The following is a 72,089-nucleotide window of genomic DNA, read 5'->3' on the forward strand; positions in this document are numbered from 1 at the left end:
ATCCCTCCCACATGGAGTCCCTTGTGAGCCTTGACATCCTGAAGGTGAGGAAGGTGAGCCATCTTCTCTTTTGTATTATTTGTATCCTATTTATATTGAACTGCTCAAAAGTCTATACTTTTGAGTAAATCATCTATACTATTTCTTTGTGGAGTACCATCCTTGGGAGTTATTTACCCCACAATATATATGCACATCTCATGTACACTCAGCTGCAAATGGTCCTAGCTGTTTCCCCCTGTTGGTGGCGCCAGAAGTATACTTTTACCCACTGTTACTGTTCATTTTTGGACATTCTCTAATATTTTTATATTGTTCTTATATTCTGATGACCAAAATTGCATGTAGTGCTCAAGGTAAGGCCACACGAGTATGGAGGTGAATGTGATAACCACTTTCCTCAAGCAGCTAGAAAAGCTGTGCCTCAGAGTACAGTTGACACTATCGCTACTAGACACAACTGTGACTAGACAATGGGAAAAATAAATAGGAGGGGGTGCAGTTGGGTAGAGATCTCTTCAAATCACCCCAGTTGTAATAATGAGTTAGAGTCTCTTAATTGAAATTTACACCTTAGACACAAAGCTAACCATTGGAAAATTGCTAATCCATAAGGTCACACATAATTAGTTCCAATTTAACTATTTTCTTGAGAGCTATGTTGTTAATGATTGCAAGAAATAAAGGTAAATTAGGATAAAATAACATCCATTTTATTATTTTTACTAAATTTTTATTAATTTCCAGGTTGCTGAAAGCCACATAGAAAAGTTTCAGTTATAGGGTGAATCATTGAATCCTATTTGTTTTACAATAGCAGACTGTTTATAAAACTGTTCCTAAATTGGAGTCTTAAAAAAAAAAAATGTTTTGCCTGAGAGGGAAGTTTTTGGATTGTATGTATGAGCTGCATACAGTAAATTTTAAAAGGCACCTGACTTTAATTTCTGATTGCTTTTTCTGGTATACTATTTACTTGTCTTCTGTTTTGTATTAGTCTTTTTATTATTAATTGAAGCCTAATAGTAATGAATTGACCATCTACTAGTAGATTTTTGTGCATATTTTTCCATTCTAATACACTTTCTGAAGACTTTAGTAATTTTGCATATTGATATCTCTTGTGAAGACCCAAGGGATTCATTTCTCAAAAGTAACACCAGACCCTACAGTGTAATATTGGCCTTGTTTTTCTATGAGTTGTTGTCCTTTACCTGCATGCTGTTTTCTATCTGTTCCTATCTACAGGGAATAGTACTGACCCTGCCTGCTCAATGTGCAGGGACTCATGCCTGCAAGAACTGAGGATTTATAAGAATTTCCCTTGCACCTTTATTTGTTACATCTGTTTTATCTGAAGAAATACATTCTGACTGAGTAAGCCTGAGGTAGACTATGCTTAATTCCCCTCTACAAAATCTTACAGGAATAGAAAAGAGATTCAGCTGCAGGGCACCCATCCTGTCAGTATCCTATTATCTTAACACATCATTTACTCTCTTACTGACTCTAAATTGTCTTCATTCATTCTGATTATCATCTTGGAGCCTTCCTTTGTATCACTGTATCAGTTCACAACACATTTTTATTCAGCTGCTACCTGCTTATTGTCTACCTATGATCTAGCACATTTCGGAAGACTTCCAATAGTTAAATTAGATATTAAAAAGTCCAAACAGGTGGTGGTTGTAAGATGATAAGGAAAATAAACTGAAAGGAAATAAATCAATGAACCTGTTGATAAAAACAGGAGAAAAAAGCATTGTTTGTTTTATTATTTATTTATTTTGTGACAGAATGTATACATTCCTTGCATTGATAACTTATATGTGACTATGTTACATGCCTGTGTTTGATCAAGAAGATTGCATATCATTTACTGTTTTCTTTGGCATATTTTTTTTATCCCCCAAGGCTTCTAGCACCTTCTAGTGAACTTAACACATCAGATAAAAACATTATATGTCACAGCATCAATATGCAGCACAAAGATAGAACAAGGGCTTTAATAACCTGTAGTTATTTAAACGTTTTCAATTTTATAAAATTAAGATTTTTAAATACAGTATGACAAAACTATTTTTTTTCACAACTGTCACTATTCTGTCTGCGTTCAGCTGAAGGAACTAACAAGGTTTTGGAAAGCACTGCTGGGTTTTCAAAGGAACAAAATGTAGATTAAATACATCAAATAGAAACTGAATAGAAGTTCACAACTGAAGCATACTCAAAGTTTCAGATTTCAGATTCTAGGAAGTTGATACTGTTCCGTACCTTTTGTACCTGAGGTTTCAATTTTAATTCTTCTTGAATTCATAGAAATCATACAGTTATTTTTAAAGTTGGTATAGTTCATTATTTCTACTTAAATAGATGTATACAAAGTATGCTAATTTAACATTTATTTTCAAATCATGTTTCCTTTTATGACTATAGATTATTAAACAGTATCTTAGTCATATCACAGCATGAGAGGGGAAAAAAAAAGACTGAGCCAATAAACCTAATATAAATCTGGAAGCTATTATTAATTATTGAGGGTAAATCATTTACCTGATGAAGTTATTCAGATCGAGTCTCTTGATTCTTGTGTTATAGAAGAAAATAGAAAGGAAAATATAATGAAAAGTCTTTATTATGTGACTAGCACCCCTTTAACATCTTAAAAATATTGTTACAAAGCTGTCTCGCAGGCCAGTATCCAAGAATGAGCAGTTATGACTTCACATGTTAATAGCTGTGTCTCACAGTGCTGATAATTTCAGGAACAACTCTAATAACAATACAATATAGAAAATTAAGTTCTGACACCTGGGAATGTTCCTAGAGCTATCTAATTTCTGGAATATGCATGCTTTCACTAGTTTCATTGTCCTTTGCTCTATTTACAACAGTTTAACTTCATGTTTCTCCTTATTAATTTGTTTTATTTTATTATAGTTTCAAGAAATTATATCAGTCTATCATTTGTTTTTTGTAGTTTCTTTTTTGTTGTTGTTGTTATTGTTTTAATCTGGATATTTGTGAAATTTTACATTCAAAATATAAACACCTTTTTAAAACTCTTAAGGGCAAAATAGTATTACTATAGATTAAAGATCTTCAAGTTTTTAGCAGGAACTAAATGTTCTGTTGTTTCTTTTTTGAGAAATTCATTTGTCAGAATCCAAATCAGAAAAAAAATCATATTATCTTGATTTCATCTTTTCTGCATTGAATCATTTTCCAAAAGTAAGCATATTCATATGATACAACTATGCATATATATTTTGAAAAAAATTCCTTTTTTAAAATTAGATACCTATCCTTCTAGTTGCTGCTGGCACTGCTTCAATATTACCTCTTATCTGCTGAAGAGAGCCAAATATCTATAGTAGCATTCAAAAGATGACCCAGAGAATTAGGGAATTAGGAAGGTGCTCTAAATCTGTAGAAAACCTTCAGCTGAATCATAATACCTTTACTCAAATACTTTTTGTGATTTGTCTATGTATTTCACAATTGTTGCATCCATCCAGTGTTCAGACAGATAAGCTGTTCTGTTGATTGTGGTGGGCTCCTGCTTTTCTTGTTTGTTTTTAAGACTTGACAAGAGCCTAGCCTTTCACCAAATAACCAAAAGATTAACTCAGCCTCACTAGATCATGGAATCACAAAATCATAGATGTTGGAAAGGATCTCTGGAGACCATCTAGTCCAGCCTCCCTTCTAAAACAGGTTGCCTACAGTAGGTTACAAAGCAAAGCTTCCATGTGGGTTTTGAATATCTCCTGTGAAGAACACCCCACCACCCTCTCAGTGCAGCTTGTTCCAGTACTCTATAATTCTCAAAGATGTTTTTTTTCCTCATGTTCTTACAGACCTTTCTATTTTCCATTTTGCTCCCATTGCCTCTTTACCTGTCACTATGTCTCAAAGGAAAGAGTCTCACCCTTTCCTCTTGACTCCTGTTCTTATTAGTTTATAAGCATTGATAAGATCCTTCTTAATTCTTCTCCATGCTGAACAGTCCTGAGTCTCTCTGCTTTTCCTCATAAGGGAGATGCTCCAGGCCCTAGTCATCTTTCTGGTCCTCTGCCAGACTCTCTGTATTTTCTTTCTCAAATGGGTAGTACATAACTGGACAGAGTACTCAAAGAGACTTCCTTATTAGGGAAGAGCAGAGCAAGTGGGTAACTTCTGTTTACTTGTTGGCCATACTCTTTTTAATGCACTAGAATTTCTGACTAGCTGGTTTTCTACCTTACATAGCAAACTCCTATTTACAGAGATGTGGCACACCTTAGGTGAAGGAATTTTGTCTTTGCTTTTGAAGATAGTCTCTTGTGCAGGCGGGGAAGCAAATGATGATGTTAAACTGAGATCAAGTCAAAGGAAGCTTACATGATCATCTAGGTGCAAGATAAGGTTCAAGAAGCTTTTTGACCGTTAATTGTCAGAAAATCAGAATTTGTACCACTGAAACAATTATCCTATGCTTTCACTGTTTTGCATACATAGCAGTGGATCCTTCCTGATTCTAGAGAATTAAAACTGGATTTGTGTGTACAATTTTTTGAAATAATAAATTTAAAGATATTTGTGTATGAGCAGAGAAATTTGTGGTTCCTACTGTTATTCCCCAGGTATCCTCTGTTTATACACAGTGGTAGTCTTACTGTAAAATGTATATTATTTCTCAAGACTAAAGTGGTTCTAAGAGGTCACCTGGAGACCCCTGTATTTTAATATATTTAGTACTGATTCTATGTACCATCTGGAAATTGTTAGAGATTTAGAACTTAAAGAATGAATCTATACATGAAACTATTGTGATTTTCTAATTAGTTTTAGCAAAAGTTTGAATTTGATTATCCTTGAGTACATTTTAACTCAAACATTTACGCAAGTCTTCACAAAGTTTCACTTACCTGGAAAACTCAAACTAAGGTTCAGAATATCCTATTGGGATTGTACGTGCAAAGAACCTTTGTCACACTGTATATTGAGGATCCAAGACTGAACAAAAAAATATCATGGAAGTGTATTTTAGTATTCAGATAAAGACAGTTTTAAAAAAGATTAGAGATGGAAAGTTTGTCTTTAAACTGAGTGATATTCTATCTTTAGAAACAAACAGTAAATATTATACCCAACATTTTAGTATGGTTGCAAATACATACTTCAAAGTTAAAGCTGGGGAGTACTCCATATATACTGTCCACACAAAAATGTCTTACCTATATTGTCAATGCTGCTGTTGGAGGGCCATTTCACACCATGTTAGTGTATTAACAAGGTCAAAAAGCTTTTAGGAATGAAATAATCTCATGCAATGTTATTAATTAACAAGTGTTTTGGGTTACTATCTTTTGTTGGTGCTGTTGTTCTCCCTATCTTTCACTTCATGATGGTGTCTAATTCTTAAAAGGAAAACAAGTTTTTTTTGGTTTTCTTTTTTTGAGAAGATATAACAGTAGATTCAATTTTTGGTATCCATTTCATCCAGTGGGTTTTGAAGGAGCTGAAGGTTGACTGGTGAGGTCCCAGAAGACTGGAGGCTTGCCAGCGTGACTACCTTTTACAAGAAGGGTTGTAAGAAGGATGTGAAGAACTATGGGCCTGTTAACCTGACCCCATTGCCAGGGAAGATTATGGAACAAATTGTCTTGATGAAGATCACATGGCATGTGCAGGACAACTGGGGGAATCAGGCCCAGCCAGCATGGGCTCATGAAGGACAGGTCTTGCTTGACCAACCTGATCTCCTTCTGTGATCTAGTGACTAGTCTGGTGGGTGAGGAAAAGGCTGTTGATGTAGTCTACCTAGGCTTCAGCAAAGCCTTTGACACTGTATCCTACAGTATTATCCTACAGAAGCTGTCAGTCTGTGGCTTGGACTGGTACACTCTTTGCTGGGTAAGGTTCTGGATGGAGGCCCAGGCTCAGAGAGTTGTAGTGAATGGAGTTAAATGCAGCTGGTCATAAGTGGTGTTCCCCTGAGAGTCGATACTTGTGCCTGCCCTCTTCAGTATCTTTATTGATGCCCTGGATGAGGGCATTGAGTGGACCTTCAGTGAATATGCAGATGACACCAAGTTGGCTGGAAGTATCAATCTGTCTGGAGGTAGCAAGGCCTTACAGAGGGATCTGGACAGTCTGGATCACAGGGCTGAAGCCAATTGGATGAGGTTCAACGAAGCTAAGTGCCAGATCCTGCACTTTGTTTGGAATAACTCCATGCAGAGCTACAGGCTTGGAGAAGAATGGATGGAAGACTGTGTAGAGGAAATGGACCTGGGGGAATTGGTTGATGCTCAGCTGAACATGAGCCAGCAGTGTACCCAGGTGGCCAAGAAGGCCAACAGCATCCTGGCTTGTATCAGAAATAGTGTTGCCAGCAGAAACAAGGAAGTAATTGTCCCTCTGCACTGGTGAGGCCACAACTTGAGTACTGCATTCAGTTTTGGGCCCCTCACTGCAGCAAGACATTGAGGCAGCATGTCCAGAGAAGGGCAGCAAAGCTGGTGAGGAATCTGGAGCACAAGCCTTATGAGGAACAGCTGAGGTACCTAAGATTATTCAGTCTGGAGAAGAGCAGGCTCAGGAGACACTTTATTGCTCTCTATCTCTACCTGAAGGGAGGCTGTAGTGAGTTGGGGGTTGGCCTTTTCTCTTGTGCGATCAGTGACAGGACAAGAGGGAATGGCTCCAAGTTGTGCCAGGAGAGATTCAGAATGGATGTTAGAAAAAACTTCTCCAAAAGAGTGTCCAGGTACTAGAATGGACTGCCCAGGGAGGTGGTGGACTCACCGACCCTGGGGGCGTTCAAGGAACATTTAGACATTGTGTTGAGGGACATAGTTTACTGAGAACTATTGGTGGTAGGTGGACAGTTGGACTGGATGATCTTGTAGGTCCTCTACGATTCTGTGAATATTTTTCTGAGTTGCACCTCCCCTAATCAGCAAGGGCTGCTATCCCAATAGAGTCATTCAAGACACAGAGGACTAATATAAACAAATTTACTGAGATCTTTCTATCAGCAACTAATATTTGGAAGTAAAATTAGTTAATTTGTTAGTAGCAATTAGTAAGTATCACAGGTAAGATATTTTTGTGCAAGAGTTAGTTCTATGTTAAAAGTTCTAAGGCAAGAGCTACTAAGTGAAAGAGTAAATTAAAAAAAAAATTACAGGAAAAGACCGACATACAGACCTACTGATGTACAAGCATAGCAGAGCAAAGTGGTTCATCATTTCTTGATCCAGTGATGTCTTTGTGTTAGGGTGTTCTGATCTTTGGCAATGGTGGGTCATTCAAGTTATGATGGTCAGCTGTGACAAACATACATGACCTCTTATAGTATAGAGTGGTCTTTTTGGAGTGACAACTTCTGACTTCAGGGTTATCAGCAGAAGCCCTTTTGCTTCGGTCTTCCAGGCTTTGCAAATGTAAATCATCTGAGACAAGAAGGAAAGAGACCCCAGCTTGTATCTTGCCTTCTCATCTCCTACCTTCCTGCATCAAGCTGAAAATATTTGTTCCCAGGTCAAGTCTTTATTCAGAAAATATTCCCGATTTTTTCAATTTTTGAAAGCAAACATCGTTTGGCCCTGTCTAAAGGAATGGTTTAAAATGTAAAACTGTCCACAGTGTTGCTGATTGTTTCATGTTGATTTGAGACAATGCATTCCTTGCCAGTCTCAAAGATCTTCTGTGAGAATAAATGTATAAGGTTGAAGTTTATCCATTACTAGGGAGGAATCTGAATATATTAGGCTTCCATAAGAATAAAGTGGACAAGAGCTGTTGTCACAGGGAAATGGAATGAGTTAAAATTTTGAATTTTTTTTTAATTAAAGAGTTTAACAGTGTTCTTGGAAATGTGAATTTTAGCTGGAGTCTGCTGAATATTTTCCTCCATAGAAGATGAGAAACAATATTTTGTCTCAAGGAAAATAACTAAATGACATTAACACACTGATAACACTGTATGTGGGAGTACAGGAAAGACTATTCAGAGCAGAAGCTGTGGAGCAAGACAAAAGGCATAGGAAAGTGTGGCAGAGAACCAGGGATATCTCCAGAAGAAGAGAAAAGCAAAGTAAGCTGTGTGGTTATGACCCTGATTGGAAGAGGAGCATGTGTCTAGGAAAGACTCGTGACACTGACTGTATAAGCACGTGCATGCGTGGTTAAGGAGTGTTTGTGGACTGTGTTGTTGATATCTCATGTTAGAGAAAACTTGTGAATGTATGTAAAGAATGATAGAACCTGTAATAAATTACTTGAATGGGTCACATCTGAGTCCATGCCTCAGGTGCTGCAGATGTGTTCTCTTTTCAATTATTTTTACAAGTATGCAATAAGGAACAATGGCATTTAAAGTATTAGGCCTGTACCAACAGTTTACGGGGCAGTTTGGCCCAATTCCATGATGAATGGGGCAGAGGAACCCACAAACCCATGCCCCAGGAAAGTGGAAGGAGGATAAGGAAAGGGTAGGGAGATGGGCCTAAAAACAAAACAGCAACAATGATCTTAAAAGGAAAGTGAATTTAGTAAATAAGATATCAAAATGCAAGATAACTGTGAGATGATGACAGATGATTTGCCTCAATAGGGTGAGGAAGGAGGGGGCAGACTGGGCAGACTCAAGGATGACACTGTACTAGAGATAACGGGCATTTATCATAGATGCCCAAACATTCTCTTATAGGTTAGAAAAGAGGCAAGCAGAGAATGGAACATTCTTTGGAAGAAGACTTTGCTATTGTGTGGGCTTCCAATAAGACAGAGAAAATGTTTTAACAGCATACTTTAACTAAACCTGAACTTTGAGCAATTAACTTTGTACAACTAACCCAATGTGCACATGCCTGGAACCAAGGATGAACAGAAGGACATTGAGGAAGACAACTTATCTTCCTCCTCACGACCCCCAGAGGGAAGAATATGACCCCTAGCAACAGCCCATGCAAGCGCGGAAGGACAAAATGACATGGAATGAAGGAAGGAGACTTTGGGGGAATCGGGTGGAACTATGCATAAAAGAAGGGAGAGTTGGTCTTTTTGTTGTGCACCACTGGTGGAGCAGAGACTCCCTGGCACACTCAGTGCTGTTTGCTTATTGCTTTCTGCCTTTTGATTGTAATAAAATATTGCAAAAACTCAGATTGGACTCTGGGTGTTTATGACAGTAACATAGTATATTTGAAATTGAAGCTAATAAATCAAATATGAGAGAGTGTCCAGAAGATGAAGGCCTTACCCTAATGCTGAAGGCAAGATAGCTAGGTAGCACACATGCTGCAGAAATGAGCAGAAGAGGGAGAAAGATGGGCATCTTGTGACTTGCTGTTTTATCTTTCCCTCTGAATGGTAAATGGAAGCAGAACAGTCGATGATCCTCTGGGATATGTAGTTCCTCTCTTCTGAGATGAGTATAACCAAAACTATTGATGATCCACAGAACTGGAGCATTAACTAACTACTGGTGAACTACATGATGTTATGATGTGGAATACCAACAACAAAACTCATACAACCATGACAGCCAAAAATTAAAAGAATCTGTAAAAATAGAATACTCTCAAGGACTTACATCTATTTAGTATTGAATAAGAGGAATACAATTTGTGTCAGGTTTGAGGTACAGTTAACTGAAGAAACGTAAAGTGATACCATTGAATTTGAAAGCAATTTTTGGTCTTACGTAATAATTTCATAGGGAATACTCTTCTTCATCTTTGTACAAAAAGATCAGTTCTTTGGGACAAAGTTGGAAGGGAATTAACAGTGTTGCTTTTTTGAGGAAGAGACCCAAAGGAAATAGGAACTCTGAAGTATTTTCTAATGATTCCCTTGCTGCTATACACATTATAACCCAATGTGCCATATCTTTATAAGAATTTCCGTGTACAGCGAATACAGCAACACGTTTGTATAATGTGTTTCACCCCTCAGGGGTTTAAAGATTAATCCTTTTAAAAGTTATCTAGCTTCTACAGCTAAAGAAAACATGATCAATTAATTGATCAATTAATTTCACTTTCAAGGTCAAACAAAAACCACAAATAGAAAGAGATCTAAGAGAAAAAGACAGCAAATTTCTGTCCAGTCCAGCCCAAACAGGCTAATATGGATAACACTTAAAATATGCTAGTGTCTTGAAAGCTTGTATTTTGTAGCTGCTGGCATTTCTTTTGTTTTTCCAGAACAAAAAATATTCCATTATTTGACATAATGGAATATAGATCCTGTATCCCTGTAACTCTATTGAAAATATATATAGAGAAATAGTATTATATTAGAACTGAATTGAGATTTAAAAGGTTAATTAATCATAAAATCACTATTTTTAAATGCTCTCTCTTATTGGCCACTTAAGCATAAAATATGTTTTTTTACTTAAGATTTTTCTCAAATTTTTAAGGTGCATTAGCAGTTTATAATTATATATAAATGATGACATGTCAAAGTTGCATTCTAAAAAGTACGTTACAATATATACCCAGATGCAGCAAATAAGGTCTTCAAAGTAGTCTGCAAATTGTCATCTGTAGCATAGGGATTGTATTTAACTATCTGGGAAAGAGAGAAAATATAAATTATTTCAAAGAATAAGTCAATTGTCCAAGATTTCACAGGAGATTAAAACTATATCATAGAATCATGGAATGATAGAATGGCTTGGGTTGGAAGGAACCTTACAGATGTACTAGTTCCAATAGCCCTGCCATAGGCCCCATCCAATCCAGTCTTGAACATTTCCAGGTATGGGGCATCCACAATTTTTCTTGTCAACTTGCTCCACTGTCTCACCATCGCTGAGTAAAAAATTTCATCCTATTACCTGATCTAATTCTTCCCTCTTTTAGTTTATATCCATTTTCTCTTGACTTATCACTATATGACTGAGTAAAAAGTTGCCCTCCCTTTTACTTAGAAGCTCCCTTGAAACCCAAAATGTGGTCTCCCTGGAACTTTCTCTTCTCCATGCTGAAAAAGCCCAGTTACATTGGCCTGCATATTTCTATGGTATGCCCCTCAAGGCTGGAAGCTAGCTGTCCTAGTTTCAGCTGGGAAAGAGTTGGTTTTCTTCATAATGCCTACTATGATGCTATATTGTGGTTTTGAGAGAAAAACAATGTTGGTGACACATCAATGTTTTAGTTGTTGCTGAATAGTGCTGTACATATCCCAGGACATTTCAGTCCTGCCAGTAACTGAGTGGAGCTAGTGGGGCACAAGGAGCTGACAAGGGACAGAACCAGGACAGCTGAACTAAACTGACCAAAGGAATATTCCATACCATGTGAAATAATGTATAAAAAGTCTACAAAACTCTAGGGAAGGAAGGAGTAGGTAGAAGGTTGACACTGCTCAGCGGCTATCTAAGTGGTAAGTAATTACTTTGCACATCACTAGTTCTGTATATATATCTATTTATATAAAATAATCATTATTTTAACTTGTCTCTTCTGTTTTTGTTCTAGGAAATATTTTTTATCTCAATATACGAGTTCTAACTTTTTTTTTTCCCATTCTCTCCCCCAGCCCACTGAGGGGAGTAGGAAGGAGTATGAAAAAAAGGCTGTGTGATGTTTAGCAGCTTGTCAGTTTAAACTACAACAATATCTTAGCTTCTTCCCCTTGCAGGAACTTAACACAGGTCTGTTGGTCTGCCTGTTTCACTGCACAGTTCCATACATCAATCTTTCTTTGCAGTTCTCGGATGTTATGTTGGTTGGAGGATTCCTCTCACAACCTATCCTCTTGCTTCAAAGGTTGGTCAAAATGGACACCGTTGTACGCACAACTTCACTGTTCTCACGTTCCTGGGGGAGCTCAGATTCTGGAGTTCCCTGCAGCCAGATGTCTGGGCACTACACCTTTACTTAGGAGGTCTGTCTTGGTGCCTATAAAAGCCTGGAAAGGCTTGGGCCCCTTCATCTGTATTTCCACCTCAGCCTAACCAGTGCAGGCATGTTCTGCAGCAGAGTGGGGGTTTGTGTTGTGCAGGGCAGCATCCTGAAATCAAAGCAGACCAGGGCAAAGGGAGGCACCCACAGATGCCAGGAATGCCCAGAGTGCAGCTTAGGAGATGTTGGTGAGGCCTTAATGCCTGTTGCATCTGGTATTTCTTTTGGGCAGCTCCCATATATTTCCAGAAAGTAAAACAGATGCTTTTATAACTAGGAACACTTGTTCCAATCTTACATAATTATGTCTGCTTAGTTTAATTGTATAGGTATTGCTATGTTATTGCCATCCATGAAAATGTTCACTTGTTTAAAAGCAGGTATGTATTCAGCCCCTTACTGACTAGCTTCCTTGCATGGATTTCAATTAAGAAAGTTCTCCTTTCCAGGCTGTTTATCAATAGATGCCTTTATAAGATCTTCATTACTTACTAATTGCCATAATTGTTCTTGACTTTTTTTCTTCTTACTGACAGGATATTTTAAAGTAGGTTCCTTTAAAACAGAAGGTCAACTGCTTGAAACCCTCATTAATTTCTTCCTTTTCCCATTTATTAATTGGACTATTCTTGCCCTATAATTTTTACATCAATATCTGTTGTAGCCTATTTGATTTTCTCTAAACATTTGGCAACATCAACTCACCAGTTTGGCTACTTGTTTCCCTTCAAGTTATCAATTTACTTCTGTACTGATACACTTTGATTCTTGTCTTACAATATAACTTATTTTTAACCCCCAACTCCTCAAATTATGTTATATACTCCTGCTTTAAGTTTAAATGTCATTGATTTAATTTACCTGCCCTTATTTTACATGATTGAAAAGATAAGCATTCACCTCCTAGAATGGATCAACTCACATAGAAAGCTTAACAAAAAACAAAAACAAAAACAACAACAACAACAAAATTCCTTAAGACAGTTGGCCTCTTCATGCAAGCAATGTTTTAAATCCACAGTTTTTGTCTCAGTAGATCTTGACACATCTTTAGTCATATTTTAATATCCAAGTGTACTATTACAATGTGTGGTTTAGAGGAAAATATTTTACATTTTATCTAGCAGGTACTATTGCTACTGTTGCTAATTTACTCTCTTGGAAGTAATTTGTTTCATTCTGTTTTTCTTCATTGTCTATAAAATTTTGACAAGAATTTAAAATCACATTGTAAATTTTTAAATATAGTGAGATGGAATCCACCTGAATGTTATTGAAATTGCAATCACAGGATTTTCTGAGCCAGATCTGTTTACCAATGCCATCCTGTATCACTCTTCCTGTGGAGAGCTACTTATTTCAAATTTATTACAAAAAGATAAAAAATATATCTTAAAAAGCACACCTTAGAAAATATTCTGTTTTACTTTGTGTATCAATAGATCATATTGTTTCTAATGCTAATACATTTTGTATTTTCAGAGATCAGTTTCCAAATACAAGAGTGTACCCAAAAGAAACTCAGATATATTTATTCACACACAAACAGCACTCTGTATTTCTTCTTTCCGATGTAGGGGAAAGCAAGGCTCTTGGTCCAAATAGAAACTGAAGTATCATAAGATGTTAAGATGAGCCATGACTGTGTACAGGATACAGTAAATTGATAGGTACAGATATGCTCTTGAAAATTCTCACTGGTTAGTTCTGTAGAAGTGGGTTACCATCAGCTAAGTCAAACTCCCATCCACTGACTTGATGCAATGCCACTCTCAGCAGAACAAGGTGGAGAGAAATTAGGAAGAACCAAAGTGAAAAATATCTTGGGCTGAGATGAAGATGAGGAGATCACGTACTCAGAACTGGCATAGGCAGAAGGTTTTTAATGTGGGGAAAATTAACTTATTGCTATAAAGTTTAATGGCCAATTCACATTATTTAGGAGGGGGCGGAGGGGAAAGAGCTGAATATTAAATGAATGACTTTCTTCCCCTCTTTCTCAGGCTCAACTTTGCTCCTTTATTCTCAAGACCTCAATCTCAACTTCCTTGTGTTGAACAGCACAGGGGGATAGGGAAAGGGTGCAGTAGTCAGTCCATGTCAGTTCCTCTCTGCTGCTTCGCAGAATCACAGATTTGTAGGGGTTGGAAGGGACTTTTGAAGATCATCTAGTACAACACTCCTGCTAAAGTAAATTCCCTAGAGTAGGTTGCACAAGAAAGCATCCAAGCAGGTTTTTAATATCTCCAGAGGGGACTCCTTAACTTCTCCAAGCAGCTTATTCCAGTGCCCTATCACCCTCAAAGTTATTTTTTTTTCTCATATTCAGATGGAACATCCTATGCTCCGATTTGTGCTCACTTCTTCGTGTCCTGACACCTAGAACCACCAAAAAGAGAATGACCCCATCCTTTTGACACCCACCCTCCATATATTTATATATTTAAGAAGTCTTCTGCAAGAGAAACAGAAAACCTCTCTCAGCCTACCCTCATATGAAAGATGCTCCATCCCCTTTATCATCTTCATAGCATTCCACTGAACTAGTTCTAGGAGCTCCCTGTCTTCCTGAACTGGGGAATCTTGAACTGAAAACAGTATTCCAGATGTGGCCTCAAAAGGGTAGAGAAGAAGGGGAGAAGAACCTCCAAGGAGCTATTGGCCACGTTATTTTTAATGCATCGAAGGTGGGTTGAGAACTGACTGACTGGCAGAGCTCAGAGGGTTGTGATTGGTGGTATAGAGTCCAGTTGGAGGTGTGTACTTAGTGGTCCTAAGGGATTGGTGTTGGGTCTGTTTCTGTGCCTCATCTTCATCAACGACCTTGATGAGGGAATAGAGTACACCTCAGCAAGTTTGTTGATGATACAAAGCTGGGAGAAATAGCTGACATGATGGAAAGCTATACTGCCATTCAGCCCTAGTGGCCAAGAAGGCCAATGTACATTCATTTTCTAATTCATACAGTTAAGGATCCTGGGATGCATTAAAAGGAGTCTGGCCAGCAGGTCAAAGGAGTTGATCCTTCTCCTCTACTCTGCCCTGGTGAGGCATCACCTGGAATATTGTGTCCAGTTCTAGGCTCCCCGGTATGAAAAAGATGTGGATCTCCTAGAAGGAGTCCAGTGGAGGGTGACAAAGATGATAAAGGGCATGGAACACCTCTCTTATGAGGAAAGGCTGAGAGATCTGGGTCTATTCAGCCTTGAGAAAAGAAGACTCAGAGGGGATCAGATCCAAGTCTAAAAATATCTGAGGTGTGGGAGGTAAATGAGCATGGGAACTTCTTCACAGTGAGGATGACGAAGCACTGGAACAGTCTGCCCAGAGAGGCTGTTCATCGTTAATGAAAAAAGCACAGTTAATGGTGGTGACTATGATATGAAGTAGTATTCTTTAGCTGAGAATTTTCTCTATTGAATATTGTAATTGTCCTTTTGTATCTGTTGTAGTTCCCATGGAAATAAATAGGAGGCATTACTTCTGAAGCAACTTAGATACATCTTCTGTTATTAGATAAAAAAATGTATTTTAAAATCTTATTGAACACTAAGATAAGATACAAAATGCATCTAAATTCCTTGCCAGCTTATTTGCTGAAATAGAGCAAAAATATCTATTTCTCTCTTGCCTGTTTAATTATCATATTTAATAAGCAGTAATATTTCTTGCATTCTTGAGTATGTGTTTGTTTTTATTCCCATGGAAAATAAATCTTTCATAATGATTAACAAACACTATTGTTTTCAGAAGGCCACAGTATTTCTCATTTTGAAGCATATGTGTCATATTTTGGTGCATCTTGTCAGGTTTAATCAATCAATTTGATGCATGTGAGACATGATCCAATTTCATATGATCAGAATTACTTCATTTGACATACCAGCATTTGACATTTAAGGTCACAGTAACAACAGCAAACAAACAAAGACTTTTCGGTTTATTAATAAATTTTAAGAATAAAGCACTAACTTTGTAAAGTCAGGAAAGATATTTGTGTTCAGAACTGAAACACTTATATTTTAAATATTTGTGATATTTTAGTGGTCAGGTTGATTTCTTGTGTTTATAAATATATCCAGCTAGAATTTGAATGCTCTAAGCACATTTATTTTGGTTTGATAATTCATCTGAAAAGATTGACAGAGCATCCTGGTATGTAGAGTGAGAAAATGTTTGCCTTTCTGTTTTTGAAGACTGAATAGAGAAAGCGCTAAAGTGTACAGTACTAGTTATTATTCCAAAAGCGTTCTCTATCCTTTCATATATGTTTTATGAAAAAGCAATTGAATAAATGATGCAGAACTGATTTATTCTTATTTCTACAATACGTCTCTATATATTTCACAGAATCACAGAATGTAGAAGTTGGAAGGAACCTCTGGAGATCGTCTAGTTCAGCTCTCATGATAAACCAGGCTGCCTAGAGCAGGTTGCATAGGAAAGTGTCCAGAGGGTTTTGAATGTCTTCAGAGTAGTACAACCTCTCTGGGTAGTATGTTTGAATGGTCTATCACCCTCAAAGTAAGAAAGCTTTTTCTCATGTTCACACAGAACTTCCTGTGTTCCACTTTATGCTCATTGCCACAACTGATTTTAGTTCTGTGACATACATATATTACTAGGTAATAACTAAACATGTAAAATAGATAGGGAAATTAAACTGTTTTATGATTTAATGCAGGTGAAGTTGGAAGCAATAATGGATTTGTTTATTATTATTTATGTTTTCATCCTCACTGAGACAGTGAGAAAACCATGACAATGTATAGGTCACTGTTAGTTGAATTTTCTCACTACTGTGTCTTGTAAGAACATGATAATAACTTCAAGGTTACTTCGGCTTTATCCTTGGAAAGATTAAAAAGAAAAGAGAGATAATTTATGGGAAAATAAATAATATTTTAATACTCCTTCTTGGAGATCTGGGAAGCTGAAGCAAGACATAACAGGGCTAACATGGATTGTACAGTACGGAAGTCATTTTACTTAGTGTTATTTCCAGAATAAACTTATCTTCAAATAGATGAAAGTGAGATTTTATCCAGAATATATCCAGTTGATACTTGACTCATAGCAAAAGAAACATACTTCTGAAGAGTTAAAATATATGATACTCTGTGTTGGCTTGGTTATATCAGATTTTATTTCATATGCATGTGAAGACACATGAATTCATGTGAATAATTTCATGTGAATGAACTTACCATTACCATTCTTCATCATCTGCTTTGAAAATAGAGAATTTCACCTTCAAACATGATGTGATAAACTAATAGTTTCTGAAATGCTCAGTTTCTCAAAATCTATTTGAACATAATTGATTTCTTTTTATGAAGTTCTTATTCATACTTCACTATAAAGGAAATATGGAACTGCACTGCCACTGCTGAGGTTCCCGGACAACCTTTAAAGGAAGGTTAAAAAATGATGGATAGACAGAGGTTGGGTTAAGAAATTATGACTAACAGCAGTGTAAATATTATAGCATCAGAATAGCAAGCATGAAATGTAAACATGAAATATACAGTGGAAGGTGTCTTTGTTAATGTTTGTGATGTTTCAAATTGCCCTAATTAGTGATTACAATTTATTTCACTTGAAAATAAATAAAGTTAATTTTCCCTGGCTGAACCTGTTTCATCTATGATGGTAATTGTTAAATGATCTCTTCATATTTATATTTATACATGTGTCTTCTCATCCTGTTCTCTCCCTCTTTTCCACTAAGACTATGAATAGCTGAATAAGTGTTTGTTTGCCAGTGCTATCCTACAGAAGATAATCTTTTTTTGTTGTTGTTAACTTATGTCATAGAAAACATGTAAATAAGGAAAAATTATAACCTTTTCTTTGTCCACTTCTAGAGATTTGGTGCATTAGAGATGAAAAAGAAAAGAGATGAAATAATCTTTTTATGCTATTTTCACAATTGATAAGCATTAACCTGAGGAAGAAAAGCTAATTCCATTCTAATTAATAATGCAGATTTATGTGAAAAACATTCAGAAGTGTGGCACATCATCTGTTGAATGACCAAGTTACACAACTCTCACCTTGTCATTGTTTCTCGATATAGGCCCATGGATTTATGGCATGAAAATAGGGTTATGATTCTATACCACAATATGACGTAAATGCATTACTTAAATTAATATATATGACTATTAAAATACGAAATAAAATATTTTTGACATTAAAAAATTCTAATATAAAACTACCTTGATGAGTGGGTAATGGATGACGAATTTTAAATTTAGTAGAATAATAAAATAATTTCACTATTGAAAATGAATAGGTAGAAATCAAATCATACAACAATCATACTAGAATAAGAAGATCAGCCCCTCCAAAGATAATAGGGATTATTTTGACTCAATTTATCCAGCTCAGAACACTATTACTCTTGAACTACAGCTTCCAATAGCAAAATAATATGAATATTCATAGTTAAAATTGTAGATTTTTTTCTTTCTATTTTAAAATATTTTATTCCCTTTTTCCATTTAAACACTGTTTTCAAAAGGTATTACATATTTCATTACTGCTTTAGCTACATAATCAGTCCTAGACCAATAATTAAATGTATGTTTTCTCATTTTGAGGCTGCTCAAGCATAAATTAGGAAGACTGATGTATTTCCTCCTACTGATGTATCACAAGGAAATGCATGTCAGAGAAATAGAGACCAAGTTTCATTCTTACAGAATATAGGAAAATAGTACTATAATTTTTATTTTAAGAATAATTAAATCTGCTCCTGTTAAAAGCTGGTTGGAAAGATTAGGCTTGATTTTTTATATCTTGTTAGCTGAGGTCATTTCTGCAACCTGTTGGCAACATTTTTTACCAGTATAGTCTGAAACAAATTGAGGTCAGTGTACATTTTCTCACAGCCTTGCTCACAGACTTCTTTCATGAAACTGCAGAAGGTTTCAATTTACTGAAGCATTGGAGTAGGTAAGATCCAATCAAAGCAAAAGTAAAATCAATAAATGCTCACCTCAGAGGGCTAAATAGTAGTGACATCAGTCAGGGGAAAAGCTGTTTGCAGATCCAAAATACTATTGTTCTGTACCCAGGAGAAAATGAAAACATACCTGTGTTATTGTATGACTTATTTACTGATATGTATTTAGCATGCTTGACAGCTAGGATGGATGGATTTTCTATGTTGGAGAGAAATGTGTTTATGTGTTCTAGCAAATGCACACAGAAATTATAGGCAATCCAGGGAAGCCAGTTTGAGGTCAGTCCAAATTCTGCTAATATTAATAACATATTTCTGATTGCTTGATCACCTAACAATTAATGGTTGCTGTAAGTGAATCATGTATTTTAAAACATTGTGATCAATAATTATGAATAAAATAATTGCATAAATAGTTGTATGTTTAATTGGATGTATGAGTCTAGTAAAAATAATTTTAAATTTATATAACTCAATTGTCTCTGTAAACAAAATAACTACAAATAATTAATAATAATAAAGAATAATTATTTGGAAAAAAAAACAAAACAGCCATAAATTCTCATTAATTTTTGTGACAGCATTAGAGTCTACAGGATAAATGTTTTAAGAAGAATAAAAGTGTCAACTGCAGTTAATAGAAAAGTTGTATGTGCATTCTTATATATAACTTTAATCTTCCTTTTAAGAAGTGATTTCATTTTTTTGGCTGAGTATCTGTTAAACTGCATTTTACTCAGTGCAGCTCTGTTATGTCAGCATTCATACAAATAATTTTTCACCTTTTCAGGAATTATTGTAACTCAGCATTAAATGGGATTTGCCTTTCATAGCTCTGTCAACTATAAAAGTATTTTAGAATTAAAAATAAAAAAGAGCTTGTGTATTCATTTTTAAAGAACAGATAAAATTTAATATGATATAACTCAATTACTTTCACTATGAAATAAATATCTGAAATTTATTTATTCATTCAAGTCCTATAAGATGGCTTTTCAGTATTTGTAGTTTGTATAGTTTCTTCAAATACTATCTACTCTTGTATAAGAGATTTGTGCTTAAGATTGTGCAATGAGTATGTCATGACAAACGCACTTGAGGTTAGTGTCTTAAACACTGCCATATACAGAGTTTCTGTTCAGTGAGAAGAACTGCATCTGAGAAGCAAAATTGGTCAATTTGAGAAGTTTTTATGGAATGTTGCAAAGTAAGAGTAAAACTAGCCAAAAGGCATATTTGGGAAGACTCATTGTGTCTGCTCAGAACACTGCTTAACACAACTTATACTTCACCATTTCACAGTCAATCAAGAATAAGTAATTTCCTCCTTGTTTCTTAATAGAATAATAAAAGGACATTAAAATAATTAAATAAACGTATAAATAAATAAAAATTAAAAGAAAAAGGTGTTGCATAACAGCTGAACTATCATCTAAGGGCTGTGTCTACACCTTTACTAAAACTTTATTTTCAAGATATTTATAATATAAATTTATGCCAGGGTAAAAACTCGAAGCAGTGGCATCTTGTTTCAGTGCAATTAAGCTCAGGCAGTTAATTTCTGGTTGATTAATGCCCTATATTTACTCTGCAGAACCTCAAACAGTAGCAAATTAAATGCTTGTTGTGTTTCAGTAAGACAAGTTCTAAAATATTATAAAACATATACCATTTTACTGTCAAAGGTGGCTGTTGCATGACAGCTAGGATATCTTCCTATAGCTGTGAGCTTAAGCCTTGCTCTCAAATGGGTTTGAAACTGAATTTAATATACTTATTTTGTGTCAAGGGAAAAAAAAAGGCTACCAAAATATATTACCCATACATTCCTACATAGATATTCTTTTATGCTAGTAGCTTTAGATTTTGGTGTGTGACCATCTTGACAGGCTAGGGACTTCCTCCTGAACTCTGTCTTCCCTAGGACATGAACTACTTATTAACTAAGGAATCCTCAGAGCACTACAAATCCCATATGACAATGGACCTCTTTTCGAGGTAATTCTCCTAACTGATTTAACTTTACTTCCTGCTGACATATGCGTTACTTAAGCTTATCTACCATGAAACTCTTCTCTCTAAAGAAAAAATCACTTTAGGTTTTTTTGGTCTCTTATTTTTCATGATAGATTCAAAGATTGTCACAGAAAATCATGTTATTGCATTGCTTGAAACAAACAGTAGAAAACTGTTCTACAAATAGTGTCATTTTCTCTAGTTCATGATGGGAATTTATCTTTTCATTATTAAAATTTATTATTTTCAGAACATGGTGTCCACACTGCATCAGATTAACTCCTAAACTGGCCACAAATGATAGTTAAAAGATGGCAGAAACAGAACATGTATATATAAATTTTCTTCCTAATATTTTCTTAGCCTCCAATTAATTGCATGTTGTTGTTTTTTTTTCATTATGTATGAACCCCAAGATGATTTATTTTCCATGACTTGTACTATCTGCATCTTAGAAACTGCAATTTCTATATATGTATACTATCCCATAATAAGAAGTTGTGAAAGTCTATTACCAATTACAGTATGAAGAGTCTTTATTGTGTATTGTTATTTATTTTCCCAAGGTTTTGATTATTATTAAGATTTACAATTTTTTGGGGGGGAAGGAGGGAGTATGGGGGAAGGGCACAGCCTAACAGACTTCTTTTTATTCCTTCCTTAGAAGACAAAGTACACAAGCAACTTTCTTCACGACATGTACTTCTGTTCAGAAGACTTCTCTTCAAGACTAAATTCCACTTAATTGTTCTTATCCCTCATATCTTATCACAGAAGTTCCACAGTTCTTAAAATCTTAATTGCCCTTCTTTAAACTGTCTTCCAAGTATAATTTCTAATTTTCAATAGAGGCCAGAATTATTCATTCTTTTCAAATGAAGATAAATGAAAGTTTCACACAGTGGCGTAAAGATATTCTCACTTCTACTCTCTCTATATTTTCTAATATTATATCTCTGTTGGTTTTTTTTACCATTACTTACATTATTCTTAAATAAAAATCAAAAGCATATTTCTCTTCTGACTGTTAATAAAAAATTAGAATCTATTGTTTTATAAAGGAAATTAAAATTATTTTTTTTCATGTGCATCTCATAATTCTTACCTACATGTAATGACATCTAGAATTTATTACCCAGTCACAAGGTTCCTAGCAGTGTCTACTTGGGTGACTACAAATTCAATATGAATCATTGGTTTTGATAGATATGAGCAGAAGCCAACATGTCTACCAGAGTCCAAAAAATAAATCTGAAGGAGAAACTACAGGAAATAAGTAAGTCTTAAACTTCAGCACAAAAGTTCTAAGTTGGCAGCATTTTCTTGTACTTTTTTTTTTTTAAGGTATTTAATTTACACTGGATACAATTAACCATTCCTTCAGTGACGCTACTGTATTCTCTGCTCTAGTGATGATGTCTAGCCATGAAAGTAAGGATAATTTCTGTAAAATTATGTCTAAAGTAAACTGTATTCCTTGCAGCCAAATCATGGAATTGTAGAGGCTGAAAGGGAATCACGGAATTGTAGAGGCTGAAAGGGGATTCTGCAGATCATCTAGCCTAACCCCCTCCTAAACCAGATTCACCAGGGTACTTTACACTTGAAAGCATCCAGACAGATTTTGAATATCTCCAGAGAAGAGTCTCCACAGCTTCTCTGTGTTCCGATGCTTTGTCACCCTCTATGTGAAGGAGTGTTTTATCCTGGGATTCTTATCATCTGGCCCTAGTATTTATTCAGCCTCATAAGTGTGTACTGGACTTGATCTTCTTTTACAGTAAGAGATATTTTTCTCTCCAGACCCCCACTTAGGAGTTCAGGGACATGAAGGTGTGGGAAGCCTCACTGGCAATGAAGACTGTGACAAAGAACTCAAGTACTTCAGTCTTCCTCATATTTGAGGACATCAGCTCTTATACTCATCCTCTTTTTTTCCCTTTCTGACCACTATGTCTTTGCTCATCCATTCTGGTTTCCTGCCTCATTTGTCTGACTTCTTATTCTGGAAGGTGGAGAGCTCTTATAATCTCAGAAAGGCATATTTTAAGTGCTGAAAGATTTGAGGCCTGTACTTAGCGACGTTCCTCAGGGGTCGGTCCTGTTCAACATATTCATCAACAACTTTGAGGATAGAATCTACCCTCAGCAAGTCTGATGATGATACAAAGCTGGGAGGAATGGCTGACATGCTGGAAGGCTGTGCTGCCATTCAGCAAGACCTAGACAGGCTGGAGAGTTGGGCAGATAGGAACTGGATGAGGTTTAACAAGAGCAAGTATAGAGTCTTGCACCTAGGGAGGAAAAACTGCATGCACCAGTACAGGTTAGGGGATGACCTGCAGGAGAGGAGCTCTGAGGAGAGGGACCTGGGGGCCCTGATGGACAACAGGTTGGCCATGAGCCAGAAGTGGCTAAGAAGGCCAATGGGTGCATTAAAAAGAGTGTAGCCAGCAGGTCAAGGGAGGTGATCCTTCCCCTCTACTCTGTCGTGGTGAGGCATCGCCTGGAGAATTGTGTCCAGTTCCAGGCTCCCTGGTACAAAAAAGATAGGGATCTCCTGGAAAGAGTCCAGCAGAGTGCAACAAATGTGATAAAGGGCGTGGATCACCTCTCTTACAAAGAAAGGCTGAGAGACCTGGATCGGTTCAGCCTTGAGAAAAGAAGACTCAGAGGGGATCCGATCCACGTCTGTAAGTATCTAAGGAGTGGGAGGCTGGAATGAGGAAGGAATGAGGATGGACTCTTCTCAACAGTGTATGGTGATAGGATGTGGGGAAATGGCTACAAACTGAGGCATAGGAATTTCCTCACAAATGTGCATGGAAACTTCTTCACAGTGCAGGTGATGGAGCACTGGCACAGGCTACATGGAGAGGTGGTGAAGTGTCCTTCTCTGGAGACATTCAAGGACCGCCTGGATGCCTACCTGTGCAATCTGGTCTAGGGAGCTTATTCGGCAGGGGGGTTGGTCTGGATGATCTCTGCAGGTCCCTTCCAACTCCTACACTGTGATTCTGTGATTCTTTGCTCTGTTCCTTTGTCTCTAAGGACAGTTTCACAGGTAACCTCACCCAAGGTTAGGTTATTCACCTTAAACAACCTGAAGTTTGCTCTCTTGAAGTTCAGGGTATTGACTCCACTTTATATAATCAGTTTCTGAGCAGTAAGAGGTAATTTCTGTCATTCTGTATCTTTGTGGTGTTTCAATTTGTATGTTAGGCCTATCTCTTTCTTCCTACTGTTTCTCCAATACGATGTCAAACGCTATAGGTATGATAATGCTCTTCAGGATTTAAACCTATTGACAGAGAAATAAATGAGGGAAAAAAATTGTTTTTCTGTTTAATAATCCTATTTTCTTGACAAAACTACCTTTAATTTCTGAAGTTTCTCACAGGGAACACCTACTCATTTTAATTGGCCACCATTCATATCTCCTACAGTGAACTACAAAGCTGTTGTGAAACAGAAATGACACTGATGATGAATGAAGGTTAAAGCTTTTCAGAACCTACTCAATTTACATTTTTATCAATATGAGGATTTTCTAACTGAATTTTTCCTCTGTTTCTCCTGCCCTTTTCCTCAGAGCTAGGCAGCTTACCTCTGCTACACTCACCATGCTTTAAGAAGTGCCTAAAAAAATTAATCACAGGTCAGGAAACTTCTTATTTCCACCTCTTAATAATCATGCTGAAATACATGTGGGAAACCATAGCAATCAGTGAAAATTTAATAATGGAAGCCAGATTAGTGATTGTTGCATTCTTCAGGAGACAAAAAAGACAGATCAGAAATGTATCTTCCTTCAACACTTCCTGAAGCTGGGTGATTAACTAAGGCCTTACATAAGGATAAGGAAATATAAACAGATAAATAACAGCTACATATGCAAAATGACATAAAAAAATTTTCAGCTTGTGGGAAAGATCTGGAGGTTAAACTCTTATGAATTAAGTTAAAGTGAAAAGGCTTATACTTGATATTGTCCCAGTATTCTCTTTAACACAACAGTGAAGAAGACTGTCCTGAAATCAGTTGAGGATACCTAAGTCTTAGGGCAGAATTAATCTTCAGTGTATCTTAGATCAGCTGGAAATTGTTTCAACTCATGCTACTTACCTGACTGTAGTTTACTGAAAGCTTGGAAAGAGGATGTGGCAGTCTCCAAGTTGCAACAGGACCCCCGCAGGGGCCCCTTGACTCTTTGGAAACCATGGTAACACTATCTTGAAGTTAAGAGAGAAGAATAAGTAAGGCCAAATATGGAGAAGACAAGACATGCCACACATCCATTGGGTAGAGATACCATTGGTAGCACAGGTGATTGGTAGTATTGTAATGTAGAAAGCTGTAAGAAGAGTGTGTTACTTAGGATAAAGGCCATTTGCCACTCATCATATTGGTGTGTTTCATGGTGGCAAGTGGACCAGACGGGGTGAAGGACCTATAGGGTCAGGCGCTGGGCCTGTAGGCTGTGAAACCACTGCAGGCTGGAGCGGACCGTAACTTAGGTTGCTGGGGAAATGGCAACATCTGACATTCATAAAGGTACTGGATAGGGTTAACTAGAGCACATTGCACTCCAGCTAAACCCTTTTCTACTCAATTTTTTTTATTGTTCACTAATATGAGTATGAATACAGACACCTATTATAACTTGAGAAGTGATCAGACAATTCAAATAGCCTTAACAACATGATTTTGAAACATAACTGTGATATACCAAATGCATGAGCTAACTGAATCCAAAATGAATATTCAAAATGTGATGGCAATCAATAACAAAAATCTATTCTAGAAAAGTGTTTTAAATCACACAGAATCACAGAACACAGGTTTGGAAGGAGTCTCAGGAGCTCATTTAGTATGACCTCCCTACTAAATGAGGTTCCCTAAAGTGTGTAACACAGAAAAGTGACCAGACAGGTTTTGAGTATCTCCAGAGCATGAGAGTCCTCTGGGGAGGTTGATCCATGTTCTGTAACACTCAAATAATGTTTTCCTCATGTTCATATAGAACTTCTGTTGTTTCAGTTTGTGTACGTTGTCTCTATCTTCTTGCTGCACACAAAAGAAAATATCCTGACCCAAACTCTTGACACCTGCCCTGTAGACATTTGTAAATGTCTAAATATCATAACTCAGAAGCTCTGGTCTCCAATAATCTTTGTAGCACTCCACTGGAATCTCTCTGGATGTTCCCTGTCTTTCTTGAACTGAAAAACCCAGAGCTGGCCACAGTACTTCAGATAAGGCCTCATCAGGGCAGACCGGAGGGAGAGAATAACCTTCCCTTGATTTGCTGACCATGCTCTTTTGAATGTGGCCAGGATACCATTGGCCTTCATGGTCACAAGGGCACACTGCTGACTCGTGGTCAACCTATTGGTCATGAGGACACATAGACCCTTCTGTGCAGAGGTCAGTTCCAGCAGGTCATCTCCTAACCTGCACGGATGCATGTGGCTATTTCTAACCAAGTGTAGGAATCTACGCTAAGCCTTTTTGAAGCTCATAAGATTCCTCTCCATCCAGCTCTCCAGCCTGTTCAGGTCTCATGGAATGGCAGCACAGCCTTCTTGTGTGCCAACCACTCTTGGTTTTTATCATCAGTAAACTTGCTGAGGATGCGTTCTATTCCTTCATCCCAAGTCACTGATGAAGATGTTGAAGAAAGACTGGATCTGGTATCAACCACTGGGAAACTGCGCTAGTTAGAATCCTCCAACTAGACAATTGACATTGATCACTATCCTCTGAACTTTTACCTGCCAGCCAGTTCTCAGTCCATCTCACTGTCCACTCATCTAATCCACATTTTCTGAGCTTACCTATGAGAATGGTATGGGAGATAGTGTTAAAACCTTACTGAAGTCAAGGTAGACAATATGCACTGCTGTCCCCTTATCCCGCCATGACATCCTACATCACTACCAGATTGGACAAACATTATTTCCTTTTGATGAATGCATGTTGACTCCTAATAACCTTCTCTTCCACTTGCTTGGAAATGAGATCCAGAATAAGTTGTTCCATCACCTTCCCAGGGACTTAACTGAGGTTGATGGGCCTGTTGTTTCCCAGGTTCTCCTTCTTGCCCTTTCTGAAGACAGGAGGTTTTCCTGCAGTTTTCAAGAACCTCTCCTGTTCTCTGTGACCTTTCTAGATTATAGAGAGGTTTTGCAATCACTTCTTTTCCCATTCCAACTCCCTCAGCACTTATGGATGCATTCAGTTGGAGCTCAGATATCTGCGTGTGTGGTGTTTGCCTAGATAATCTCTGACCAGTTCCTCCTCAACCAATGGGAAGTCTTCTAATCTCCAGATTCCCTCTAACCTCCAGAATCTGGAATTCTGAGGACCAGTCTTAGCAATAAAGACTGAAGCAAAGAAGGCATTCAGCAATTCCACCTTCTCAGTGTACTCACTTACCAAGGCACGTCTCATTCAGCAGCAAGCCTACATTTTCCCCAGTCTTCCTTTTGCTGTTGACAGATTTCAAGAAGCCCTTCTTGTTTCCATTGTCCCCCTTTGCTTTATTTTATACAGTTAGGGTTGCACCAATCTTGAGCTTGGAAGAAGTGGTCATTGAATGTGAACCAACTCTCTTGAGAACCCTTACCTTCCATTGCTCTAATACTTGGGGTACCACCAATTAGGTCCTTAAGAAGTTGAACTTGGCTCTCCTGCAGTCAAGGTATCCAATCCCACTTCTTGATTTATTTCTTCCATGTAATATCCTGAACTGCACAATATCATACCTTCCTGTAATACTTCATCCAGATATCCAAAGATAGCTGTTTTCAACTTTCTGACTGTAAAACTTTTAAAACTTCTCATGATCTATGCATAACATGGGACTTCATTAGAATTTCTAACATATCATTATTCTCTAAGATTCAACACACTGATCAACAAAAGTGAAATATAATAGCCTAATTCATGAATGTCCAACCTGCAGCTTGTGGACTGCATGCTGTCTAACACAGCTGGTAATGTGACCCTTCTCCTCTTTGTAGTTTAAAGGAAGTGTCTCATTGCTCAGCAACAGCCAGTTGGTGAGCTATTAACACTATGTCAACTGTAATTAGGACACTGGAAGGGCAAGAGTGTCCAGTACTGTCTCAAGTGATAGCAAATAATTGCATGCATTTTGATATGTTGGTTGCTCTCAAGTCATCTCACAGTCCTCTCTTGTCCAGGCTGAACAGCTTCAACTCTCTTAGCCTGTCCTTGTAGGAGAGGTGTTCAATCCCTTGGATAATTTCTGTGGCCCTTCACCAGACATGCTCCAACAGGTCCATGTCTCTGCTATATTGCTGTATTGAGGACTCCACATCTGGATGAAATACGCCAGATAAGACCTCACCAGTGCCGAGTAGAGAGACAGGATCACCTTTTTCATTCATGCTTCTTTTAATGCAGCCCAGAACACAGTTGCCTTTCTGGGCTGTAAGGGTACATTATTAGCTCATGTCCAGCTTGCCATTCACTTGTGTCTTCAAGTTCTTTTCAGCAGCACTGTGCTCTACATTTTCACCCCCAGCTTGCATTGATAGTGAGGGTTGCCTTGACCCAGGTGTAGACCTTGCACTTAGTTTTGTTGAACCTCATGAGGTTCTTCTGGGCCCACTGCTCAAGCCTGTCTAGGTCTCTCTGGATTGCATCCCATTCCTTGGGCATGTCAACCATATCTCACAACCTAGGGTTTCAAGACTGCCAATAAATAAATAAGTAAATAAATAAATCATCAATTTACAATTGTGAGACTATTTTCACTTGATATAAATACATGACCTGCACATTTTCAGATAGAATGTATAGCGCTGAAATCTGATATTCAACTTAAGAATCTGATCATGTTTCTTTACCAGACTTTCATAATCACTATCATGGCATAGGAAAATATCCTTTACTTCACAATCACCCCTTTTTCGTGTCATCTTTTTTTTGACAGTATACACAATTATTGTCAAGGGTAAAGTACAAGAGAGCAAAATTTTATCAGTCTCTGAAGAATACCTTGAACCTCACTAATAATTGCAACTACTACCTTCAAACCCAAATGGTGCATTTGTTTCAGAAAAACAATGTCAAATATCTCATTAGTTTTATGTTTTGGTTCTTCTCTTTTTTTAACATTTTAAGAAAAATACTTAATGTTAAAATGTTATGTTACTTATATATTAACACCATTGTTGATATAATATTGCTATGGATGCTCTGAAAGTAATGCCTCTTGCTTTAAGATATTGGCCTATAACGTCGGTTGTGAATATTGGTGCAATGGCAGTAGACATTGAACTTTCCTGTCAATTTTTTTTTCCTTTTCTTTTTTTCTTTTTCCTTTTCTTTTTCTTTTTCTTTTTCTTTTTCTTTTTCTTTTTCTTTTTCTTTTTCTTTTTCTTTTTCTTTTTCTTTTTCTTTTTCTTTTTCTTTTTCTTTTTCTTTTTCTTTTTCTTTTTCTTTTTCTTTTTCTTTTTCTTTTTCTTTTTCTTTTTCTTTTCTTTTTCTTTTTCTTTTTCTTTTTCTTTTTCTTTTTCTTTTTCTTTTTCTTTTTCTTTTTCTTTTTCTTTTTCTTTTTCTTTTTCTTTTTCTTTTTCTTTTTCTTTTTCTTTTTCTTTTTCTTCTTTTTCTTCTTCTTCTTTTTCTTTTTTCTTTTTCTTCTTCTTCTTTTTCTTTTTCTTTTTCTTTTTCTTTTTCTTTTTCTTTTTCTTTTTCTTTTTCTTTTTCTTTTTCTTTTTCTTTTTCTTTTTCTTTTTCTTTTTCTTTTTCTTTTTCTTTTTCTTTTTCTTTTTCTTTTTCTTTTTCTTTTTCTTTTTCTTTTTCTTTTTCTTTTTCTTTTTCTTTTTCTTTTTCTTTTTCTTTCTTTTTTTCCATGTGTGACAGATGGCAGCAGAGGGGCAGACTCATAAAATGGCACCTGACATGGAAATGCATATGAACCAAAGTTATGTCTTTTAATTCCTCCGTGAAGAAAAAATTGCATCAATTGACATTCATCATTGCTTGCTGAATGTTTATGGAGATCAAACAATGAATGTGAACGCAGTGATACTGTTGTTGGTGTGTGTCAGCAGTGATGACAGTGTGGCAACTTCACTGGTGCAGACTGTTACAAGTGTGGCATGGAGGCTCTTGTCCATTGATGACAAAAATACATAGCTAGTGGTGGTGATTATCTTGAAAAATAATATTTAATAGCTCAGAATTTGTTTCATCAAATAATGTTATTGTGCCCTTTATATCTATTGTGTTTTCATGGAAACATGTATGAGGGGTAAGATGAAAAGAAATTGAGTAGCTTAAAACAAACTGAATTATTTCAAACTAATAATTACATTTAATTCATTGCAGTCAAGGTGGAAATAGAAGAACTTAAAAAAAGTATGAACTGTGTGCACTCTGTTGTTACTCTTTCAAGTCTGCTATGGTTACAGGTAAAACATCCCACTTGGTATTTACAACAGTCCTAAAAGTAAGATGATATATGTGGTCTACTTAGATTTCAGCTGCATGGGAATGCATGCAATGCACTTATTCATTCTATAGCAATGCTAGTAAATGATATTTTCCATCATAGGTATATTATTTTTAAATATTAAAGAGACAATGTGAGACTATGTATTATTTTTCTTAAGAATTGTGAGGTGCCTGTAGTGGGTTGGGTTACTTTTTTGTTTCCATAATTTTCAGTTATGGTAGCAATTTTAAAGCATTTTTTTTTAATTGCATAAAACTAAATGTGTGAGATATTATCGTGAGACATAATATGAGAAAATGTTGATTTTTTTTGGAAGATAGAAGTCCACAGGTGTAGTGCTGGAAGACCATGTAAAATATTGAAAAAAATAATCTGGTGCAATTTCTTCTTTACTGCTTTTGACAGTAGCTCAATTAGTAAATCATATGAGAAATTATCCTACAAGGAGATAAACAGAGTGGTCAAAAATAGAATCAGGAAGTTAACTAATGAATTAACAGTACATAGCTAAGTTTTTACATTGTGCCTCTTGGACTCACTTCCTGGTTATCTCTACATTAGAAATAATCTCAAGTGACAAAGGGAAGAACAGAAAATACTTTATATACATATATACACACACACACTATATATATATATATATATATATATATACACAGTATATATAAATGAAACAAAAGAAAAAAAAAGAATCTAGTCCCAGTGAGAATTAAATATTCCTCAGTGTGATAAAAAGCAGAATGTGGTATAGAAGAAAGTGTGATAAAGAGAAGATTAGACTGGTATTGGAAGACGTATTGTAGTTGAAAGTATGATAAATGGATGATAATAGATAATGATAATAGATGGATAAATAATATCAGATCTGGTATAAATGGGAAAACTACTTCACATGGAACTGTTGGTTGTAACAGGAGAGAAAGCTGGATAGGGGACCAGTGCTAGGTTACTAGTTGGAGCAGGAGTAAGTTCTATATAAGGCAAGATACATTAGCTTCAGCAGAAAAGGCGCTCCTGAGAACAAATTACCATGGAAATCAGTATATCCACTTGGAGGCACAAGAATAAGTACAGATCCTATGTTCTAGTCTTTGCTTCTGTCAGCTTCAGTCAAACCTGTGGTCACTTCCTTACCCTGTTTCCTGAATGCCTAAATACTCACATTTGTTCCTTTCCCTTTGGCTCCACTTTCCTCCCTTACCATCTTTCACATATTCTCTAAGAAAATTAATAGTGTTAAACACAGATTAATTAAACACACACCATTAATTTGATGCAATTTGAATGAGATACCAAGTTACACCTAAGTTATCAGTTTCCTAATTAAAGTTTTAAATCACAATGTTTCTTCTGTCCTTTATTAACACTAAAAGTGTAATATTGAATGATCAGTTTTCAGAATTAGAAAATAATGAATTTATTAATGCTTGGGAGTCTGATCCAACATTAAAAGGCAGAAGAATTAATCTGTGTTTAGGTAAATTACTAGAAAAAGACACACATTCTGGAAAATTTGTTGCCAAATAAATGGAAAATACTTTTCATACATATAAGCAATATTCCTTTACATTTTTGAAAAAGTTAGAGAAATTATTGTCTGCTAAGAATTTGAAAGAAATGTGTTATGAAATAGAGTAAATATAAAATATGAATGTTTTGCTGCCTCTTTGTCAAAGCATCCATTAGTGAATGCCTTTCGCTTGAACACTGTAGAGAAAATGCAATGCTTTTATTGTTTCTAACTCATGTAAACTCAAATACACGTGTCTTTCTATAATAACTATAAAGAAAAGTTTTCCTAACTGATGGTGAAATTAAAGTTTTTTATACTTCTCATGTTTTAACCAGTCAATCAGTGACATAAAATTAAGTAGAAGACAACAGTCTCCTTATAAAATATTGACTATGTTGGTTTTTTTTTAAGGAGAAATCATAGATACATGTAAATAAATAGGCTAAATAGCATGAAATATAATTAGTCTTGCAATTTTTTTTTAAAGCTAAATAGTAGAAAACTAAGCATCAACTGGATTCAGTTAAGGATAAGAAGAGCTAGTAAGCGAATGTTAATAGGTCAGCTTCTTCTGAGAAAATATAGAAATAATTTCTGTATAAATTAGAACACTGTAATCATTCAAAAATATTGACCATAGAATACACTGTGTATGGATTGAGTCAAGACATGAAGGTCCAGTACAGAGTGAATAAATGATTGTAATGTCATACAGATTAGTATGCTGAATACTGTCAGAGTGAAAATACAAATGTCTATCCAAGATATATAAACATTTCTGATATTTTTAATGTCCTGTGAATGTCTTTTAACTAAATGGTCCAACAGCTCAAGCAGGAGCAGTAGACCCTTTTAAGAGAGTAATAAATACATCTCAGCATCTATAGTGTTTGAAGAAAATCTCACAGGTGGTTTCTGAAGCTGACCTTGATTAGAGTGCTAGTTGTCTGAGAAAAGGAAATTGTGAAGTTTCCCCATTTTATTTCATTACAGCATACAATCACACTGGTCTAGTATATTACATAATTGTGGAGTGTTTTTTAGTGTTCTGGCATTTCTGATACTTCACATGCCAACATCTGTATCTACTGTTGTCTATATTTGGACACTGTTCAGTTCCTTTCTGCCTTGGAATGAGACAAGCTGGTCTAGCTTATTCATCCTCCCTTTTATCTATTTATTTATTTATTTATTTATTTATTTTTGCACGTGTTCAACCTGGTCTACAGATTTCAAGAGTACTTCAGCATACCTTTGCACAAAAATTAATCCCTTAAGAACAAAAAACTCTTAAGAATAGAAGTATCTTAAGTAACACACATATCTCAGAAGCATAGGATGGAGTAAACATAAATGAACACAATTTAGCTTTATGATTACTACTGGCAGGAAAAATAACACTAAATATCCTATGTAATTACTGATTAGATACTGTTTGTAAATTAAACTGTTATTTGAATCTTCAGCATCATAAAGGAATTCTAGGTATTTTCTTTTTGCTGACTTCTCAACAGTTTTCCAAAACAGTAGAATAATTATAGTCTTCAGTCAAAATTCAAATATGAAATACATGATGACAAGAAAGGCTGTCTCAGAGGTTTCTCAGTAGGTTTTTAGCTGAAACTTGATATACAAGGATGATACTGTGATATCTAAATACATGCAATACATTCCAAGAGAAGTTTTATTGCATTCTACAAGAAACAAAGAAATAAACTCTCCACACAATACACGCATAGAGTGAAATTTATTTCAAAAAATAAAAAGGCTGAAATGTTAGGGATATTTTAGGACTTTCCCTGTGAAGTGCTAATTGCTTTTTCTCATTGTTTGAAACAAGTAGACACATGTTCCACTTAGATATCGAATAGAGCCTGAATTTTATTTAAACTACATTTCTAATTCACTTAAACTGAAAAGCATACAGTAAAAGTCAGCAGCAAGAAATCAGACACCCTTCAAGGTAAATTTTTTCAGTCTACCTAGACACTGCTCCACAATATGTTCAGTCATCTATCTTCAGATCTTTAAATGTATGTTGCTGTAATGTGTTACACATGTTTTTTAATTTTTGCATCTAATAGTGTTACTTGGTGCTTGAATTTGTAAGCACCAGTTTCTAATTTAAGGAACACTGATAAAAAGAAGTATTTATCCATTATCTTCTAACTTGACTACCATATGATTAGCAGCAAGGACTGTATAATCTGAGAGGACAGAAAAATGACTCATCATTTTTAGTTTTTATTTTTTGCTTTACATTTTCTTGTTTATTTTGCCATTTCCCATTTCTGTGGCACATTTCAATGTTAGATTGAGAAATGAAAAAGTTTTTCTGGTAACTCTAGAAACATATCAATTTTTTACTTATTTTTATATGATCCTACAGATCACATGCTCCTAAGTATGAAGTTTTTAGAAGATTGATGTTTGAAACTTTGTCACTGCATCGACTGCATTGACTTTATAAATTAAAATTGATTTGTTTTTCTAATTCAGCAGCCTACCATGGAATGATTTTATAGCAGCTGAATAAAGATTATTTTTGTTGTAAACAGTTTTCCTGTGAAGATCTATGTGAGTGTTTTTTCATTCTTTTGCATGTCATAAAATGTAGGCAGATTTTATTTTTAGTAGCACTAACTCATCTTCCCCAACCAATGGAATTTAACTAATGTCAACAGTTATTTTATGTTTTGCTAACAAATACTGTTGCATATATGTACATTTAATAAGAACATTTTGATTTCTTGGGTCCTAAATTATGCTGGGTCTTATTCTAAATGCACTCTTACTAGTATAGTATAGTATAGTTCTTTATTAAAATAATTCATAACACATCACAAAAAAAATCAGTATAAACATAGATCCTTTATTAAGAAAGAGACATTAAAGTTTTTCATTTTATTACTCTTTTTTTTTCTTTTGGCATACAGCAAAAGCAATCCTCATCAGGTCACATAATAAAGTGGGTGGGAAACACTAAATTGAAAATGTTGTTTGAGAAAAATAATTTGTTAAGTTGGATGAAAATGGGGTTTGCAAAGATTTGATAAAACATTTAGTACTTGTGTGTGCATAACTCAGAGTATCTGATAGCTATATATATTTTATTATTTTTATGTGAATCTGCTTTATTAATAGCTGTTGATACATATTTTTTTAATAAATCAGCATCTAGTGCAATATTCAGGCATAATATGTTTATATTATCAATTGTTCTGCATTCAAATAATCCCTAGCAAATCACCTTATCTCACAAGTATTTGTATATTCAGCTACCAGAATAAATAATAGAAGTAGTATAAATGTAATATTTATATATATGCAATTTGAGGACAACAGATTATATATTCCTCATGTTATATCAGGCAGTTCTGCTAAAGTAATTGACATTCACAATGTGTGATAAGTGGCATAATGTATCATTTACCTTGTAGCTGAGATTTAAAAGAAATAATCAAAAATTACCGTGTTATTTAAATGCAAATGTTCAAAAAATTCACTCTCTGTTAGTAATATACATTATTCTTATTTAAAAGACTACTTTTCTTCATTGAAATTACTGCATTACTTATAAATATTTCTAAATGACACTAAAAATGCTTGGGTGTTATTTCTTACTCTGACTTTCAAAATTGCAGTCTCTAAAATCCTAAGCCCCATGAGTCATGACCTCACATATTTAAAAATGAATGTATTCAGACTGGTGTAACACAACATGATATAATACGTAAGGCAATAAACGTGAAGGTTTTAAAGCTTTTATTTATTTTCTTGAAAGAATCATAGAATAGGGTCACAGAATACCCTGGGTTTAAAAGGACCTTAAAGTTAATTTAGTTGCAACATCCCTGTTGTGGACAAATTCACCAACCACTAGACCAGGCTGCCCAGAGCCCCATCCAGCCTTGCTTTGAATGCCTCCAGGGCAACCTGTTCCAGCACATCACTACCCTCTGAGTGAAAAACTTCCTCCTAACATCTAATCTAATCTAATCTTCCCCGTCTCAGTTTAAAACCATTTCCTCTTGTCCTATCATTATCAACCCCTGTAAAACATCGTTCCCTCCTGTTTATACACTTGTACTGTAAGACCACAGTGAAGTCTCCCAAGAGCCTTCTTTTCTCCAAGCTTAATGAGCCCAGTTCCCTCAACCTTTCTTCACAGGGGAGATGCGTCAACCTTCTGATCATCTTAGTGGCCTTCCTCTGGACCTTTCTCCTCTGTGTCTTACTTATCTGGGAACCCCAGGCCTGGCTGCAGTACTGCACAAGGTGCCTCACGAGAGCTGTATAGAGAGTGACAATCACATCCCTCTTCCTGCTGGCCGCACCTTTCTTAATGCAATTCAGGGTATAGTTGGCTTTTCTGGGCACCAAGAGTGTTTGAAAATGTTCTAATTTTTTTTCTTTTAATGTGATTTGTTAAGATTGTTGAACTGATATTTAATAGAGTTTTAATTTTTTTGTATAGTTGTGAGTATACATATTTATCAACATGTGTACAGAAAATACTTAATACCCTATTGTATAATTTTTAGTATTTATTCATTTTTTTTATTAGTCCGAAGAGAATGTGCTTTATAACGTAAAGTGTATGGACTGATTATTCATTAAAAGGATTCTTCATATGTTAGTGAGCCTCTTACCAAAAATATGAGATTTGCCTGACAGAAGCATGGTATAAAATAATCATCAAGGTTGGAAAAGACCACCGAGATCATCTAAACCCAACCTTTCACCTACCATCAACATTACCTCAATAAACCATTTGCCCTAGTACTACATCTACACATTTATTGAACACCTCCAGAGACTGGCTCAACCACTTCCCTGGGCCAAAACTTGATCACACTTTCAGAGAATTTTTTTTTTTCTAATATACAAATTTAACACCCCTGGCTCAACTTGAGATCTTTCCCTCTAGTCTTATTTCTAACTATGCGGAGAAAAGGCTGACCCCCCACCTCAGATAGATGTAGGACATCATTATATTCAGAGAGATGCTGACATATAGAGTCAGACAGTTATTTAGAATTCATCTTCTTTCAAAGATTTTACTATGTCTGGATCTCAAACAAATGACATAAAAGACATTCACAAACATTTGTTACCAAATAATGCCTTTCTGTAAGCAAGTTTATTAGTGAAAAAAAAAAGGATAATTTGATATTTAATTAATTCCATTAATTCTCCTTTGTCTTTCTCCAGACTTGCACTGGTCTACAAAAAACTCACCCACGCATCCTTTCCTTAAAGTTATGCTGCACTTTGCACCTTATGAAACAAGGCAGATAAGGAGATTAAGCACTGGTGTCTGTAGTAACTCTTTGTTTGTCTGTAGTAACTCTGTAGGCGTAGTAACTCTTTGTTTGAATTTCACATCAATTCCAATCCCAGAATAAAATAAAAAATAAAAATAAAATTAAATGCTAAATGAGATAGATTATTCTGCAGCTATATACATTCTCTGAATCTCATTCTAGTTAATTGACACCAGTGTAAATTTCACGATTGTCTTTAATAGATATAGTAACGAGAGGTAATAAAAACTTAAAATATGGTGGTTTGAAATGCACTAATTTGAGAATAAATTATTTTAAAAAGCACACTCATTAAGTTCAAAAGGAAATGGTGTAGCATATTTCTCAAATACGTCACAGTATTATGTGTTTACATCTTTTTATACTCAGACCTCCTAATCTTCTGTTTGAAAATGCAATTTTACTCTCATATGCTGGGCTATCCTTTCATAGATATTTTTCAGCTCTTCTCCTCATCCCCACCTTCCCCTCACCCCCCCCCCCCCCAAACTCTTTGGATAGGGAACAAGAGTGGATGCATGTGATTTATCCTAAGAAAGAGGACATTCATGTTCCATATATCTACACAGATTAATCAGTTACAATGACAGTTCTACTGGAAATCAATACAGAGAACACAAGAAAAAAAATGGTTTGTGAGAGCAGAAACTTCAGGAAAAAAAATTGTGTTCTTACCTATATGAATGAATGATAGCATGATCAATTTCATGTATATCTTATGTACTTTTTTTTTGTCAAGTCAGTAATTTTCTCACATTCTGTCCTTCACAGAATCACAGAGTTGTAGGGGTTGGAAAGGACATTTAGAAGTCATCAAGTCCAACTCCCCTGACAAACTGGGCTCCCCAGACCAGATTGCACAGGTAGGAGTCCAGGTTGGTTTTGTATGTCTTCAGAGAAGGAGATTCCACCACCTCCCTGTGCAGCCTGTGCCAGTGCTCTGTCATCCTTACTGTGAAGAAGTTCCCATGCACATTTGTGTGAAACTTCCTATGCATCAGTCTGTAGCCATTTCCCCTTGTCCTATCGCCACACACTGCGGAGAAAAGTCCAGCCTCATTCCTTTGCCTCCTACTCCTCAGGTATTTATAGACATTGATCAGATATCCTCCGAGTCTTCTCTTTTCAAGGCTGATCAGATCCAGATCTCTCAGCCTTTCCTTGTAAGGGAGATGTTCCACACCCTTTATAATCTTTGTAGCCTTCCATTGGACTCCTTCTAGGATATCCCTGTCTTTTTTGCACCAGGGAACCCAGAACTGGACACAATACTCCAGGGAGACATCACCAGGCAGAGTAGAGGGGGAGGATCTCCTCCATTGACCTGCTGGCCACACTCCTTTTAATGCACCTCAGGATCCTTAACTGTATGAATTAGAAAATGAATATGCATTTATTTCTTTGGCTATCTTCATTGTCTTGACTGTCCACCGATTAACAGATAGATTTGCCATTGCATATTATCAGGCATGAACTGAAGTGAAAGAATACACATGCAGAGTGGGAAAAGAATTGATTAAAATAGATAGATGTCAAATTCAATCTTAATAAGTTTATTTCAAACATATATTTAGAAGTTTGATCACAGATGTTTGGTAAGTGTACTTGATGATAACAACTTTATAGTAGAAGAAACAAATAAATTATGTTATATGGGATATCATAGGTACCAGGCTTAATGTCATAGTTACTGGTATGAATAGCTAATTTTGAAGATGTAATTGAGGTTTAAAGGCAAATAGAGAATGTACTAAAAAGACTACAGGTGAAAACGCAATACAATGTTATCAGGAAAGACTAATCAAGACCACAACAACTCATTCAGTATTAAATTACAACTTTATAAATATCAAAAACACATTCTCATTGGTTTATCTGATCAAGAAACATAACAGACTAATTTCAATTCATTCTAGTAGTTAATATTTTCTGAGACCTACACATTATTAGAAAAATGGAAAACATACTTGCAACTTGGATGACACAAATCATGAATTTACAACTGGCATGGGGCTTTCTATAAAATGCAGTCTTTAATTTTCTTGCTATTATTTCTGCCATACTACAACATAGTAAAGAATTTTTAAAAGGTTCTCATATTAAGTTGTCAATGTTAAACTGCATAAATAATCATAAAAGTATATTTTCCAGATCTGTTTGCCAGGCAAGCATTAATATCATACTGATGTTAACTGTATTCTAAAAAGATGATGCATATAATTTAAGTACTGAATTCCAAAGGCTAATAATTTGTATATCATTTTTTGCACAGAAAGAAAACTAGAAAAATGTGTTGTTTGACAGATCACAAAAAGAATAAGAGAATAAAATATCCTTTGTAATAACACTTTGGCAATTACTGATTAATATCATTGCTTGTACTCAACTTCAAGCAAGATATCTTTGCCAAATAAACGAGGAACAAAAGAGTATTTACAGTTATATTCCATCTTACCTTTTCTTGAGGTAATTATCACCACGCATTCATTATCAGAATGTAATAGCTACATCTGTCAGTGTATAGACTCAAATTATTCAGAATATGTTAAAAAATCTATTGAAGAGAAGCAGGAACAATTTCAAACATTTAAATAATATTTAAATAAAACCTGAAGAAAAGGTGTTTGGTTTTTTTTTAATTTTCAGTTGATTTTTCTTAAATATCAATAAAAAAAAAATTATTCTCCTTACTCAGTGATTTGTACATTTTGACTTCCAGTGTAATTCAAGGCTCTTGATACCTCTATATTTCCATTCTGCCCTTCAACCTTTCCAGAAGATATTCACTCCATCAAAAAAAAAAAATTCTTCACACGCTTTGAAAGATTTTGTAATGGATGTTTCTTTTCCTCCTTAATTATCATTCCCTTAACCAAATAAATGTAGCCTTTATCAATCAACATAATAGCTTAGGATCCACGTATGTTTTATGTTATTTCACAGCATCACAGAATAGATTAAGTTGGAAGAGATCGCTGAAAGTAATTGTAGATAGACTACCTGCTCAAACAAGACCACCTATGGCAGGTTGCCCAGGATCATATCCTAACAACTTCTAAAGATTTCCAAAGAGCAAGTCCCCATGATATCTTTGGGTAATTTATTCCAGTGCTCCATCATCTGCATAGCAAATGCTTCCTTATGTTTAGACAGAACAAGAGCTTTCCATTTGTGCCAATAGTTTCTTGTCAACACACTTGTCACCACTGAAAAGAGCATGGATCCATTTTCTATGCATCCTTCTGTCAGGTGTTTATAGGCACTGATAAGACCTCCCAGGTCTCCTTTTTCCAGGATGATCAGTTCCAACTCATAAGAGAGTTGCTCCAGCCTCTTGGATATCTTGATGGCCCTACACTAGACTCCTTCTCTAATCATTGCTATTAGCAGTTATATTCCTAACATATTTATTAAAAATATATTAATGTTTTTAATCCACGCTATTCAGTAATTACTGTATACTAATGCATATGACATTATCTGCATATTATCCTGTACATAAAAACTCTGACATACATTGCTGAGTACCTGTCAGCATAAAACTTCCTTTTACAGTAAACCATTCTCTGGTTTACCTTGATATAGTCATACTTTTGCTGTCTCTTCCCTGCCTTTTAATAATCTGAAAATATACATTCTGAAGGGAAGAGGAAAGGAGGAGAGGCTGAAATGAAAGGAGGGAGAGGAGAGGATGTGCAGAGAAGGATTGAATTCTTTTAAAATCATTCCCTTTTCCCAGGAATGAGCAACTCTTCAGAAATGGATGGATCAGTCTCATAAGCCCTGTGATAACTTGATGCACCTTAATGTAGTGGTTTAAGTCAAGACCTAATCTACTGGGCTGTGAAATTTAGAAAGGATATTGAAGTTAATGAAGAAGAAAAGTGGGATTGTATCATTTTCAGTATAACTCAAAATTAATTTTCTCTTCTTGACTAGTGTACAAGAGAAGGTAGTCAAAACTAGCAGCTCCTGATTTTTAGGACACAATGTCGCTTGATGTGTACCAAGGATTAAATCTACTCTCACAAATGTCAAACTGATTTTGTAATTAACTTTGCAACATGACAAGGCCCTGATATTTATAGTGCTGCATTATAACTTAAATAGTTCACAGAATTTCTGATAATTTTTGATAATTTTCACTGTATCACATTGGGTTTTTTTTAAAGATACAGGGTGATATTTCAGCAATATATTTATTAAAAATAAATACTTTAAAATATTTCATTTTATACTTTTTTCCTCAGCAATTTTTCTACAATATATTGTGTGCTATTTTTTCTTATTTTCTTTCTTGACAGCTTCTGATATAGTTACAAAGAAACACAGCAAGTCTGAGATTGAAAAATTTCTGTTGTTATACTGGGTAACTTTTTATTCGAGCAGAAAAATACAAAGGCAAAAGTGTGCATTAAATGTCAACTTGAAATAAAGTATGTTTGTTCTGCCTCAAGAAAAGTAAAACAGAAAGAGGAAATTTCAACAAGAATTTTGTGTTATATTGATTTTATGTGAATTCATAATCTAAATATGGAGTCTATAATTAATACAACATTATACGGATAGATATATTCTTCACTGTTGATATGATAGTTGCAATTTATATATTAATTAATATTATGAGTATGCAATGCATTAGAGCATTTTGTCTTTTTAATATAGTTATGAAAAAAAAAACAAAACAAAAAGACTTATTGTAAGTAGTATAGGTATAAGAAAAGCATTGTCTACAACAAAATACAAATTCCAGTTCAGAATTTGCTTAAAATGCATAACAATGTCTTCAGTTGCAAAATGTTCCTAGTTTGTATAGACGAATCATTGGGTACTGAAACATAATAAAAATTCAGAAGAATCATCTATTATAGGCCTTTTTAAACATTGACATTTCTCCTGAAATGATAGTGGACTATATTGCCATGAGTCCAGCCTCGCCCCTTTGCCTCTTTCTCATTAGGTATTTATAGACATGGATCAGATCTCCTCTGTGTCTTCATTTTTCAAGTCTGAACAGATCCAGGTCTCTCAACCTTTCCTCATAAGAGTGGTGCTCCAAGCCCTTCTCTTTCAAGGAGATCCTGGTCTTTTGTGAACTGGGAAGCCCAGAACTGGACACAGTACTCCAGGTGAGGCCTCACCAAGGTAGAGTAAAGGGGGAGGAATCTGCTAGTCATTATTTAACAATTATCAAAACTGTCTGATATTCAAAGAGTGGATGAAGATGAACAAAAAAAAATTGAATTACCTTTCTCAAATTTGTATCCAGCAAACAAGTTTAAAATTTAAGATACAGAAAGACTGAGGACTAAAACAGAATGATATGCAGGATATAACTGAGTTTTTTTCAATGTGAGGAATAGAGCAAACCCAGTTATCTTATTTCAGGGCTGAAACTACAAATATACTGATTTATGTAGGCAACACTTCAACAGTTTTTTTACCTAGGTTTTGTAAGCATGTGTCTATATCTATGCTTGTGCAGGTTTCTTTTGAATTTTGTTGGTCTTCAATCCCTAAGTGTATTCAGAGTGTATACAGCCTGATTCCCTCCCAGAACACCTTTTATATCTCTCTCTCTCTTTGTTTCTTTTTACTTTTTTTTTTTTTTTTTTTTTTAAGTAGATGTTTAGTGAGTGTTAGATTTCCATTAAATCGTATTCTCAGTGGAGATGTAATTTCCCAAAAGTCTGATTCAGACATCATTGAAGTAAAGGTCCCCTCTGACTTAAGAAAGTTAGGATCAAATTTAGTTCACTTTGTAAAACTGATAATCTGCCCCAGATGCTCCACTGAATACTGAAGTCTGTTTTCTCAGCTACAGTTCAGTCTGAATCAGAGTCACTATCATATTAAAGAATAAGCAAATGATACACTGTATCTGTAATATAAAATAATTCAGAATATATATCACAACAAATCCAAGATAAATAAAAATGTGATAAGCAGCGTAAAAATTTGAAATTGAGACTAACAGAAACACAAATGGAAATAAGTCTTTGAGACTTTCTACAAGAAGTAAAATGCTAATTTCAGTCCTCTTAATCATAACAAGAGTGTAATTTATGCCCATCCCACTTTTAAATAAGGACAAAAATTTAAAATTCTAATAATAATTAACAGTGCAAATAGGATTGGAGGTTTTCCTTGTATAAAATTACATGAAATACATACACAAAAATAGTCTGTTTTAACAACAGCTACTCCAGTATTTTAATTTCAGAAGAGTTTTAAACAAACTGAATAAAATCTAACGTCATGGTTTTATGATTTTTGTTATTGGTATTCCACATCATAACATCATGTAGTACATTGAGAGCTAAAGAGTTAATGCTTCAGCTCCGTGGATCATTGTTATCTCCAGGTATACCTGTCTCAGAAGAGAAGAAGAGCTACGTTCCCCAGAGGATTTAGCGTTGCTATGCATTTTTCCATTTTCCACTCAGAGTGAAAGTTAAAAACTGTTTGCGTGTCACAAGACACAAGCTCTTCACTTTCCAGTCGACCCAGCAGCAGGTGCTCGCTGCCGTCTAACCTTCAGCATTTAGCATAAGGTCTTCAGTTTATTGGATACTCTTGTGCTCATTTTATTTGATCTATTAGCTTCAATTCCAATTGTATTGTATTATACTGTGTTATTTTGCATTCCGATATTTAGTAAATAAGCTTTCCTTCTCAGATTGTTGCCACTGTTTTGTTTTTAGGCCCATCTCCTTTTTCATTTTTCCTCTTTCTTTTTCCTGGGGCATGGGTCCATGGATCCCCCACCCTAATTGTCACAGAACCAGGTCGAACCAGCCCATAAACCACTGACACCTAACATTCAAAGTACAATGCAAAACTGCCATAATAAGAGACAGGTAAATGTAGTGAATCTAGTGACTTAACTTGTCTATTTTGACATAAAACATCATATTTATGCTACTATTTTAAAATGTTTAAATTTTAGTCTCTGGCTGAGCTTGTCAAGTTGGATTATTTTGTAGTTAATAGACAACCATCTTCTGAAATGTCATCTTAAGATAGTGTATAAAGAGCCTAAATAACAAGCTTGGCTAACATAAAAATGGCTTTATCCAGGCAAGCTAGTAAATTAACACAAACTGACTTCCTTTTAAAGCATAAAAAATAAAATAAAATGAAATAAAAAAGTGACAACAAACTACTGTCTATTTATTTATTTATTTGTCCGTTTATTTGTTTATTTATTTATTTATTTATTATTGAGCGCTTGTCTCACTCTTCCACATTTCTCTCAATTTATCTGCTTGAGATGTTGTTTCTTAAGCACATTTTTAAGTCCGTTCAGCCTTGAAAAAAAGACTCAGAAGGGATCACATCTATAAATATCTAACTAGCAGGAAGCAAAGGGATAAGGCTGGACTCTTCTCTGCAGTGTGTGGTGATAGGACATCAGGGAAATGGCCACAAACTGAGGCATAGGAAGTTCCACACCAATGTGCATGGGAACTTCTTCACAGTGAGGGTGACAGAGCACTGGCACAGGCTGCCCATAGAGGTTGTGGACTCTTCTTCTGTGGAGATATTCAAGACCTGCCTGGATGCCTACCTGTGCAACCTGGTCTAGGGAGCCTGCTTTGGCAGGGGAGTTGGACTCGATCTCTAGAGGTCCCTTCCAACCCCTACAATTCTGTATTTCTGTGATTCTATGATTCTGTGAAGCACGTCATTCCTTATTCTGGTGAGGCCACCACCATTATGACTCGACCTGGATTTTCCTCTGCATATTTCTGAGCTGAGACTGTACTCCAGAAACTGTTCTAACTGACTGATGAAAAAGCTTTCAGTCTTCCAATGGGAAGAGTTAAAGACTATTCTCCTCAATAATCACAAAGAAGTATAGATAGAAACTAACTACATTTACAGGCCTGTACATCAATTCTTCTTACTTCCATGGCCTTGATTCCTACACTGTTGCTGTTTTATCAGCTGCAAGCTGCACACATTGTAGAGTGGTCTGTATTACAGAGGATGTATAATTATCCTTACTAGTTTACAACATAGCTGGTCCTCAGAGTTATGCACCATACACTTCCTCAGAATCCATGCATGATTTCTTAAACCTCCATAAGCCCTCTTCACTTACTGTTCCAGATGTGTCAGTAGCACTATAGAGTGCCTTAAGCAAGATGTCACGTGGACAAGAGGAATGAAGCCATTAGCTGACACTCTGAAAAAATTGTTTTTGATTGTAGCCACCATCTCCTTACATGCTGATAATTGCTGAGTGAGAAGTGTCAGATGCAACTGAAAGGATAGATGTTTCCATTGTGCCTGGATATTGAGCAGGCAAAAATCCAGAAGTAGGTGCTTCAAAGAGATTCTGACATAGAAAGTAAGGGTCGCTTTCTAATATTACCTCTGTAGTCGTCTACTGGAAGTGTCAAGACATTAGAACCATTCTGTCAAAGGCCAAAGATCACTGCTTCTTTTTCTGAATGGTAGGAAAAAGCAAGAGAACAACACCAGGTGCAAGTATATCTTGTAAGAGTCACAGACAAAAGTCTGACTGGGGATATCATCCAATTACATATGGAGAAGCTGGTGTGCTTGAAAAAGACAAAGATGTACTCCAGAGAAAATATGTTGTCTCAACGCACTCTGCATTTTGAGGGAGGTGAAGCTTTTTCTAACTCCTGAGTTCTGCTTCTCCTAGTCAGCAAGGGGTCACTACTGCATTGGGGTCATCCAAGACCCGGAGAAATAATAAACATCAATTTACTGAGAGCTTTGTTAACAATTAACTACAACTACTTGGAGGTAAAATTGGCTAATTGGCTAATTACAATTAACAAACATTAAAAGTAAGACAACTCTAGGCAATGTCTACTACAAAGAATAAAAGAATACAAAAAGATAAAGAGAAAAGATAAGAAACAGGGAAAGAGAGACAGACAGATATATAAATACAGCAAAGCAAAGTAGTTCACCAATCTCAGATCCAGCAATGTCTTGAGGTCAGGTGCTGATCTTCAGGAGTGATGGGTCATCCGAGGTTCTGTTGTTCAGTTGGTGATAACTAAGGATGACAGTGCAAACTCTTATTTATAGCCCAAAGTAGTCAAGTCAGCTATTCTGGAATGACAGCTTTTGGTTTAGGGATCTCAGCAGGAACTCCTTTGTTCTCGACTTCAGGCTCAGGATACAATTGTATCATCTCCCAATCTCCTGTATCAGGCTGGAGTTATTCATTCACAGGCCATGTCTTCAGCCAATTAACACTTCTGAGCACCTCCTTTCAAAGACAAACAACTCCAAAGAAATGCTTTCAAATATAAAATTGTCCACAACCTGATGTTGATAGTTCCATGTTAATTTGAGAAGCTCCTTACCAGTCTCAGACCTGTAAGAAACTCACATGCTTGGATGGGTTTGCTGACCTTGAGTGTAACAGGGTCCCTAGAATGTATTCCCAATAATAATGGTCACAGCTCCCTCAGAGACTCTCTCAGACCTGTGGAATTTCTAGCGTGACTGGCTGACTTCAAGAGAAAAATATCTATGTAATAGACAACAGAGAAAAAGGCTGTTCCCTTAAAACTCTAAATGAGTAATATAGAAATAACAAACAAATCAGCTAGGATTTGTAAAGTAGACTTTGCCTATTCAGAAGTTTAAGCAAAAGAACCACTCATTTTATTTAAATGTACGCTTAGATATTTTCTATGGATACTTGACTTCACTACTAGGATTCTGTATTTTAATTATTTGCTCTGCAACTCAAACAAAACCTAGAAAAGTTAACTGCTTCTTATCTTCAGCCTAAAAAGTTCTCTTAATGGTTTTCTAAACAATAAAAAACTTTAACTTAAATTTCTTACACAGCAAAAATTCATAAAATGTAGATATTAAAATTTTCACCATAGGCTAGCATATGCTTTTTTGTCACACTGGACACCACATTCAGTGACTGAAAATGTATTAAAAGTATACACATTGTATATTCACAGAAAAACTATGATCATTCAATATTAACCTGACATGAATATGACCCTTGCTAATCTATTAAAACAAAGGAGATCAAATTTAATTTTTGAAAATATAACAAAAATCCAGACAAGCAACAAAAGTTCCTCATGGTGTACAATTTCTCTAAAATAGAAGTAGATTAAATTTTATACATACAAAGTCTGTATTTTAATTTAATTTAATTTTAATATAATTTAATTCATTTAATATGGTAACTTGTACTGTTAATCTTGCAAAAATCAGTATAAAAGTGGTGGCCTTATTAGTTAAGGTCTTATTCCAAAGATATGAATACAGGAATAGAGAGGGAGAGGCTGGAAGAAGTTGTTGAGCAAACAAGAAGCAGTTGTGTCCAAATTCATTTTCAGAAGTATGATACTTCAAGTTTCTCTTGCACCTTCCTTTCTGATTCCTGCTCAAAAATCCATGCATGTCTTTATCCAAAGACAAAACCAGACACAGCTGTCGCTTCTAATTAAATTTCAATAACTCATGCTGGGTATTGGTGAATTTAATTTAACTGTGTTAGCACTGAATTCAATAAATACAGAAGACTTTATTCAATATAAAAGCAAATAGGAAAAAAAAATGTTAGCCAAATCTATCTTGGGGGAAAAATTATATATATATTTTTTCTTCTGGTCAAAGTAAAGCAAAAGTTTAATAAAGCACAAGGTTTCATAGAATAAGCTACATAAGAGAGTACCCACACAGGTGTTGAATATCTCCAAAGAGACTCCCCAGCCTCTCTGGGAAGACTGTTCCAGTGCTCCATTACCCTCAATGTAAAGAATTTATTTCTCAAATTCAGATGGAATTTCCTGTGTTCCAGTTTGTGCACAGCTCCCTTGTGGGCACCACACAAAAGATGCTTGCCCAATCCTCTTGACATTGACCAGTTAAATAAATAAAAACATTCATACAATCCAATTCCAGTATTCTCCGTGCTGAACAGTCACATGTCTCCGAGAGTTTCCATACAGGAGAGATACTCTAGACCCCTAAACATCTTTGATACTTTCCACTGGACTCTTTCTAAAAGATTCCTGTCTTTTTTGAACTGGGGAGCCCAGAACTAGTCATAATACTACAGATAGGGCTCACCAGAGCAGTTGAGGAGGAGGATCAACACCTTAATTTTCTGGCCACATTCTTTTTAATGCACCCTATGAAACTTTTTTCTCCAGAGTCTCTCTTGCCTCGGAGAGGAGAGGAGAGTATTTTTTAAAATTGAAAACGTTCTAATCAGCCCTTGTCAATGGTTTAAGGGCTGGTTTGGCCCGGTTCCATGACTAATGGGGTGGGAGGACCCACATATCCACACTGAGGGAAAGGGAAAGAGAAAAAGGAAAAGGGAGATGGACCCCAAAATAACAGAGCAGATCTGATATTTAACACAAATAACACAATATAATACAATATAATTGGAATTGCAGCTAATAAATCAAATAAAATGAGAGTGTCTAAAACCTGAAAGCCTTATGCTGACACTGAAGGTGAGATGGCTAGGGAACATCTGCTACTGGCTCAATCCGAAAGGAGAAAAAGCTGGTGTCTCATGACATGTGAATAGTTTTCATCTTTTCCTCTGAGCAGAAAACAGAAAAAATACTGAGCAACTCAAAGTCCCCTGGGGTATGTAGTTCTTCATCTCTGAGACAGGTATACCTGGAACTATCAATGGTCCACAGAAGTGGAGCATTAACTCTTTAAATCCCAATGCACTACATGATGTTATGATGTGGAATGCCAATAACAAAAATGTATAAAACCATGACAGACCTAAAACAACTTATTTACATTTCTCTATGCTTCATGTTTCTCTTACCCGTCATATAACTGGAACTGTTTTCCTGGGTTAGTTGCTTCATTACCTTCCCAGAGATCAAGTTGAGGTTGACCAGACTGTAGTTCCCTGGGTCTTCTTTGTCCTTTTTTAAGAAATAAAATAAAAAATATCTGTGTGTGAATACTTACATGTATGTTTTCTTGTGTATCAATTAATCCTGGTCAGTCAGCTGATTCTTGTGTGTTCCTTCCAACTCAAGATATTCTATGATCTGTCAAGAGATTAGAGATTGCTGTGGTGGCAGTATTTGGAGGACTAGTTTCAGACTCAAAAGTTTAATTGACTGGATTGACATTCACTAATAATGTATATTGCACATGGTAATGATGTGCAGAAACAAACTCTATAACCCACGTTAAGTTATAAAGCAGTCATGTTTATTATGGTACTGAGTGTGAAGGGGATATTTCCTCCTAACTTACACACCAAGGAAAGTGGCAACTACACATTTATAGACATAACATACATATATTCATCACATTTCCAAGAAATTGGTTACATATGCACTGGATATCCACCCTCTTCTGAGCATTCATCCTAGGATGTGGGAAGGGTCTCTGGGCCCATCGGGTGGATATTGGATGAAGGCTATTGTGAAAACTTTAGGGGGTTTCACAGTGTCACAACAGCAACTCTGCCTCCTTATCTTCATGAGACTTCCCCCCCCCAGTGAGTTTCAAACAGCAGCTCTACTTGTCTTCACTTGTCTTCAAGGACCTCATAGTCCCATTGTTTCTGTGTTTCTCCCTAAAGTTTTTGCAAGCTATGAGGCTTAGTTTAATAAAGTTATAGCTTCCTTGATGTAGTAAGTTCTTAATCAATATCACCATCACTATCATGCATACAAAATAACTAATCCTTAACAAACTTGCTGTAAACAAGTTTATTTGCCCTCCGTCTCCAAAAGAAAAGGGAGAATTTAATATCAACCTCCTGAAAAGGGGAAATATACAGATCCTCATTCCTTTTTCTGCTCTCTCTAATTTGCTAAGAAATGAAATATGTATAGGTCTTGCTCAGATGAAGGTATCACTCATATAAGATACATATTCAAATTGTTACTTAAAGTTTTGCAAGAATGAGAATATAAAACATAATCCAGACAATTTCCAGACATAATACGGTTTATTTATAACTGTCTTACTCTTCTGTGTTTCTTTACTGTACAAATTTCTTTTTAGTTTTAGTTTTTCATTTTTCTCTGGGTTTAAGGCCATTTTCTGAAGTGATATTAAGTAAAACTAGTCAAAAAAGTTCCCTGGGAACATTATTGAACTCTCCAAATAGATTTTACATGTTTTTTGCTAAAAAATAATAATAATCTGAAAAATGGTAAAGGGTAAAAAGTTAAAATTGTAATCTCTTAGCTCATTACTCTGGAAACCACAGGATCTATTTATGCTCAAATATTAGAAGTTGAAGGGAAAATGGCAACAAGAACAACAAAACATTCGTGAAGATTTAAATTAGCTACTATAAATCTCCCTAAATTTGCTTTCAGAGCCATTAGTCATTACAGTGAGAGAACTGTAGCAAAAGCAAGAATGTTTATTTAGTCACTCATCACAAAACTTTAATTTTCACAATAAAATAGTCTAGCATACAATTGATACGCTTCAATAAACCAATTAGAAACTGAATATTCAGCTACAATGATAAGCAACTGGTCGAACTGTTTGAAAGGAATATTAGAACCTAGAACAAATGAGCACAACTTAAGTCTGTTCATGTAAAGTAGGAATAAAAACACAGTTCGGTAGAATATAATCATACAATCCAAGTTTCCTTCTTTGGAACTGCATTTAAAGAAGAAATGAAAACCATAAGCTAATGTAGATAACATCTCCTCGATCTCTGATAGAATAGCATTGCTAGTGTGTTGTTTTGCTATAAATGAGAATCTAAACCATAATGTGATATATAAACTTTTAACATATATCTATGACTCTTGTGTGACTTTTTTCTTTTTTTTTCACTTTTGCATGCCAAGATGATTTATTTGTTTTCTTGTTTGTTTGTTTGTATAATTTAACTCGAATTAATCACTGTTAGAAAACTAAAAAGCAAATGTAGCAAAAAGGAGAGCAAAGTAAGTAGCAGTTTAGGGGATAATCAATGACATCAAAATGTATGGTAATTTTCCTTTCAGGATGCGATTATGTCACAGATTCACTGGTGTGCTAGAACTAAGAGTAAGTTAAATGCTGTGTTAGAAACTAGCAAACAATATTGCAACTGAATTAAGCATTCAGGATATATTAATATGTTTACAGTCTCTTCTGCTCACAGTGATCTAAAATGCATAAACCTTGAAAATGGGAGTCAAGCCACCTTTCTTACACAACTACACAGTTTAGATAGTTTGAGTGGATATCTAATTTTTGCTTTCTAAATATCTAAGCTGAGCTTTCTAACACTTTCAGTCGTATTGAGAGAATTACGTACTTCAGGGAGCATCTCATTCTACTGAATTCCAACACTTATCTTAAGATAAATTGTTCACTGGTGGTTTGTTGACTGCAGAAAGACTTGTGGTTGATAAGCTGTGTGCAGACTGCTGGAGCACAGACTTACATTATTTCTACTTTAAAAATTCAGTGCTTCTTTCAGGACTGTGTAGGGAACGTCGACAACTAGTCTTTAAGATTATACTTTTCAATAGAAGAAAATAGATGTGATATCTCAGCACTTTGAATCAGCTTACCAAAATCAGGTTCAAGGTTAAGTTCAATGGTAAAATCTAGCATGTTAGACCTTTTACTGAAAGGCTTCTTTTTCTCATTATTGTTTTACTCAATTCCATTTGACTTTACAGTACAGTAACTATCTTCCCTCTTTTGTTGGAACTTTCACTGAGAAAATTCATCAAAGAAGGTAAGAGAACAGATAAGGGAACTTAAAAGCAGATGCTTCATCCATCCTCTCTATTTCAGGATTGCTCTTAAACACCTGCTGGACTTTGCCCTGAAGCTGAATGATCCATGTCCATCTGACTCCTGTGCCCAGCTTCTGGACCCTCTCAACTCCTAGAGTCATTCCTCTACTCACAAACGGCTCCTGAATGGGATTTGCCACTGAATGAACATGTACATCCCACACACACATCAATTTAGGGCAAACACAGACACTGCCCCAGAAGACAGCACCAGGCACCTGAGCTGTGACCCATGACTGGCTTCCAGCATGAGGCTTTCATTTTCCTTCTTCAGTCTGACCAGCTGTTTGACTTGGTGATACACATTCCTACTACTCCAAGGGCTTGGGGCTGAATATCTCCACTTGGTTCCATGATCTCACGCTGAGGCTCCACTGACTCCAGCCGGTTGATCTTCCTGAAATTGGTCTTTTTTGAAAGGCCATCAATCGATATGACAGAAGGATATTTTTTGTTGTTATTTTGTCTGTGCTTATTTTGTAAAATCTGTTTTTCCATGTAGTTTTATTTCTGCTTTCCCCCTTTTCCACTTAGTTTCCCCACTGACAAGGTCCCTGAGCAGATGGCATTTTTTGAGTATATGCTCTCACTCTCCCACATATGCCCTCATCTATTAGTGTGGCTCACCAGGTTTGGTTTCCATCACTAGCTCCCTTGTAACTTGTCATAAAGATTTGTATCTCTGTATATTCTTGTTTACAGCTTCCTCCATTAATTATTTTTCCTTATTGCACTGGAAAATGTTCTTGACGAGATATCTGTAAAGAAGCAGATGCTGTCTACTTCTGCCTGCCTTGGAGAGATCACTTAAATATTAGCTACAGAGATTTATTACTGACTTCACAGTAAAAATCGAGAAAAAAAAGAAAGAAAAAAATAAGAAGGAAGGAAGGAAGGAAGCAAGGAGAGAAGAAAGCAGCAAATGAAGGAAGACAATAGCACCTTGTAAGTAGATTTTTATGTGTGGTAATGTATATGAGAAATCTCAGAACTGCCAAAGTAGAAGCCAAATAGTAAAAACAGTAGATCAGATTGTTTGATATGTCTTGATTCTGCTAATGCTCTACTCACCTGCAGAACCTTATGAAAAGTGCTAATCTTAAAGTGTACACATCAAATGGAAAAAAAAAAAAAAAAAAGAATGACTGTCAACTGAAACATATGTAACCCTTTTCAAAGCAAACAAAATACAGAAAAAAAAAGTTTTCTTTTTTTACATCTGTGAACAATTTCTATTGGCGGAGTAACATATTTTGCAAACAGTCCTATGAAATTATAGGGCTGGCTCTTTGACATATGCAATGGTAAAGACAAACATGAAAATGAGGAGAAAGAAACCAGATGAGGTTTAACAAGAGCAAGTATGGAGTCTTGCACCTAGGGAGGAATAACCGCATGCACCAGTACAGGCTGGGGGATGACATGCAGGACCTGGGGGTCCTGGAGGACAACAGGCTGGCCATGAGCCAGCAGTGTGCCCTGGTGGCCAAGAAGGTTAATGGCATCCTGGGGTGCATTAAAAAGAGTGTGGCCAGCAGGTCGAGAGAGATGATCCTTCCCCTGTCCTCTGCCCTGGTGAGACCTCCCTGGAGTACTGTGTCCAGTTCTGGGTTTCCTGGTACAAAAAAGACAAGGATCTCCTTGAAAGAGGCCAGCAGAGGGCTACAAAGATGATAAAGGGCCTGGAGTATGTCTCTTATGAGGAAAGGTTTAGAGACCTGGATCTGATCATCCTTGAGAAAATTGACTCAGAGGGGGTCTGATCCATGTCTATAAATATCTAAGTAGTGGAAGGCAAAGGGACAAGGCCGAACCCTTCTCAGCAGTGTGTGGTGATGGGGCAAGGGGAAATGACCACAAACTAATGCATAGAAAGTTCCACACAAATGTTCATGGGAACTTCTTCACAGTAAGGATGACAGAGCACAGGCACAGGCTGCCCAGAGAGGTGGTGGACTCTTCTTCTGTGGAGACATTCAAGATCTGCCTGGACTCCTACCTGTGCAACCTGGTCTAGGGAGCCTGCTTTAAATATTGGACACATCTGTGTGCTTCAGATAAAAAAAAAAGAAAAAGAAAAAAGAAAAAAAAGCCACAGCCTCAGTCTTCAGCCCAAAGAAACCAATGGCAACAACAACACAAAAATAACTTCAATGAAAAGTGAACAGAAGGTTACTTACTAAAGGAATCAAAACACAGTAACACAGAAGACTGCACATAGGCAGCTTTGTTATTGCTGAAGAGTTCCAAATTCAGTAGCATTTCAAATAAGATACTGTCCTGAATTTGTGGTATTTTGCTGAGTAAGACAAACTGTCAAGATTCCTATATGATGATATATACCTTGTAATCACAACGTTCTCTGGTAGCAAGAGAACACATTCAGCATAATGAGAAATAGTAAGCTGCTCTAAGATTAAAGTAAAACCAAAATATAACAGTGTAGTTGAAAACTGCTACTCAATCTAACCAATTTATACCATAATTCTTCAACATTTGATGATTCAGTAAAATTATTGAAACATACATACTGAAAGTAGTTCTGTGTATAGAAGTCTTTAAGTGTCATTTTAAAGAAAGGCTTAGAAAGGAAACTGAGGGAAAAGTGATGAACGAAGGCATTTGCTTTTTCCATGTAAACATAAATTTTCAGGTAAAAGTGACCCAGATGTCAATAATAGAAAGATCATTTTTCACCTTGTGATCTTTAAGGAAAAGTGATCCAATAAAGTTAAAAAATAATAATAATGTCACAAACAAAGAAGAACAAGAATAAGAAAAAAAATTAAAACATCATTTACACTGATAAGCAGACGGATGGTAGTTTTATTTGTTTCTTTATTATACGTACATAAAAAATATATATCTTCTAACAATTACTACATGTTGAATTACTATAGCTATGAATGTCCCATAATTCTTGACTGTCTGCTATCTGCACCAAAATCTGAAGATCATTAAAAACAGAATAATATATGAACAATTGGCACAGATCTCCTACATCTTTGCTCTTTCCGACTGTTTTCTAGGTTGATAATAAACATGGCCAGTTCACTTCAATTTTGGGATTAAAGTTATATTTTGTTTGAAACTTTCATCACACAGGCCAGAGAGCAATAAGGTTGGAAATTGTCAGTTCTCTAGAATCATTTCATAAATGAGAGGATGGGAGGAGAAGGGAAGGGACCAGAGGGGAATGAAATGTGAGATAACACAATGTAATACAATATAATTGGAATTGAAGATAATCAATCAAAAAAATGATGGAGAGGGACCAAAACTCTAATGCTGGAGGTGAGAAGGATCAGGAGTACTCATTGCAGAGTGGAGCAGAAAAAGAGGGGGCAGTCTTTTGACAAGGAGAGGAGAAGAGAGGAGAAGAAGGAGAAGGAGATGGAGAAGAAAGAAAAACCCTAAAATAAATACAAATTCACCATCTCTAAGACCATCCCACTGAAATATCAAAGAATCACAGAACTGAAGGGGTTGAAAGAGACCTTTAGAGATCATAAAGTCCAACTGCCCTGCCAAAGCAGGCTCCCTATACCAGATTGCACAGGTAGGAGTCCAGGCAGGTCTTGAACATCTCCACAAAAGAAGAGTCTGCAACCTCTCTCAGCCTGTGCAGTGCTCTGTCACCCTTACTGTGAAGAAGTTCCCATGCACATTTGTGTGGAACTTCCTATGCATTAGTTTATAACAGTTTCTCTTCATCCTATCACTACACACTGCAGAGAATATTCCAGCATGTGGACAGAATAAAACTGTCATATTGGCATCAGCTGTGAAGATGTTCATGTATATTTTGTTCCTTTTTTATTCTTCCACTCCTTGTAAAGATCCTCTTCCCTGGCCCTCACAATTTAAGTATAGAATATATAGAATCATAGGATCACCAAGGTTGGAAAAGACCTACATGAACATCCAGTCCAACTGTCCACCTATCTCCATTCATTCTCACTAAACCATGTCCTTCAACACAATGTCTAAATGTTCCTTGAATACCTCTAGGGGTCAGTGACTCCACCACCTCCTTGGGCATCCCATTCCAGTGCCTGACCACTCTTTTGGAGAAGTAGTATCTCAAAACATCCAGTCTGAATTTCCCCTGGTGCAACTTGAAGCCATTCCCTCTAGTCCTATTGCTAGTTGCACTAGAGAAGAGAAGAGGCTGACCTCCAGCTCACTACAACCTCCCTTCAGGTAGTTACAGAGAGCAGTATGATCTTGCCTGAGCCTCCTCTTCTCCAGCCTGAACAATCCCAGCTCCCTCAGCCATTCCTCATAAGGCCTGTGCTCCAGACCCTTTCATCAGATTTGTTGCCCTTCTCTGGACATGCCCCAGGGCCTCAATGTCTTGCAGTGAGGGGCCCAAAACTGAATACAGAACTCAAGGTGCAGCCTCACTAATGCTGAGTAGATAGGGACAATTACTTCCCTGCTCCTGCTGGCAACGCTATTTCTGATACAAGCCAGAATGCCACTGGCCTTGCTAACCCCAGGCTGATCAAAACTTCCAGCCAACTTGGTGTCATCTGAAAAGGTACTCAAGGTTCTTTCCATTCCCTCTTCCAGGTCATCAATTAATATATTGAAGAGGACAGGCCCCAGTACTGAAAAATATTTTCCTTATCTTAAGCATAAGTTAAACTGTAATAATTGAAAGGTAATTTCACTTCCGAGAGTTGCATTCTCCAGTGGGAGATAAAGATTTCTGAACATTCTGTATCTACACTGGCTTAGTAAGCTTAACCAAGATTTAAATTAATGCTTTAAACCTCACTATTAGGGATTTAACTTACTAACACAATCCTTTATGGCTGTTCAGCTCATTGGTTCAATATTCAGCAAAGCACTGACCTCAAACTCAATGGTTCCTAATAGCTGCACTTGTAAAATTTCTCATTTATCCTTATGTGTCCTAACTACTTCATGTGTATGGCATAGTCCAGTCTTCTTCCACAAGGAAGAGATGGAAAAAATGCACCACTAGAAAAGGTCAGTCAGATAGGCATCATCTTTTGTTTTTCCAAATATCTGCATATATTTTATACCCTTATGTTGTAATGGCTTTCCCAAAGTGGGAAAAATTATCCTAATGAATGAACAAAAAAATTTGAATTATAATTTTTGTTTGTTTTTATAAACTAATGAACCCCTAAAACGCTTTAAGAGGACTGCTGAGAATGTCAACCATGTATTTCCTTATTTCTCTTTAAATGCATACTGTAGCTATTTTCCTGCTTGCATATAAATTAATATATACATTTCTTCATCTTACCTGTGGCATCACCCTGATCAGTAAACTGAGTAATGATATGTCAGAATTGATGATGATTATTCTTAGTATCTAATTTAATTAAAAATGTACCTTATATTTTTTAATCATTTTGAATATTATTAATTTTGCCTAAATTCAAATGCTTCAAGTTAGATGTCAGGTTTGATTCAGTTTTCTAGTTTTTTTCTATGTTCAGAGGATTATTTCTTTCTTTCAGGGAAGAGATTAAATCATAAGAAAAATTTAAAATACATGGAATGAATTTCTGGCAACAACTATCACAACAATGTATGATAATAAAATTTGCTTCGGTTACAGAAGGACTCCTAATAAAGCTATAATTGTGTTATAAAATGTCTTATAATTCCTGGAACCCCTCATGTTCAAGACCTAATCCTGAAACAGATTTCTTTCACAATATTTTGAAGAACTCATTTGCATGACTTTGGTGTCCCTTTCCTACATACACATTCTGAAAATAATTAAAAAGTAGCATTTTTTGTATTACTGTATTACTATTAGGAAAATTTATTGTATTACTGTATTACTACTAGGAAAAAAAAAAGAAAAATACAAACAAAAGCATCTCCTTAGTAGAATATATTTTACATATAAACAGTAGGAAAATAAATTAGACAGACAGAAGATAATGAAAGAAGAAAGGTTGGATGAGGCCCTTAGCAGCTTGATCTAGTGGATGACAAGTTGAAAGAAGATGACCCTTAAGGTCTCTTCCAACCTAAGCCATTGTATTCAATGATAAGACAGACGAGGATTGCTGGGAGAAATAAATGCTGAATATAATAAAAACAAATAGAAATACCTTATGTTTTTTATACCACTCACCAAAAAATATAAGGCAATTCTACATGGCACAACATTTTCAGATGTTTAATTTAACGCTGTCAAAAATATTTTTAAAGCTTTGGCATGTTTTATTTTATTAATTCCTTAGTTCTTCAGAACAGAGAAGAAAAAGCTTTCATTCAGTGTGTGAAAAAAAATGAATATTTATTGATAGTGACTTTTTTCTTCTGGCAATATGAAGCAATCCTAAGTTGCTTGAAAATTACTGTAATAGTAATTAACCTTGCAGTGATGGTGTCTGTTAGTTTCACCTAAATAGAATTAATTTCACATGATAATGATTTTCTGCAGCTGTGTATAATTTAATAAAACACAGGTGAAAGTATCTAGGTATTATTAAAACAAACATCATTAATTCTCTTGGGTAACAGCAGAACATTTTCTATTCAGACAATGACAAAATACTGATCTTTCATTTACAGTGGATTTATGCATATGTAATCAAGAACTTTTCATATAAATAGTAATTCCTTCTCAAGTTTCACTGTAAAAAAATTAAAAAAATAAAAAATAATTTTCTAATAAAAGTGTTATGGTTAATTAACATTCTGAACTCCTTACTTTGATATTTCAATTTAAATGCTGTCAACATTTCAGTCTTCTACAAAGTTGCATTAAAAATAATTTCTTTGAATGAAAACTTGATCAAGCAATGTCTCCTATTTACTTGTAATAGCTGGGGGAAAATAAATAAATAAATTAATAAATAAGCCTGATTCTTTCCTCAGTATTACCAGTAACAAAAGTAGGTTCAGAATACTTTCATGAGCTACCCTGATAAAAATGAACTTAAGAAAAGAAAAGAGGAACTGGACGGAAGGAAGCAATCAGACAGCAGAAGGAATGTCTGGTAGGGATTTCTACTTAAATAAAAGGAAATCTAAGTTTGAATTATTTGGGCTTGGTCTTGAAAAAAAAATAGCAACTTAAAAAGTAAATAAATAAATACTGAAGGCTGCTCAAAAAGTAATGTCTCCCTTTTTTATTATGTTAGCTTTCAACTTCAGAAGCAGTTGTTCTTTGCGTGGCAGTAGAAGTCAAACCTCCTCACCAATATTCTGGTACGTTTTGTTGCCATGTAACATATGGTAGTAGAGAGAGTCTGATAAAATGGTATCTGATGTGGAAGTGTGTATGAAGTGAAGGTGTGACACTGAATTCCTCCATGCTGAAAAATATTCAATCTAGTACTGTTCATTAATACCTGCTAAAGGTTTACAGAACCAAAAACTGAATCTGAGCACAGTGATGCAGTGGGTGGTACATTTCAGCAGTATCAATGGCAGCAGTGATTCACTGATGGTGCAGACTTTTAGCAGCATGACATGCAGGCTCTTGTTTGTTACTGGTTAAAATGCATGGAATCACAGAATCACACAACTGTAGGGGTTAGAAGGGACCTCTAGAGATCATCAAGTCCAATCCCCCTTCCAAACCAGGCTCCTTAGACCAGGTTGCATAGGTAGGAGTCCAGGCGGGTCTTGAACATCTCCACAGAAGAAGAGCCCACAACCACTCTGTGCAGCCTGTGCCAGTGCTCCGTCACCCACACTGTGAAGAAGTTCCCATGCACATTTGTGTGGAACTTCCTATGCCTCACTTTGTGGCCATTTCCCATCATCCTACTACCATGCACCGTTGAGAAGAGTCCAGCCCTCATCCCTTTGCCTCCTGCACCTTAAATATTTATAGACATTTATAAATAGGCATTAATAAACATAAATAAATATAGACATATTTATAGGCATAGCTAACTGTGATGACTATGTGGACAGATAATGTTCTGTAGCTGAGACTTTGCTTTCTCAAATAGTGTTGCTATGTTCTTTGTACCTGTTATAGTTTACATGGAAAGAAATATGTGGCATTAATTTTGGTGTTATTTACATATATTAATTCTCTGCTAAATTGATTTTGTACAATAATTTCTTGTTCTTTTCAATCTTAAGAGGAAACAGGTCACCTTTTACTACTGTTTTGTAGTGATGTATTTTTAATTAGTTCTACTGAAGAAATAGTATTTTGATATGAACTAAAGAGGTGAAATTTTTCCTTCATTTATTTATGCCAATTTACAATAAAGAACAGTGCTTTTCTGGAATGGTGGCCTATGAATTCTTTTACTGGAGATTATGACATGACCCCAGCACATAATATATAGATACTGTAAACCATATTTACAAGATGAGCATAGTCACCTTTTCTAAAGTGGGAAAACGTATCCTCAGATGGTGTAACTGGCAGTAGCTGATAGGTTGTACTTGGAAAACGAACAGTAATGGTTCTTGACAATGCAGATTTTCCTTTGTGTTTCTATATATTTTCTTGAGTCTCCAGAGGTTACTTTTAAAAAGTTTTGTGAGAACAAAATGGAAGGTTCTGTCATTTCCATCATTTTCACAGCTCAGATCAAACATTTATTTGATGATTTCCATTTCTTAAAATCATCCCACTGGAAATATAATTAAATTGATTTTATAAAGCAGTTCTTTAGATATGGATTATATAAAGGCAGAAAAAATTAGAAGATAAAATTCAACTGTTTTATCAACACAATTTTTTTAGCCCAGGTACTCAAGCAGCAACACACAATGTATTCATTTATTAATAAAATGAGAATATTTGAGAGAATGGAAGATAAATATTTTAACATTTTCTAAATTTTTGAGTAATTGAAAAAAAATAGAAATAATTTACTTAATCGAATTTTTTCTTAAAGCTATGTAGACAAAAAAATGAATTTATATTTTGCAAGATTAGAAATGATGCAAAGAATTAGAAATAAAATTAATGTGGCTTGAGGCATTAGGTGTTATCACAGGTCATCTAGCTATGTCACAGTTGTGCAAAATATGTATGGAGAGCTAGATAGTTGTACAAGAATTCATCACTTACATTTGGGTCTAAAGAAAATGCAGCTACAACACATTTTATTATTTTAAGTGAATTTTAGTAATCACATAAAAATTATTTTTAAAATCATTATTCTTCCAACATATACAAGTCAGCACAAGATGAATAATTGGTATTTATAATATCTTAAGATAGTGTAAGAAATATAATACCCTGTATTGCATGTAAAGGAAGACTATGGTGTCCAGCTCAGATGTCACGCATGTCTATGCTTTAGATCCAATATTTATCAGCAAAAGGAATCCATAAGTCACAGCTCATTGAGACCCACAACACATTTGCCCTCTCTCTCTTATATCCAGTCCCTCAAAACTGTTTTGAAGCTCAGTGTTCACACGGTCACAAGCATTCCTCTGTGAATTATAAACTCTGAGCTTCTGAGAAGATAAAAAAAAAAATTGCAAACAGGCTAGTCAGTCAGAAAGATATACCAGGCTTATGAATACACATACTGTGATATTCACAGCAAGACCTGAAAATTCAGACCATCTTTAATTATAAAATGAGAAAGTCTGCGACAGTTTTGCTGTTGTTTTTAGGCACCAGATGTCCTTGGAAAGCAAAACACTATACAAGCAAGAATGTTTGATTCTATATTCTATTCTAATCATACTAGCCTACTACAGAACTTATAAAATAGAATGTTATATTTATTTTTAATTATATTTTTAATGCAGAAGATATGAGAAGCTATTATTTTTTTACATTATATAAAGGAAAAAGTAAAAGTATTCACGTATGGCTTATTATGTTCCATAATCCTAATCATTCTGAGGTTTCAAAAGATAATCTTAGTACTGGACTCTATTTATTTAGTCACGATTTTGTTGTTATGTCTTATTTTTTGTTAGGGCAGATCTTCATTCAAAACAAATCAAAGAAAATTGAAACAGCTACTGATTTCACTAGGTTTAAGATCAGATTCTTTGGGCTGTGTTTTTACATAATAGCTAATAGTTATTTGTTAATAGTTAATAGTAATTCTTTTTACAGCATAGCCTCTGATAAAGGAATAAGCTGAAAAAATATTTCTTTATTCCTGTAGCCCATAGCATACTTTCTTTTCTATTCTGCTCTGTAGTTTCAACATTTGTCTCTGTGCTTTTTTTTTATTTTTGGGAGGGTTACAATATAGAATTTTGTCGTTCCTAGTGCAGTTATTTTATTGGCTAGAGGATAAAGGCCTTTAGGACTTGTTTTGAGTGAATCTGTGCTGACAGTTTTAACTATGATACTAATTATCTGTGAACCAGATGATATTACCTTCTTGTCCTGACTCAGTGCTGTAATAACCCCCTATGATAAAGTGTGGAGATAACAGTTAGAGAGCAGGATAGGAGAGTGTTTGGTGTGATGGTTGGTTTTGGAAAGAGGCATTTATTAAACAATGTTACTTAGCTACAATTAAACAATTTAGCATTGTTACATGAATCCTATTGGTGTAGTTATAGCTGAAAAGGTATGTAAACTCAGCTGTGTGTATAAATGACTAGATAGATAGATAGATAGATAGAAGAATGGTATGGAATAGAATAGAATAAAATAAAAAAGGTTTCATGCTTGCATCAAGCTGGAGACCTTGTCTCTTTATCACCACTGACATCAGTTAAGGTCTGGAAATCCTATGTAGTTAGTAAAGCTGAAAATATTAGCCCTTTCTGATGCTTTGGGAAACTGTCATGCCTAATGGCTGAGTGGTGCAAAGTATTTGGGAACCAAGTGAAAAGAGAGCAGGTAAGAAGACTATTATGAAGATGTAAAAGAAACAGCCTCAAGTGGATCCAATCGAGAGGAGCATCCTACTCTTCCTGGCAGTGACTTAATGAAGCTGATGATACCTCTTTACTTCCCTTAAAACCATACTTGAATAAGAGTAAACCTACAGTTACGATGATCTAGACGAACATCAGAGGAGAGCTTACTTGCAGGGTATAGATGCTAATATTAGGAAGCCCATGACACTGTGTCAACAACTTCTGAATGTTGCCATATTTATAATCAGGTTAACTAAAACTGCTCAAACTGTTAAAACACTAATTGTATTAATAGTAATTAAGGGATGCATATCTGTTTTGTCTCTCATTACCCACAGTGAAACTTTAAACATAATTTTTTCAATAAATGCCACGTTAATTTGTCTAAATTCAAGAAAATCTCAAACTTTGCCTTGGTTATAAAGTTACATGCAGACTAGTTATTCATTATGATGGTCTTCAATCAGTTTATGTGAGGAACATGACAATATTGCTCCTTTTTTTATCTTATGTACAATTGTTATTGAACTCTTTATTTTTTCCTATTAAAAATGTTGCTTTTTCTCCTTTGCTAAGGAACATACTTCTTGTTAAAGAACATAAAACTGCATAAGCCCTATGGAAAAGCACAAGAAAATACATTTAGGTTAGTAAATTAAACATGTCTATGACTGTTGTTTGGTGTTCAGGCCAGCTGGCATGGAACAGCTGGCATTCATAACATGAAATTCTCCAACTCTCCAAACAGTATGGCCATATTCTCATTAAGAATCTTCCCTTTTCTATGGTCTCTCTCAAAATATCCTTGGAAATTACTGAGAAAACTTTTCTTTAGCTTAGGCAAAACTATGTCAGAAAACTGTTCTTATGATTGAACTTTTTAGACAACTGATTTCTAGCGACTGGAAAGTAGCTTAAAGGTGTATTAGATATATCGTAAACATTCAAACCTTTATATACTTACGTACTTTCTTCGTTAAATACTTAAATGTTGTTCCATCATAATAAATAATCACCTTTCAATCTTCTATAAATTAATAGCTTTACATGGTAGAGAAGTATGTTTATACTTACTGTATTTCAATGATGGAGAACTAGGATAAAGATCTATTAAATCCTATCACATAAACGAGGGTTGAATTCATCCTTTAAATCTTGGAATGGGACTTTGAAAACCTAAAAGCCTGAAGACTTTTCACAGCTTCAGGTTATTCAATTTGAACTTCAATGGATGCTTTTAGACAGTATGAGCTTTTAATATTTCATGCATCTGCCAGAAAATTAATTAGAAAACCTAAGAAAAAGACTTCAAAATGGTATAAGACACGTATACTTTCTTCTATAACGCTATAGCACTTCTATAACCAGAGTGCAGGGAAATCACCAACCATATGAAATGTAACAAGAGAAATATCAGACTGTGTACCTGGGACAGTGAAATCCTGGATGGATGTATAGGCTGAGAGAAAAGTGGTGGCTGGAAGTGCAAACCTGCAGAGATGAACCTGTTTGTTTTGTTTGTTTGTTTGTTTTTGTTTTATTTTTTAATGGTAAGTTAATACAAGTCAACAGCGTGCCCTGACAGCCATAAGGGCCAGCTGTATTCTGAAATGGTCTAGGGATCCTGCTTTGGCAGGGGGTTGGACTAGATGGTCTCTAGAGGTCCCTTCCAACCCCTACAATTCTGTGATTTTCTGATTCTGTGACATGCATTAAGTGCAATATAACTAAACAGTTAAAAGAATGGATTGTGCCAACATACTCAGAATTGGTGCAGACTCACCTCAAGTAGTGTGTGTGTGATTTTTGGGCTCCACAATTTAAGAGTGATATAAAAATACTAGAATGTGTCCAAAGGAGGAATCCTTTTGATCTTGAGGAACGTGGGCCTGGCAAAGAGTGGGGTCAGGGCCCTGAACTTTGGGATAGTGAATTTTAGGCCGTTTAAGGAATTGTTAGACAAGATCTCTTGGGAAGTAGTCCTTAGAGACAAAGGAGTGGAAGGAAGCTGACTACTCTTCAAGGATGCCTTTCTCTTCATTTCACAGAATAAGAAAGTGGGCAGGCGAGGCAGGAAACCAGCGTGGTTTGGCAAGGACTTGCTGGTCAGACTGAGAGAAAATAAGGGATTGTACCAGCTGTGGAAATAAGGGCCTGCCACCTGGCGAGAATACAGGGATACTATCTGAACTTGCAGAAAGGGGCTTAGGAAAGCTAAGGAATGGATCAAACTGAACTTGGCAAGGGATTTTAAACACAAAAAGAAGGGATTCTATAGGTACATTGGCCAGAAGAGGCAGGCCAAAGAGACTGTACCTCCTTCAGTAAATGAGAAAGCAGAACTGGCTATGACAGATATGGAGAAGGCTGATGTACTAAATGAGTTTTCTGCTTCAGTCTTCACTGGCAGACAGTATTCTCAAATTTCTGATGTGCATCCCAGTGTTCTAAAGGAGCTGGCTGATGTAGTTGCTGCGTTGTTGTCTATCATATTTGAAAAGCTGTGGCTATCAGGAGGAAAAAAAAAGAAACATCTGTCTCATTTACAAGAAAAGAAGGAAGGAGGACCCAGGGAACTACAGACCAGGGATGCAGACAAACCAGAGACGGTTTAAACTCTTCATTGCCTTTGTCTTCAACGCCAATGATGGGCCCTGGGATTCGCACAACTGTGAGTTATACGGTTGTTACTAAGGAAAAAACAAACTTCATCAGCCTCAAACTTGTGTGGGATTGCTGTTCCATCTAGATGCATATGTTCATTTCAGAGTACTTAAAAATACTGACCGATATAATCACAAAATCTCTCTCAAAAAATTTTCAGCAGTCCTGGGATTCTGAAGAGCACCCTATATACTGTAGTCTTGCAAATGGTGTCCTAATTATCAAGAAGAAAGAAAACCTTGATATTTACAGTCCTGTCAGTCTCATTTTGGTATCTGTTCAAATTATTGAGAAGACTATTCTGGGACTTACAAAAAAAAATAAACAAACAAACAAAAAAAAACACCTGAAAGATGATTCAGCCATAGTCAACACAGGTTTCATGAGGGGAAATCCTGTTTAACCAGCTTTCATGATGTTACCCAACTTATTGACTAAGGGAAGCCAGCTGATGTAATCTTTTTGGACTTGAGCAAACTTTTTTATAGTTTCTCACAGAATCTACCATTCATCATACAGCTAGGCCAAAACATAATGTACAGCATTGCTAGCTCATTGAAGAAAGGGACTGTTTCAGTCCACCCTCTTCTGGCACAGCCTCATTTCAAGTACTGTGTTCAGTTTTGAATGCCACAATATAAAAGGGGCATAAAGCTACTAGATAGCATCCAAAGGAGGACAGCAAAGGTGGTGAAGAGTGTAGAGGACCAGATCTATAAGGAGCAACTGAAGTCATTTAGTTTGGTCAGCCTAGAGAAAAGACAGCTGAGGGGAGGCCTCATGGTGGCCAAATATTCTTAAATTGCTCTAGCTGTTATTAAATTGCAATTATGAATTGCAGTAATTGCTGCTACTTAAAAATAAATGCATAGTAACGTAAGATATGTACATAGTAAATATACAGAGAGGTGTGGAAATCTTCCCTCTGAATGATTTAAATTAGACATTTGTCTTCAGTGCTATTTTTAATAGTATACTTTAGACAGACTAAATGTATTTATTTGAATTTGATCCAGAAAACGTCTCAGATTTATGCATGTTTTCAGTTACAACAGATATGTTAATTTAGCATGTTCTCATGTGTTTTAATCCAGATATGCTTATATATTTTTTTTACTTATGCACATTTTTCACAACAGGAATAAGTAAAAACAAAACAAAACAGAGTAACTCAAATATATGGAAATTGGCACTCCCTCCATCAGTTGGTCTCTACTCCTTCTGGAGTTGTGAAAAGAAAGTTAGAATTTTTAACAGTTACAGCATATACTGTAGGTCAACATGAAGGTAAATTCTTTCTACATTGAAATGCGTTTGCATAATAACAGGAGTGATAAAAACAAAACATTCTGTACCAGATAAGAAGTCATTTGTATAGTCAATATCATCTGAAGAAGTTTCATTTCAGAATTACTAACATGTTAAAGTTGCATATTCAAAGTGATATTACTTCTTAGTCTCAACTTGGCTTTTGTGGCTGCATTTGTTTTATTGAAAAGTTGTTACTTCCAGTGGCTTAATAGTAATATATAGATTCATTGGTTCATACTCATACCCATATTCACATGAGGCTCAACTACATAACCACTCAAGCATGTAATTGACTTAAGTGAGGAATGTTGACAAGTGTTGTGCTATTTTCTAAGTAGGAATAGGATTATACACATTCTGAAAACTAAGAACATACTCAAGTGTATTGAATGAAGTCTGAAAAGGGGAGAGTACAACTAGCTGACTCATCAGTAACACTTAGTGAATTATTCAGGTTTTTTTTTCTTTTTAAAAGCTTTATTCAAATGCTAATTAGATTTGTTCATTCTCTGCTTGCTAGATTTTATAGTTTGAGGTTTCATTACAGCATATTCAGCCTAGTTCAGATAAGAAAATTAATTGCTTTAAGATCTTTAAATCTGAATAGTCTTTAAATTGATTTAGCTCAGCTTTTTGTGTGAGGATGGCCACAGTACCATATACACAGTGCCAAACATTTGGTATCTTGCCTACATTTGTCTACTTGAACAGACTAACCTTTCTTTTTAAGAGTTAAAATTTAAAGTATATTTTCTAGCCACTTTGTCTTGCAACTGTCTATAATGTAGATATCTCTCAGAGTCTTCTTGAATTGGTTGTCTCTCATGAAACAATTTAAAATTTATAGGACAGACATTCCTGATTAATGCATTATTTAAAGTGCTAACAAGTCTTTTTTACTCTCCCACTCTCTCTCTCTGCCATTATGTATTGGTTAAACAATGCAGAACAGTTTTCTGAAGGAAAATAAAAGACTTCTCTTTTTCACGAGAACAGATTACTGAGGAAATGTGAGATTTAAATTTGAGTTTGATAAGTGAAAACTAAGTTTCATATCCATTAGTATTTTCACAGTCACTAGCTTATTTATGTAGTCCTTTTATACTTTTTTAGTTAAATCTCCCTCTGAAGAAGATGAACAGAAATAGTTTTCAGGTCTGTTCTTTTGGTGCATCTACTATGTAGACAGATGATTTCCATGCTTGTACACTCATCTCTGTGTCTGTATCTAAGCTGCTTCTGGATCTAGTTTCTTCCTGCTCTTCCTCTGATGCCCTAATTATTTGAGAAGGACATAAAAAATTGTGGAATATAAGTCACCACTTCACTAAAATGTTTATCCTGATAAAATGAAGACTAGTACTGCAAGCTGCAATTCATTGTACAACTGGCTTTTACACAGCTAAGATACCTATTCAAACAACAGAATAACTAGGCAAACTCCAGAACTAACATGGAAAGTATGTAGGCAAAACAATCAGAGTCTAATTTCAGAATTAGCACCTAACATGACAATTATAAAGTTAATCAAAATAACACAAAGAATGAAGTTGCCTTAGAAGACTAGTGTTATTTTTGTTGTTGTTTCTGAGTGAAATCTAAAAATATTAAATGTCTCTTATCTATTTAATTGAGGTCATCAACATCCTTTTAAAGAGCACCCAGTGCTTCGGTGAATGGCAGAATTCTCAAAGAAGCATTCATCGTGGCCAGTTAGTAAAAGGAATCTAAGGAAAAAAAATGCTGAGGTCAGAACGTATCTCAAAGAAATAAAGTCTATTCTGGGATTTAGTGATTTCCCCAGTGACTGGATGACTCAATTTAGGTTACTATACACTGCCCAGAGTAGCTAGGCACAATTGCTTTTGAAAAGAACTGAAAAATTGCTTATCTTTGGAAAGTAAAATCAGAGACGAATCATTAATTATACTGTTGTTTATTTTTATATCATAACCTACAAGTTAGAACAAGTGTGAAGCAGACTGTTTTGGTTCAATTCTTGCTTCATTTAAAGTTGAGATAAACAAACCTACTTGCCCTAGGAGGCAGTTAATAATTAAATTATATGTTGGGATTTATGGTTGTTTCTTTTTTTTTTTTTTTTTCCTTCTCACTGGTCCAGCATTATAGTAGAAAAACTAATTCAGTAATAATTTGGCCATGGGAGAGAGGAAGAGAATGAAGGAAGTAAATTAAATAATCTCATATATTAGGCTTATGGCAAGGACATTCATCTAAAAAAATTCCCATAAATTCTTTTGATTAAACACCTATAATCTTGCTCTGCTTTAAAAGAAAGAGGAATGCGGTCTATTCAATCTAAATTTATCATTCAAATCAGAGCTTTTGTCTTATATACTGAAGAGAAATTACCTTGTTTTTGAATTGCCTATCAGATGTTATCTCTGTAACATACTTATTTGGTGAATAATTTTCAACAGTTTTGGGCTGCTTTGGCCCAGTTTCACGACTAATGGGCAGGGGAACTCATGAGCCCATGCCCCAAAAAAGGTAGAAGGGGGAAAAAGGTAGGAAGATGAGCCTAAGAATAAAACAGTAGCAACAAGCCATGGGAGAAAACTACTTACTAAATATGATGGTGGAATGTGAGACAATACAATGTAATACAATATAATTGGAATTTAAGATAATAAATCAAACAAAATGACAGAGAGGGACCAAAACTAAAGGCCTTACTCTTAGGATGAAGGCGAGAAGACTAGGGAACACTCAGTGCAGAGTAAAGCAGTAAAAGAAGAGGAGAGGAGAGGAGAGGAGAGGAGAGGAGAGGAGAGGAGAGGAGAGGAGAGGAGAGGAGAGGAGAGGAGAGGAGAGGAGAGGAGAGGAGAGGAGAGGAGAGGAGAGGAGAGGAGAGGAGAGGAGAGGAGAGGAGAGGAGAGGAGAGGAGAGGAGAGGAGAGGAGAGGAGAGGAGAGGAGAGGAGAGGAGAGGAGAGGAGAGGAGAGGAGAGGAGAGGAGAGGAGAGGAGAGGAGAGGAGAGGAGAGGAGAGGAGAGGAGAGGAGAGGAGAGGAGAGGAGAGGAGAGGAGAGGAGAGGAGAGGAGAGGGCTGCTGCTTGGGTTTTAGCTGGGCAGTACTGGTTGGTGAGCAGTGAGAAACTGCATGGCTAAATTATTTTAACACCATAGATGAAGCAATTAAGTTTAGAGGCTATTAATACTCATTTTACTATGGATTCTCTTTCCTAGAAGACAATCCTCCTCTTGTATCAGAGAATGTCATTTGATACTGAGTACGGTTGAATTCGGATTTATCTGTAAGAAGTACTGGACCATTACAGCTTTCAGGAATTCTGTTAAAACTTCACCAGAAAGTCTTAGAAGAACATTAATAAATGAAACATTGACCCTTTGAGATAACTTAGAGTTCTTTAGAAGGAATCATAGTACAGTGATCTAAATGCAGCTCAGCTTATTCCCATCTTCTCCTTTCATGAGCAAACTTAACAGCTGGGGCCTCACACAGGACACATTTGACAGATAAAGAATTCAGATGCCAAAGTATAGAATAAATTTTTTAGCAGTAACATCTGTGTCTGTTGCAGAGCCCTTGGCTGATTTCTTGGCTGTCTGCTTGGCTGTCTCTACTGTGCCTGTGACTTCAGCACTGGCTATGCTAATGACCATGTAGTGGCCTCCTGTGCCCTCTTGGGGAATTAAACTGCTGATAAACTTGCTGGCTTGCCTTGTCCTGGGATTTTTTTAGTTTTCAGTGACCTGCAGCTGGAGTAGTTTGTTCCACATTTGAGAAAATGGCCCCTGAACAAATGCTCACGAGTTGAGTATATGCAAGGCCAATTGGTGCTGCCAAAAGAATATTTTGCTGTCAGCTGTAAAGTCATATTCTCTTTTCATAGAACATCTCCTAAGGCTACTGGAAATATTAAAGATTTCCAGGGAAAGGAAAATAATCTGGAAGGCATAGGATTGTGTACAATTATGATTTATTTTATTGCATCATGGATTATTATTGTATTACCAATTTCCGAACAGAAGGTATGCCCTCGTTATCTTAGAAAAGATCATAGAATCATAGAATCATAGAATCATAGGGGTTGGAAGGGACCTCAAGAGATCATCAAGTCCAACGCCCCTGCCAAAGCAGGTTCCCTACATCAGGTCGCACAGGTAATAAAGATGTAACTACTTTTCATTTCCTTACAAGTTTTTTTTAAAGAAAGCATTACTGTTAAATATCTCAGAATTCCTCAGGAAGATTTAAAATGTGAATCTTCTTCTTTGTTTTACTTCCTTTTTTACTCCATATCCTACTATTTGTTTTACTATTATTATCATTATAATCAATAATAATAATAAATATTATAATAATATTTATTTATTTATTTATTTATTTGCTTATAGCTAACAATGGTTTATGGGCCGGTTCAGCCTGATGCCATGAAAAATGAGGAAGGGGACTCATGGACCCATGTGCTGGGAATGAGGAAGGGGGAAAAGGGAAAGGGTAGGGAGATGGGCCCAAAAATAACACCAGCAGCAATAATCTGAAGAGGAAAACTAATTTACTAAATAAGATATTGGAATGCAAAATAACACAATATAATTGGAATTGAAGCAAAAAAAAAAAAAAAAAGAGAAAGAGACTGTCCAAAACAGAAGGCCTTCCTCTAAAGCTGATGGCAAGATGGCAAGGAAGCTCCACTGCTGAGACAAAAAGCAGAAAGGGAGAAGTCTCAGAACTTGTATGCAGTTTTATCTTTCCCTCTGAGTGGAAAATGGGAACACAAAGTCCCCTAGATTATGTAGTTCTTCCCTTCTGAGAACCAAGTACTTGGAAAGTTGGCAGTCCATGGAACTGGAGCATCAACTCTAACTCCCAGTGTCTTCATGATGTTATGATGTGTAATACTGATAACAAAAATCATAAAACCATGACAACAGCAAATTTATATTCTAGTTATAAAATGGTGTTATCTCTTGTTTTAATTTCTTAATCAAGTAAGTCTTTCCCAAAAAAAGGGTTCTTCCAGCAGGGATTTGTTTTCTGGATGGATGGTTAACTCATCAGAGTTCAAGGCAGGTAATTCATTATTGGCAAAAGTACCATTTTTTGTATGAATATATAAATATATGTATATATGTACTGACCCCTAGGAGTCAGTACTGGGCCTGTCCTCTTCACTATCTTTATTGATGACCTGCACGAGGGCAATGAGTGTACCCTCAGTAAGTTTGCAGACGACACTAAGTTGGCTGGAATTTTCAGTCTCCTGGGGGATAGCGAGGCCCTACTAATGGAACTAGACAGGCTGGATTTCTGGGCT

Source organism: Cyrtonyx montezumae, unplaced genomic scaffold (genome assembly GCF_038088225.1).
Source record: "Cyrtonyx montezumae isolate F1298 unplaced genomic scaffold, pur_monq_1.0 scaffold_3, whole genome shotgun sequence".
Taxonomy (NCBI): domain Eukaryota; kingdom Metazoa; phylum Chordata; class Aves; order Galliformes; family Odontophoridae; genus Cyrtonyx; species Cyrtonyx montezumae.